The sequence below is a fragment of the Anomaloglossus baeobatrachus genome, chromosome 1 (assembly GCF_048569485.1).
Source record: "Anomaloglossus baeobatrachus isolate aAnoBae1 chromosome 1, aAnoBae1.hap1, whole genome shotgun sequence".
In the NCBI taxonomy this organism is placed as follows: domain Eukaryota; kingdom Metazoa; phylum Chordata; class Amphibia; order Anura; family Aromobatidae; genus Anomaloglossus; species Anomaloglossus baeobatrachus.
Window position 1 is genome coordinate 945,666,554 of NC_134353.1, and position 71,806 is coordinate 945,738,359.

A 71,806-nucleotide genomic window follows, 5' to 3' on the forward strand; every position below is an offset into this window, starting at 1 on the left:
AACTGTGTGTGGGCCGCGGGCACAACACCGAGGCTGAGGCCAGAGTCACATCATGGGCATTCTACATTGGGCACAGGGGTCCCGGCCGATCACCAAACTGGCAGCATCAAGTGTTCATGTAGTTATTTCCAGTTAGGATGGTGGATTTGCTGATGCAAAGCACTCATATTACAGTTGTCTGATATCAGCTATAATACGCAAAAGTTGTTTTTGTGGTATTTCTTCTAATAAAAAAAAGAAGGGAATTTTGTTACTTACCGTAAATTCCTTTTCTTCTAGCTCTAATTGGGAGACCCAGACAATTGGGTGTATAGCTACTGCCTCCGGAGGCCACACAAAGTATTACACTTAAAAGTGTAAGGCCCCTCCCCTTCTGCCTATACACCCCCCGTGGATCACGGGCTCCTCAGTTTTAGTGCAAAAGCAAGAAGGAGGAAAGCCAATAAACTGGTTTAAGCAAATTCAATCCGAAGGAATATCGGAGAACTGAAACCATTCAACATGAACAACATGTGTATACAAAAAAAACAGGGGCGGGTGCTGGGTCTCCCAATTAGAGCTAGAAGAAAAGGAATTTACGGTAAGTAACAAAATTCCCTTCTTCTTTGTCGCTCTATTGGGAGACCCAGACAATTGGGATGTCCAAAAGCAGTCCCTGGGTGGGTAAAATAATACCTCATGATAGGGCCGTAAAAACGGCCCTTTTCTACAGGTGGGCAATCGCCGCCTGAAGGACTTGTCTACCTAGGCTGGCGTCCGCCGAAGCATAGGTATGCACCTGATAATGCTTGGTAAAAGTGTGCAGACTCGACCAGGTAGCCGCCTGGCACACCTGCTGAGCCGTAGCCTGGTGCCGTAATGCCCAGGACGCCCCCACGGCTCTGGTAGAATGGGCTTTCAGCCCTGAGGGAACCGGAAGCCCCGCAGAACGGTAGGCTTCAAGAATTGGTTCCTTGATCCACCGAGCCAAGGTTGACTTGGAAGCCTGCGACCCTTTACGCTGGCCAGCGACAAGGACAAAGAGTGCATCCGAGCGGCGCAGAGGTGCCGTGCGGGAAATGTAGATTCTGAGTGCTCTCACCAGATCCAACAAATGCAAATCCTTTTCACATTGATGAACTGGATGAGGACAAAAAGAAGGCAAGGAGATATCCTGATTGAGATGAAAGGGGGATACCACCTTAGGGAGAAACTCCGGAATCGGGCGCAGAACCACCTTGTCCTGGTGAAACACCAGGAAGGGAGATTTGCATGACAGCGCTGCTAGCTCGGACACTCTCCGAAGAGACGTGACCGCTACTAGAAAGGCCACTTTCTGAGAAAGGCGAGACAGGGAAACATCCCTCATAGGCTCGAAAGGCGGCTTCTGGAGAGCAAGCAGAACCCTGTTGAGATCCCAGGGCTCTAACGGACGCTTGTAAGGAGGGACGATATGACAAACCCCTTGCAGGAACGTGCGTACCTGAGGAAGTCGTGCTAGGCGCTTCTGAAAAAATACAGATAGCGCAGAGACTTGTCCCTTAAGGGAGCCGAGCGACAGACCTTTTTCCAACCCGGATTGCAGGAAGGAAAGAAAAGTAGGCAATGCAAATGGCCAGGGAGAAACTTCCTGAGCAGAGCACCAAGCTAAGAATATCTTCCACGTCCTGTGGTAGATCTTGGCAGAGGTTAGTTTCCTAGCCTGTCTCATGGTGGCAATGACCTCTTGAGATAATCCTGAAGACGCTAGGACCCAGGACTCAATGGCCACACAGTCAGGCTCAGGGCCGCAGAATTCTGATGGAAAAACGGCCCTTGAGACAGCACGTCTGGCCGGTCTGGTAGTGCCCACGGTTGTCCTACCGTGAGATGCCACAGATCCGGGTACCACGACCTCCTTGGCCAGTCTGGAGCGACGAGGATGGCGCGGCGGCAGTCGGACCTGATCTTGCGTAGCACTCTGGGCAACAGTGCCAGAGGTGGGAACACATAAGGTAGCCTGAACTGCGACCAATCTTGAACTAAGGCGTCCGCCGCCAGAGCTCTGAGATCGTGCGACCGTGCCATGAAGGCCGGGACCTTGTTGTTGTGCCGGGACGCCATTAGGTCGACGTCCGGCATCCCCCAGCGGCGACAAATTTCCTGAAACACGTCCGGGTGAAGAGACCATTCCCCTGCGTCCATACCCTGGCGACTGAGGAAGTCTGCTTCCCAGTTTTCTACGCCCGGGATGTGAACTGCGGATATGGTGGATGCCGTGTCTTCCACCCACGTCAGAATCCGCCGGACTTCCTGGAAGGCTTGCCGACTGCGTGTCCCTCCTTGGTGGTTGATGTATGCCACCGCTGTGGAGTTGTCCGACTGAATTCGGATCTGCTTGCCTTCCAGCCACTGCTGGAAGGCTTGTAGAGCAAGATACACTGCTCTGATTTCCAGAACATTGATCTGAAGGGTGGACTCTTGCTGAGTCCACGTACCTTGAGCCCTGTGGTGGAGAAAAACTGCTCCCCACCCTGATAGACTCGCGTCCGTTGTGACCACCGCCCAGGATGGGGGTAGGAAAGACTTTCCTATTGACAATGAGGTGGGAAGAAGCCACCACTGAAGAGAATCCTTGGCCGCCTGAGAAAGGGAGACGTTCCTGTCTAGGGACGTCGACTTCCCGTCCCATTGGCGGAGAATGTCCCATTGTAGTGGACGCAGATGAAACTGCGCGAAAGGGACTGCCTCCATTGCTGCTACCATCTTCCCCAAGAAGTGCATGAGGCGTCTCAAGGGGTGCGACTGGCCCTGAAGGAGAGATTGCACCCCTGTCTGTAGAGAACGCTGTTTGTCCAGCGGAAGCATCACTATCGCTGAGAGAGTATGAAACTCCATGCCAAGGTATGTTATCGATTGGGTCGGGGTCAGATTTGACTTTGAAAAGTTGATGATCCACCCGAAACTCTGGAGTGTCTCCAGCGCAACGTTCAGGCTGTGTTGGCATGCCTCTTGAGAGGGTGCCTTGACCAGTAGATCGTCCAAGTAAGGGATCACAGAGTGACCCTGAGAGTGCAGGACTGCTACTACTGCTGCCATGACCTTGGTGAAGACCCTTGGGGCTGTCGCCAAACCGAAAGGCAGGGCTACGAACTGAAGGTGTTCGTCTCCTATAACGAAGCGTAGAAAACGCTGGTGCTCTGGAGCAATCGGCACGTGGAGATAAGCATCTTTGATGTCTATTGATGCTAGGAAATCTCCTTGAGACATTGAGGCGATAACGGAGCGGAGGGATTCCATCCGGAACCGCCTGGTTTTCACATGCTTGTTGAGCAGTTTTAGGTCCAGAACAGGACGGAAAGACCCGTCCTTTTTTGGCACCACAAACAAATTGGAGTAAAAACCGTGACCTTGCTCCTGAAGAGGAACAGGGATCACCACTCCTTCTGCCTTTAAAGAGCACACCGCCTGCAGAAGAGCATCGGCTCGGTCGGGAGGCGGAGAAGTTCTGAAGAAACGAGTTGGAGGACGAGAACTGAACTCTATCCTGTACCCGTGAGACAGAATGTCTCTCACCCAACGGTCTTTGACCTGTGGCAGCCAAATGTCGCCAAAGCGGGAGAGCCTGCCACCGACCGAGGATGCGGAGAGAGGAGGCCGAAAGTCATGAGGAAGCCGCCTTGGTAGCGGTTCCTCCGGCTGCTTTCTTTGGGCGTGACGGAGTCCGCCAAGAATCTGAGCTCCTCTGATCCTTTTGGACGAGGAGAATTGGGACCTGCCCGAGCCTCGAAAGGACCGAAACCTCGACTGTCCCCTCCTCTGTTGCGGTTTATTTGGTCTGGGCTGAGGTAAGGATGAATCCTTACCCTTGGACTGTTTAATGATTTCATCCAACCTCTCACCAAACAGTCTGTCACTAGAAAATGGCAAACTGGTTAAGCACTTCTTGGAAGCAGAATCTGCCTTCCATTCCCTTAACCACAAGGCTCTGCGTAAAACCACGGAGTTGGCGGACGCCACTGCCGTACGGCTCGTAGAGTCCAGGACAGCATTAATAGCGTAAGACGCAAATGCAGACATTTGAGAGGTTAAGGACGCTACTTGCGGCACAGGTGTACGTGTGAGTGCGTCAATCTGCGCAAGACCAGCTGAAATAGCTTGGAGTGCCCATACAGCTGCGAATGCAGGAGCATAGGACGCGCCGATAGCTTCATAGATGGATTTCAACCAGAGCTCCATCTGTCTGTCAGTGGCATCTTTAAGTGAAGCCCCATCTTCCACTGCAACTATGGATCTAGCCGCAAGCCTGGAGATTGGGGGATCCACCTTTGGACACTGGGTCCAGCTCTTGACCACGTCAGGGGGAAAGGGATAGCGTGTATCCTTAAGACGTTTGGAGAAACGCTTATCTGGATAAGCGTGGTGTTTCTGGACTGACTCTAAAGTCAGAGTGGTCCAGAAAAGTACTCAATTTACGCTTGGGATACCTGAAATGGAATTTCTCCTGCTGTGAAGCTGACTCCTCCACTGGAGGAGCTAGGGGAGAAATATCCAACATTTTATTGATGGACGCTATGAGATCATTCACTATTGCGTCCCCCTCAGGTGTATCCAGATTGAGAGCGGTCTCAGGATCAGAATCCTGATCAGCTACCTCTGCCTCATCACACAGAGAGTCCTCTTGCTGGGACCCTGACCAGTGTGATGAAGTCGAGGGCCGCTCATAGCGAGCTCGCTTAGGCTGTCTGGGACTGTCGTCCGTGTCAGAGCCTTCACCCCGGGATGCATGGGACCCCCCCGGAGCACGGATTTGTTCCAAATGAGGGGGGCCAGGGAGCATTGAATCAACAGTGCCCATGGTCTGAGGTACCGGTCTGGACTGCAAAGTCTCAAGGATCTTAGTCATAGTCACAGACATTCTATCAGCAAAAACTGCAAACTCCGTCCCTGTCACCTGGACAGTGTTCACAGGTGGTTCTCCTTGGGCCACCTCTAGCAGAGGCCCCGGCTGAGCAAGTGCTACAGGGGCCGAACATTGCACACAATGGGGGTCAGTGGCACCAGCCGGTAGAACAGCCTCACATGCGGTACAGGCAGCATAGAAAGCCTGTGCCTTGGCACCCTTGCTTTTTGCGGACGACATGCTGTTGTCTAGCAATCTAGGAGGGTATATAGCCAAGAATAGCGATCGTACAGTGCAATGTATAGCATACAAGCATAAAGTACAAATGAGCACTTCGGCACTAGTGGGGTCAGCACCCGAGGCGCCGCTTACCGCCCGCTCAAAAGCGGGAGTGTGGTCGCCAGAATCCCGTGTCTGGGTCTCCCAGAGCTTGTCTCCCTTCTCCACTCAGACTGCAAACAGGAATGGCTGCCGGCGTTCTGTGAAGAGGGGCGGCCCGTGGGCGTGCCCCAAAGTGCGGGAAACTGGCGTCCCACTGTGCCCAGTGAGGGGGGTTGGAGTATGCTAAGCAGACTCCAGCCCTCGGCGCTGACGTTCTGAACAGCGTCCCGCCCTTCCCCTGACTGGCAGGCCTGGGGGCGGGAACGAAACGGAACTAGGCCGCAAGAGCCGGGGACTCGATTTATAAGCGCGGCCGTCCTATAAGCACGGCCAGCGCGGAAGTCCCCGGCGCACCACAAGTCCCAGCCGTGCCGCAGTGTAAAAAACCGGCAGCAGCGGCCGGCGCGGCAGTTCCTAATACATAAACTCACTCAGCAAAGCTGCAGTGAGTAATAGCACAAGCGCGCCGCGCTGCTGCCCCCGGCGCACTAACACACCCAGCAATGCTGGTCTGTGTGTGCGCAATTTGTACGGGGACACAGAGTACCTTAATGTAGCAGGGCCCTGTCCCTGACGATACTCAGCTCCATGTCCAGCAGATTCCCAGGGGCTGTGGACAGAGCACAGTCTTCTGTGCCTGGAGACCGACAGGATCCCACTTCACCCAGAGCCCTAAGGGGATGGGGAAGGATGCAGCATGTGGGCTCCAGCCTCCATACCCGCAATGGGTACCTCAACCTTATCAAACACCTCCGACAAAAGTGGGGTGAGAAGGGAGCATGCTGGGGGCCCTAGTATGGGCCCTCTTTTCTTCCATCCGACAAAGTCAGCAGCTGCTGCTGACTAAACAGTGGAGCTATGCGTGGATGTCAGCCTCCTTCGCACAAAGCATGAAAACTGAGGAGCCCGTGATCCCACGGGGGGTGTATAGGCAGAAGGGGAGGGGCCTTACACTTTTAAGTGTAATACTTTGTGTGGCCTCCGGAGGCAGTAGCTATACACCCAATTGTCTGGGTCTCCCAATAGAGCGACAAAGAAATGTATATATAATATTATATATACACACACATACAGCAGCGCTCTGAAATGCTATAACATGCAGACATTGACTATAGGAGTCTGGAACTTCACTACTGCTATATGGTTTAAGAAATGAGAGCCCAATATATGTTTCTTCTTCAGACCTTGGTGCCACTTACCTTTTGCACAGATGAGTACAATCCGATAAGGCCGGTTTCCGACCTCCGGTATGTTGCTGGAAGCCGGATCCGGCACAAATGCAGTACAGTTACATTCATTTACAGTGGAAGCGCGACACCATGCGGCCACATGTGGTTGTGATTGAAGCACCCAACCGCATGGTGTTGCGCTTCCACTGTAAATGAATGGAACTGTACTGCATTTGTGCCGGATCCGGCAAAATACCGAAGACGTGAAATGGCTCTAACACAGATTGCCCTCGCTCCAGTGTGAGGCTGAGGCAGTGTCCATCGGCGATTCTGTCCTCACTCCAGATCGACATGAGAGAAAATAAAAAAATAAAATAAAAAAAAAAGGGATCGCACCATGCTGCATTTAGCAGAGTCTCGCATCACAGTCACTCATACAAGTCTATAGGTCAGTGTGAAACATCGCACTGCACTCCGATGTCATCAGATATCCTGTCCACCGCCATTAACTTGAGAACGGCGGCAGCTATAGGCATAGAAGTGGTGTCTAGGTATAGTAAAGTAACCATGCGCTACGCAATGAATGAAACCACCTATAGCGCCACCTGGTGGAAAACAAGGGAGTTAGCATTTTTATCTCAAACGGAATGAAATAGAGAAAAAAAGTGAATTACAAAGTTGTAGGGCATCATCAATTCAATACGAATCGACACCTTGCATACAGAAATGCTATGATATGAAACCCATGACCCCCCCCCCCCAAAACATTGAATGCTGGTCACACATATGGCGCTCTTAACTTTGATGGTCAAAGTGGCCCCCGTCGGCTGCAATGCATATCTGGACTCTGCACAGCATACTGTATCTTGCTGCACGTTGTGCAATATGGTAGGTGACACGTTTGCACAAGCATCTGTGATACGTAGTCGTAGGTCCTGCAATGTTGGTGGAGGGGTCGCATACACCTCCTGTTTGATGTGACCTCACAGAAAGAAGTCCAATGGGGTCAGGTCAGGTGAGCGGAGGCCACTCCACACAGCCACCATACCCAATGACTTGTAGGAAGGTCTCCATGAGGTATCGCTTCACGTCCGCAGCCTTGTGAGTTTTACACGTTCTAATCATAGCATTTCAGTATGCAAGGTGTCGATTCATATTGAATTGATGATGCCCTACAACTTTGTAATTCACTTTTTTTCTCTATCTCGTTCCGTTTAATGCTAACTCCGTTGTTTTCCACCAGGTGGCGCTGTAGGTGGTTTCATTGCGTAGTGCATGGCTACTTTACTATACCTAGACACCACTTCTATGCCTATAGCTGCCGCCGTTCTCAAGTTAATGGTGGTGGACAGGATATGGGTGTACACACTGTATACACACACAGGCCACAGAAAAGGGAAAAAATACTTTCTCCCTCTTCTCCGTACACGTGGCCCGCTCACAATAGCCTGAGCCGAGGGTCATCAGCAGATCGCATTCGAGGCTCTTGCACCAGAAACAATACACAAGTGGAGCAGAGGCCCCGGGTTGTTTAGCGTGGGTTGTGCTCTCAGCACTGGCGGAACAGAAGATCTTCTTCCCAGAGATGTTGGTTGAGGTCCAGGTTCAGTGCCTCACCCCATGTCCTTATGGAGCCCGGGAGGCGCAGTCATACTGGATCAGGAAGAGACTTTACCCAAATTATTACCATAAAAAGGGAAGCAACATTTGTGTAAAAAGGTCAGGTTGTGTTCTCTGGGAGTTCTTGAAATCTAGATATAGTGAGATGCGATTGATGACGATTCCTCTGCTTTATACCTGTCCTGCTGATGCATGGCACTGGGCACGCTGCGCTTATACTTGTGTGTGGTGATAACGTGCTTTACACCATCCCCGCAGCTGCCTGGCATTGTGCTCCCCGCTCCTCCATGGAAGCCCATTTCATACTGCTACTTCCAGGAGCTCTGAAATGAGTAACACGGACGGCAGATACATGGTTCCTATCTCTGCACATCCTACCACCAGTCACCCCGCTCTCTGCACCCTACGGCCTGGCCCGCCCGCCCCGCTCTCTGCACCCTACGGCCCGCCTGCCCGCCCTGCTCTCTGCACCCTACGGCCCGGCCCGCCCGCCCCGCTCTCTGCACCCTACAGCCCGGTCTCTGCACTCTACGGCGCGGCCCATGCTTCCGCTCTCAGCGCCCTGTGGCATAATTTGCGCTATTATCAGCATTTGCCGCACGATCACAGAACTCTTCCTTAGTCGGACACAGACACATCCACCGTTTAATATCAAAATAGGTTTATTTGAACAGTTAGGTCCGTGTCACGTCACAAACGCCCGATCCAGAAACCCAATAAAACCTTGATAGTGAAACACTGAAAAACAACAACAACGCTTTAATCTGTGCACATCGCAAAGAAAAAAAATAAAATAAAGTCATCTTGTTTCAAGGCCTCGAGGAAACGAAACACGAGACCTGCTACATCATGGGAGGAGGCTGCGGTGGAGGAAGAGGATAAAGTGCTTTTTTTTTTAAATCTTTTTATGGAAACAACAGAAACCTTGGCAGAATGGGTTTGTAAATAACGAACAAGTGTTTTCTTATCAGAACAAACCTGTTTGGAGCCGCGAGAAGCGAAACAACAAATCCAAAGTCTACAGAGTCCAGGAACAAAGACAAGGAGACGGCGGCGTCCTCCTCACAAGTAGTCGTCGTCTGACGTGTCGCTGCTGCTGCTGGTCTCCGGATCGTCGTCCTCGTACGTAGCTCTGAAGGGGCCGCATCTCTGAGGATCGAACCGGAACTCGAAGGAAAGGCCACTTTTCAGGAGCTCGTTCTTCCTGAGCCCATTCTTCTGTAGCTACAAGAGATGGAAGGGACAAGGACCAAAACGAGCACATTAAGGCCAGATTCACACATCGGTGGAGCACAGACCGGCCGAGGGTCTCTGGACCTGAATTCGGTAGGTGTAGGGGCCCCGTCGTACGAAGATAAATAAATGACTTTCTTTGTCGCTCCTTATTGGGAGACCCAGACAATTGGGTGTATTGCTATGCCTCCGGAGGCCACACAAAGTATTACACTAAAAGTGTAACGCCCCTCCCCTTCAGCCTATACACCCCCCGTGCTGCCACGGGCTCATCAGTTTTTATGCTTTGTGCGAAGGAGGTCAGACATGCACGCATAGCTCCACAGCTTAGTCAGCAGCAGCTGCTGACTATGTCGGATGGAAGAAAAGAGGGCCCATAATAGGGCCCCCAGCATGCTCCCTTCTCACCCCACTCTTGTCGGCGGTGTTGTTAAGGTTGAGGTATCCATTGCGGGTACGGAGGCTGGAGCCCACATGCTGCTTTCCTTCCCCATCCCTCAATTAGGGCTCTGGGTGAAGTGGGATCCCATCGGTCTCCAGGCACAGGAGGCCGTGCTCCATCCACAGCTCCTGAGGACCATGCTGGATAGGAGCCGAGTATCGTTCAGGGACATGGCCCTGCTACTTTGAGGTACTCTGTGTCCCCGTGGGGACCGCGCACAGCAACACTCCAGCATTGCTGGGTGTGCTAGTGCACCGGGGACAGCAGCGCTGGCTGCGTTTGTGCCATTACACACTTCAGCATCGCTGAGTGTGTTCGTGTAGGGGGACTGCCGCGCTGACCGCCGCTGCCATGGTTATCACTGCGGCGCGGCTGGGACTGTTAGTGCGCCGGGGACTTCCGCGCCGACCGCGCTTATACGGCGGCCGCGCTTATAACTCGAGTCCCCGGCTTTTGCGGCCTAGTCTCGTTTTCTTCCCGCCCCCAGCCCTGCCAATCAGGGGAAGGGCGGGACGCTGTACAGGACGGCAGCACTGAGGGCTGGAGCATGCTTTGCATACTCCACCCCCCCTCACTCTGCACAGTGGGGCACCAGTTCCCGCACTTTTCTGGGTCACGCCCACGGCTCCCTCCTCTCCTCAGGACGCCGGCAGCCATTCCTCTCAGCTCTGCTAACGCTGGAGAGGAGAGACAAGCTCAGGGAGACCCAGGCAGGATTTCTGGTGCCCACACAACCGCTTTGCGCAGGCGGTAAGCAGCACCTGTGGTGCTGGCCCCACTAGTGCAGAAGTGTACTTATAGATTATATGATTATAGACTATACTTTACACTGTATGGTGCACTGTTGATTTTTGGCTATATACCCTCCTGTATTGCTCAGAGGAGACAACAGCATGTCGTCCACAAATAGCAAGGGTGCCAAAGCACAGACTTACTATGCTGCCTGTGCAGCATGTACGGCTATACTGCCGGCAGGTTCCACTGACCCTCATTGTGTGCAATGCTCGGCCCCTGTGGCACTTTCTCAGCCGGAGCCTCTGCTAAGGGCGGCCCAGGGAGAACCACCTGTTAACACTGTCCAGGTGACAGGGACGGAGTTTGCAGTTTTTACTGAAAGACTTTCTGAGACTATGGCTAAGATATTAGAAGCCTTGCAGTCCAGGCCGGCATCTCAAGCCAGGGGCACTGTGGAATCATTGCCCCCTGGTCCCCCTCAGTTGGAACAACAATGTTCTCCCGGGGTGTCTCATAGATCCCAGGGTGAGGTCTCTGACACGGACCGCAGCCCCAGACAGATTAAGCGAGCTCGCTATGATATCCCCTCGACATCATCACAATGTTCAGGGTCTCAGCGAGAGGACTCTCTGTATGATGAAGCGGAGGTAGCTGATCAGGATTCTGATCCTGAAGCCGCTCTCAACCTTGATACTCCTGATGGGGACGCCATAGTGAATGATCTTATTGCGTCCATCAATGAAATGTTGAATATTTCTTCCTCAGCTCCTCCTGTGGAGGAGTCCGCTTCTCAGCAGGAGAAATTCCGTTTCAGGTTTCCCAAGCGTACAAAGAGTATGTTTCTGGACCACTCTGACTTCAGAGAGGCAGTCCAGAAACACCGAGCTTGTCCAGATAAGCGTTTTTCCAAGCGCCTTAAGGATACACGTTACCCCTTCCCCCCTGACGTGGTCAAGGGCTGGACTCAGTGTCCCAAGGTGGATCCTCCAATCTCCAGACTTGCGGCTAGATCCATAGTTGCAGTGGAAGATGGAGCTTCACTCAAGGATGCCACTGACAGACAGATGGAGCTCTGGTTGAAATCCATCTATGAAGCTATCGGCGCGTCTTTTGCTCCAGCATTCGCAGCCGTATGGGCACTCCAAGCTATCTCAGCTGGTCAGGCGCAAATTGACGCACTCACACGTACGTCTGCGCCGCAGGTGGCGTCCATAACCTCTCAAACGTCGGCATTTGCGTCCTACGCTATTAATGCTGTCCTGGACTCTGCGAGCCGTACGGCGGTTGCAGCCGACAATTCGGTGGCAATACGCAGGGCCTTGTGGCTGCGGGAATGGAAGGCAGATTCGGCTTCCAAAAAGTGCTTAACTGGATTGCCATTTTCTGGCGACCGTTTGTTTGGTGAGAGATTGGATGAAATCATCAAACAATCCAAGGGAAAGGAAACATCCTTACCCCAGGCCAAACCAAAAACACCCCAACAGAGGAGGGGACAGTCGAGGTTTCGGTCCTTTCGGGGTGCGGGCAGGTCCCAATTCTCCTCGTCCAAAAGGCCGCAGAAGGATCAGAGGAACTCCGACGCATGGCGGTCTAAATCACGCCCTAAAAAGACCGCCGGAGGTGCCGCTACTAAGGCGGCTTCCTCATGACTTACGGCCTCCTCACACCGCATCCTCGGTCGGTGGCAGGCTCTCCCGCTTTTGCGACACCTGGCTGCCACAAGTAAAAGACCGTTGGGTGAGAGACATTTTGTCTCACGGTTACAGTATAGAGTTCAGCTCTCGTCCTCCGACTCGATTCTTCAGAACATCTCCGCCTCCCGAGCGAGCCGAGGCTCTTCTGCAGGCGGTGGGCATTCTGAAGGCAGAAGGAGTGGTGGTCCCGGTTCCTCTTCAGCAACAGGGTCACGGTTTCTACTCCAACCTGTTTGTGGTTCCAAAGAAGGACGGGTCCTTCCGTCCTGTTTTGGACCTAAAACTGCTCAACAAACACGTAAGGACCAGGCGGTTCCGGATGGAATCCCTCCGCTCCGTCATCGCCTCAATGTCCCAAGGAGATTTCCTAGCATCGATCGATATCAAGGATGCTTATCTCCACGTACCAATTGCTCCAGAGCATCAGCGCTTCTTGCGCTTCGCCATAGGAGACGAACACCTTCAGTTCGCGGCACTGCCGTTCGGCCTGGCGACAGCCCCAAGGGTTTTCACCAAGGTCATGGCTACAGTAGTTGCGGTCCTCCACTCTCAGGGTCACTCAGTGATACCTTACTTAGACGATCTGCTGGTCAAGGCACCCTCTCAAGAGGCATGCCAACACAGCCTCAACGTTACTCTGGAGATTCTCCAGAGTTTCGGGTGGATCATCAATTTTCCAAAGTCAAATCTGACACCGGTCCAATCGCTGACATATCTTGGCATGGAGTTTCATACTCTTCCAGCGATAGTGAAGCTTCCGCTGGACAAACAGCGTTCACTACAGACAGGGGTGCAATCTCTCCTTCAAGGTCGGTCACACCCCTTGAGGCGCCTCATGCACTTCCTGGGGAAGATGGTGGCAGCAATGGAAGCAGTCCCTTTCGCGCAGTTTCACCTGCGTCCACTTCAATGGGACATCCTACGCAAGTGGGACAGGATGCCGACGTCCCTAGACAGGAACGTCTCCCTCTCTCAGGCAACCAAAGCTTCCCTTCGGTGGTGGCTTCTTCCCACCTCATTATCGAAGGGGAAATCCTTCCTACCCCCATCCTGGGCGGTGGTCACGACGGACGCGAGTCTGTCAGGGTGGGGAGCAGTTTTTCTCCACCACAGGGCTCAGGGTACGTGGACTCAGCAAGAGTCCTCACTTCAGATCAATGTTCTGGAGATCAGGGCAGTGTATCTTGCCCTAAAAGCGTTCCAGCAGTGGCTGGAAGGCAAGCAGATCCGAATTCAGTCGGACAACTCCACAGCGGTGGCATACATCAACCACCAAGGTGGGACACGCAGTCGGCAAGCCTTCCAGGAAGTCCGGCGGATTCTGCTGTGGGTGGAAGCCACAGCATCCACCATATCCGCAGTTCACATCCCGGGCGTAGAAAACTGGGAAGCAGACTTTCTCAGTCGCCAGGGCATGGACGCAGGGGAATGGTCCCTTCACCCGGACGTGTTTCAGGAGATCTGTTGCCGCTGGGGGATGCCGGACGTCGACCTAATGGCGTCACGGCACAACAACAAGGTCCCAACATTCATGGCTCGATCTCAAGATCACAGAGCTCTGGCGGCAGACGCCTTAGTTCAGGATTGGTCGCAGTTTCGGATTCCTTATGTGTTTCCTCCTCTGGCACTGTTGCCCAGAGTGTTACGCTAGATCAGGGCCGACTGCCGCCGCGTCATCCTCGTCGCTCCAGACTGGCCGAGGAGGTCGTGGTACCCGGATCTGTGGCATCTCACGGTCGGCGAACCGTGGGCACTGCCAGACCGACCAGATTTGCTGTCTCAAGGGCCGTTTTTCCATCTGAATTCTGCGGCCCTCAACCTGACTGTGTGGCCATTGAGTCCTGGATCCTAGCGTCTTCAGGATTATCTCAAGAGGTCATTGCCACTATGAGACAGGCTAGGAAACCAACGTCCGCCAAGATCTACCACAGGACGTGGAAAATATTCCTGTCGTGGTGCTCTGCTCAGGGGTTTTCTCCCTGGCCATTTGCCTTGCCCACTTTTCTGTCCTTTCTTCAATCCGGATTGGAAAAGGGTTTGTCGCTAGGCTCCCTTAAGGGACAAGTCTCTGCGCTCTCTGTGTTTTTTCAGAAGCGCCTGGCCAGACTCCCACAGGTACGCACGTTCCTGCAGGGGGTTTGTCACATCGTCCCTCCTTACAAGCGTCCGTTAGAACCCTGGGATCTGAACAGGGTGCTGATGGTTCTTCAGAAACCACCGTTCGAGCCAATGAGGGATATTTCGCTCGCACGCCTTTCGCAGAAAGTGGTTTTTCTAGTAGCAGTCACCTCACTTCGGAGAGTGTCTGAGTTGGCAGCGTTATCATGCAAAGCTCCTTTCCTGGTGTTTCACCAGGACAAGGTGGTTCTGCGTCCGGTTCCGGAATTCCTCCCTAAGGTGGTATCCCCTTTTCATCTCAATCAGGATATCTCCTTACCCTCGTTTTGTCCTCATCCAGTTCACCAATGTGAAAAGGATTTGCACTTGTTAGATCTGGTGAGAGCACTCAGACTCTACATTTCTCGTACGGCGCCCCTGCGCCGCTCGGATGCACTCTTTGTCCTTGTCGCTGGCCAGCGTAAAGGGACACAAGCTTCCAAGTCAACCCTGGCTCGGTGGATCAAGGAACCAATTCTCGAAGCTTACCGTTCCTCGGGGCTTCCGGTTCCCTCAGGACTGAAGGCCCATTCTACCAGGGCCGTGGGAGCGTCCTGGGCCTTGCGACACCAGGCTACGGCTCAGCAGGTGTGTCAGGCAGCTACCTGGTCGAGCCTGCACACTTTCACGAAACACTATCAGGTGCATACCTATGCTTCGGCAGATGCCAGCCTAGGTAGGCGAGTCCTTCAGGCGGCGGTTGCCCACCTGTAGGACGGAGCCGTTACGGCTCTATTATGAGGTATTATTTACCCACCCAGGGACTGCTTTTGGACGTCCCAATTGTCTGGGTCTCCCAATGGAGCGACAAAGAAGAAGGGAATTTTGTTTACTTACCGTAAATTCCTTTTCTTCTAGCTCCAATTGGGAGACCCAGCACCCGCCCCTGTTTTTGTATACACATGTTGTTCATGTTAAATGGTTTCAGTTCTCCGATATTCCTTCGGATTGAATTTACTTTAAACCAGTTTATAATTTTTTCCTCCTTCGGGCTTTTGCACCAAAACTGATGAGCCCGTGGCAGCACGGGGGGTGTATAGGCTGAAGGGGAGGGGCTTTACACTTTTAGTGTAATACTTTGTGTGGCCTCCGGAGGCATAGCTATACACCCAATTGTCTGGGTCTCCCAATTGGAGCTAGAAGAAAAGGAATTTACGGTAAGTAAACAAAATTCCCTTCTTTGCTTAAAAATCATGAGAATTGGCCCTGAAAGTACAAAAACATGGCCGCAACTGTCTGGATGGCCATGTACCCCTTCAAAATGAGAGTGTTCACATTAGAAAGCGTACCAGACCCCTCAGTTTCCTCCCCAGACCCCTCTTTTTTTCCCTCACCCAGGCCAAGTTTTATCTGCTTTGTCAACAAAAGATTGGACATGCCGATAACCAGCCAGCCCGATCGCAAGTCGGGCCACCAGCCATCGTGATGCTCTAAGCAGCGGCAGCACTTTCTATCCCCACCATTACCTGCTCGCTGATGGCCTGGACCTCCCTCATCTCGTCCTCGGTGAGCGGGGCATAGGTCTCGTTCTCGCTGTCCTCCTGCCAGCCCATTTCCTTCAATAACCTGCAAGTCAGAGGATTTCCTCATTATTCGTAGGGTCTGAGCTTAGATACTCCATGTCCAGCGTCACCCCAATCATGAAAAGTGAAATTCTACAGTGTCATACATTATCTCCCCCCTTTTTTAGGTGCAGATTTCAGTTTTCGCAATTGCAAAACAGACATTGGTGGAAGAAAGCCGCCGCCATGTTTTCCCCAACTCTTCACACAAGAGACGGCGCTAAATTTATTATTGAAGCCGTATCATGGTGTCAAGGTCGGGAATTTCAAATTGGGTTTTTCAGGGTCACAGAGACAGCGTTCAAATCGATCTGCGCAGATGTATGTATGAGGAACAATAACCACACAGACGTGTCTCTATTCGGGAGAAGCTCAATGGTCTTCTGATCTGTATATTATAAAATACACACAGTTATTCAGTTCAACATTGTCCCTGATTGGTCATCAGCCTGTTTCTGGCTTCCTAATAAGAGCTTAAACCAGCTACTGAATACTTCTTTGTTAATACATTGCTGAGCAAGAACGAGGAGTCAACCTCCCACATCTCACATCCCACATTTCACATGGTGAGAACTAACTGATTACAGATTCTCTTCTAAATACCTTTTTGTTCATTGTTCATTCTGGCTTGATTATCGAGTTAACACATTCCTGTGCGCACATCTTAGAATCATATTATAAAGCTTCTATGCAATTGTCATATAGACACACAGATAATTATGCAACGACATCTATACTTTGATTACTTACACAGATAAGATTACTACAGCTGGACAAACAGCCTCTAGCCCAGGCTACCCTCACAATGGTACCCATATACAATACACAGCAAGCCGGTCTTAGAAGATCATGGATACTACCTCTGCTTTCTGTCAGCGGGGAATACCTGTGCTCTGCTTCCAGTGAACTCGACAGAACGTCCTCCTGAGGAAAGGTGGAAGAGCGGGTGATTGGTCTGGAAGTGAAGGAATTCCCGTTCCCCTGGGGGGTTTCGCCCGGATCAAAGTTGAGGTTTATGTCCCTTTGATGACAAGAGCTTCTGTTCTGTAGATTAGAGTCGTCCTGCGGGAAGAGAAGTCGTGTGAGACCGGGTGCACCACCCCGAACTGAAGAGACACGGGGGGCCGGGGATGACTGCCATGATTACTTTTTATTTTAGTTAGGACAATGCGACTGGATGCTACATGTGGATGGGATTAATAGAAGGACCAATATGGCATCAATGGGGGACTTTGTTAGTGACATGCCTCCTGCTGTCTAACTACCTAGATGCGGCATCTGGGGGCTCAACAGTAGGAAACTGGGACCCACTGTTCCTGCAGAAGCGAAACGGTGGTACCTGTCCTATAAAATGTGGAATCGATACATCACGAAGAGTTAATTTATCAGTGGCTCATGACAGATAGCCCCATCATAGAGCATCAAAGGCGACAGGACAGAACAGAGAGGTGCAGCAATTTTAAAACTTCCAACTGATGGACCCAATGGGGCGATATGTGATGGCCGAGGGTTGGTGCAACGAAGAGACAAGTGACAGCAGACAGAGTGGGGGACACAAGCAGCTACCTCGTCCACGGAAGTCGGAGACGCGTCCAGAGAGCCCGGAAGTGCACATGGGTTGGATCCAAAGCTTTCATTAGAAGAGTCCAGGTTGTCCTCTTCCATCTGCAGACACTCCTGTTCCTACACAATAGGGAAGAATCGTTAGGAACCACATCCAGAGCAGAACCCCCGGCGGATTCACATGCAGGGACCCCGGGGGGGTTGGGCGCCCTGTGGACCCGTCATTATAAAGATCTGTAAATGTGCAGACAGGATCCTCGGATCATTTGTGGCTGGTGGTAAACGCTCTGAGCCGTACACACTAATGTCCCGGGATCAGAGGAGTCCGACTCCAGCTGCTCAATCCTTTGGAGGTCATAGACATTAAAGAACGGCTGCAGAGCTTTACAGGACAGGAGGTCGTCCAAAAAGCTATAACTGAGCGCAGTGGTGAAAAACAACCTGCTGCATCACCAGCGCCCAAAATATCTACATCCTGAAGAGGATAAGCCGTGCGTGGTCACCGGTCGTAGTCACCGCACTGACCTGAGACGGGCCGGCTTCTTTGGGCGTTTGGCTCCGGGGGGTATCGGTTCCGCTCTTACTAGCAAGAGAGTGAGCACTTGTAGCAACTGAATATCCAGAGAGTGAGACGTCGTCCTTCATCCCTTTCCTGATGACCAGCATTTGTGAAGGTCGGGATTTACTGTTCAAAGGATATTCTGTCCAAGAGGGAAAGAAGTGTTAGATCTCTACACGGTCACCAGAACCCCGGAGGGGGGAGGCCGAAGAGGGGCTCATTTCTCACTGCAGTAATTTGGACCCGCCTGAGCTCAACCCTTTATTGTTCTGGCCCGCAGAGACCAGAGCACAGACGGGAGGGGATGCGGGCCTGCAGCGACCAGAGCACAGACGGGAGGGGATGCGGGTTTGCAGAGACCAGAGCACAGACGGGAGAGGGTGCGGGCCCGCAGAGACCAGAGCACAGACGGGAGAGGGTGCGGGCCCGCAGCGACCAGAGCACAGACGGGAGGGGATGGGGGTCCGTAGAAACGAGAGCACAGACGGGAGGGGGTGCGGGCCCACAGAGACCAGAGCATAGACTGGAGAGGGTGCGGGCCCGCAGAGACCAGAGCACAGACAGGAGAGGGTGCGGGCCCGCAGAGACCAGAGCACAGACGGGAGAGGGTGCGGGCCCGCAGAGACCAGAGCACAGACGGGAGAGGGTGCGGGCCCGCAGAGACCAGAGCACAGACGGGAGGGGATGCGGGCCCACAGAGACCAGAACACAGACGGGAGGGGATGCGGGCCCTCAGAGACCAGAGCACAGACGGGAGGGGGATGCGGTCCCACAGAGACCAGAGCACAGATGGGAGGGGATGCGGGCCCTCAGAGACCAGAGCACAGACGGGAGGGGATGCGGGCCCGCAGAGACCAGAGCACAGACGGGAGGGGATGCGGGCCCACAGAGACCAGAGCACAGACGGGAGGGGATGCGGGCCCACAGAGACCAGAGCGCAGACGGGAGGGGATGCGGGTCCGTAGAAACGAGAGCTGCTGGAGGGGATGCGGGCCCGCAGAGACCAGAGCCACCAGACTCATCCCACACAGGAGAAAAACTAACAACCGCCGGACTCACCCCACACTCCTGAGGCTGCGGACTTGTTTTGGTTAAACTCTTGTTCATGCTCCGGGTTCAGAGAAGGCTGCAAAATAATAGAAGACATGTCATTAATACCTGAGTGTGAACACCCCATACATATAAACAGATACAGGCAATTACACGCCATACAGCGGTGCACGTCTGCCACCGCTATTACTGGAAGGCGATGTCACCACAACTGACTCAGGGTTTAGCTGAGTGTAGAGGCAACAACACCACGTACGGACACATTTGGTTCAAAGTTACTTAGTTCCACAATAGAAACTGAATACATTATTAGAACTGATGAGGCTGGTGTGCTTACTATGAAATCCAGCTCAGGCTGGCTGCTCCTTTATATAAATGTATAATCAGTTTCTGCACAGCTAGCCTTATTGACGGCTCCTCAGAGTCCCTCCTCCCCGCTGCTGAAATCTCGCCCTGCTCGGTACAAGCTGCAGCCGTCAGCCAGGCTGGGAGGGCGGCGGAGAGTGAATGAATCGGATTCATGAGCTCTCAAGTCTTCAGCTAGACTCATAAAATCCACCGAATTTCAGGGTTATCCAATCATTCTTAGATGGATTATCACAGTAAGTACACCGGCCTCACGATGGTCTTCCAAAACAGACCTTTTTGGGGGTTTTGCAGCAGATTTCCCCATTTATTTGGGTGTAAGAATCTATGCAGATACTGATCTTTCTGCTGCATAGAGATGGGTTTTATTTTGGTTTTTTTTTTGCACTAAAAACCCAAAACAAATCCAACAAAGTAAGAATGGATGTACAGTAAGGAAATCCTGTGCACATACAAAGTCCTCGGCCTCGAACTGCCTGCTGCTTCCTCCATCGTCTCTCCAGGTTGCATCGTTCTCGGAGAAGCTCCCGTCACGAGGGCTGTGGCCTTTTCCGCTGTGGCCAGTGCTGCTCCGGGAGCGGTAGCCCGTGCCGTTCAGGGCACTGCTGTGATTTAGGTTCTCGGACACGGTCCGGCCTTGTGAGCGCCAGCCATTGTGTTCTTTTTTTCCAAAATTACCTATGTCCATAAACAAAAAGGCGATAAAACAAAACGGTCATGTCAGGAAAACTCCAGCGAAACTTTACCTCCTGCAGAATGTGGTTATATATCATATTATATATCAGACATCACACGAATGGCATCTGTGTGACATGTACCGGGAAAAAAGGATGCAACTGAAATAAAGGTTTATTTTATGTGCACAAGATGTGCAAAGCAAGAAAAATGAGAGGGGCGGAGAGACGGCAGGACGGAGGAGGGGCAGAGAGACGGCAGGACGGAGGAGGGGCGGCGAGACGGAGAGACGGCAGGACGGAGGAGGGGCGGCGAGACGGAGAGACGGCAGGACGGAGGAGGGGCGGCGAGACGGAGAGACGGCAGGACGGAGGAGGGGCGGCGAGACTGAGAGACGGCAGGACGGAGGAGGGGCGGCGGAGAGACGGAGGAGGGGCGGCGGAGAGACGGAGGAGGGGCGGCGGAGAGACGGAGGAGGGGCGGCGGAGAGACGGAGGAGGGGCGGCGAGACAGAGGGGCGGCGGCGGCGAGACAGAGGGGCGGCGGCGGCGAGACAGAGGGGCGGCGGCGGCGAGACAGAGGGGCGGCGGCGAGACAGAGGGGGGGCGGCGGCGAGACAGAGGGGCGGCGGCGGCGAGACAGAGGGGCGGCGGCGGCGAGACAGAGGGGCGGCGGCGGCGAGACAGAGGGGGGGGCGGCGGCGAGACAGAGGGGCGGCGGCGGCGAGACAGAGGGGCGGCGGCGGCGAGACAGAGGGGCGGCGGCGGCGGCGAGACAGAGGGGCGGCGGCGGCGAGACAGAGGGGCGGCGGCGGCGAGACAGAGGGGGGGCGGCGGCGAGACAGAGGGGGGCGGCGGCGAGACAGAGGGGGGCGGCGGCGAGACAGAGGGGGGCGGCGGCGAGACAGAGGGGGGCGGCGGCGAGACAGAAGGGGGCGGCGGCGAGACAGAGGGGGGCGGGGCGGTGACCAGCTATTTAGCAGAATTAATGAATAATTTAAGGAAAAAAAAAAAACGAACAATATTTGTGGGGTCTACCCTATTTTTAAAAAAAAAAAATCAGCCAAGGGGCAGCAGACAACTGGGAAATTATATTTTTAGGGTAGGAAGGGCCTGGTGTGGGGGCAAATGAGGATGTCTGACAGACACCCACCCATTACTAACACCAGGGCTTGATGCCAGTTGGCAATTCACAGCTGCCATCAACCCCATATATTACCCTGTTTGCCACCGCACCAGGAAGAGCCAAGTACAGCACCAGAATAGGCGCATCTAATTGATGCACCACTTCTGGGGCCACTGCAGGCTGCTATTTTTAGGCTGGGAAGGGCCAAATAACCATAGCACTTCCCAGGATAAAAATATCAGCTCCCAGCTGTCTCTTGGCTGTTTTTTGTTTTTATAAAATACCTCATTATTATTTATTTATTTTTTTTGGGGGGGGGGGGCACCCCATGTCATTTCTGTTTTCTTAAATTACTCATTAATTGTTCTAAACAGCTGTACAAGCGATCTAGCTACCTCTCTACATCTATCTAGCATTAATCTATATTTTTTCTGGCTTTGCACATGAAAGTGGAAGAAACAGCAGCTTCAAAGGGGTAAATCTGCCTGTAAAGGGTTAATCTGAGTCTCACAGGCAGCAGCTAAAGAAGATTGACAGACGTTACCTCAGTTGCTGTTTCTGGCCTCCTCCTGCTGCTCCATAATACACAGGAACCCATCTACGGCTATTTGCACACTTTTTTGAGACATTCAACAACCATAAGTTTGTTTTGTTTTTTTAAAATCACAAACTGCTTCAGAAAACACCATTTTTATTTTTTTTAAAAGAGGTTTTTGGAAATGTTTTTGTATTTCTGAAGGAATTTTGGTAAGTTTTGGGGGGGGGGGGAAAAAAATACTTCCTGAAATTTTCTTTGTGGCTTTTTGATTGGAAATGGCTTTGTTTGGAAAAGTTTGGAGAACACACTATTTTTCTTGGGTCAACTAAGTTTTTGAAAACCTCTAAAAAAAAAATAAAACAAAAACAAAACTCAAAAGAAGGGAATTTTGTTTACTTACCGTAAATTCCTTTTCTTCTAGCTCCAATTGGGAGACCCAGACAATTGGGTGTATAGCTACTGCCTCCGGAGGCCACACAAAGTATTACACTTTAAAAAGTGTAAAGCCCCTCCCCTTCTGCCTATACACCCCCCGTGTATCACGGGCTCCTCAGTTTTGGTGCAAAAGCAGGAAGGAGAAAACTTATAATTTGGTCTAAAGTAATTCAATCCGAAGGAAGTTCGGAAAACTGAAAACCATTCAACATGAACAACATGTGTACACAAAGAACAACAGCCCGAAGGGAACAGGGGCGGGTGCTGGGTCTCCCAATTGGAGCTAGAAGAAAAGAAATTTACGGTAAGTAAACAAAATTCCCTTCTTCTTTGTCGCTCCATTGGGAGACCCAGACAATTGGGACGTCCAAAAGCAGTCCCTGGGTGGGTAAAATAATACCTCGTAATAGAGCCGTAAAACGGCCCCTTCCTACAGGTGGGCAACCGCCGCCTGAAGGACTCGCCTACCTAGGCTGGCATCTGCCGAAGCATAGGTATGCACCTGATAGTGTTTCGTGAAAGTGTGCAGACTCGACCAGGTAGCCGCCTGACACACCTGCTGAGCCGTAGCCCGGTGTCGCAATGCCCAGGACGCACCCACGGCTCTGGTAGAATGGGCTTTCAGCCCTGAGGGAACCGGAAGCCCAGAAGAACGGTAGGCTTCGAGAATTGGTTCCTTGATCCACCGAGCCAGGGTTGATTTGGAAGCCTGTGACCCTTTACGCTGGCCAGCGACAAGGACAAAGAGCGCATCCGAGCGGCGCAGAGGCGCCGTACGAGAAATGTAGAGTCTGAGTGCTCTCACCAGATCTAACAAGTGCAAATCCTTTTCACATTGGTGAACTGGATGTGGACAAAGAGAAGGTAAGGAGATATCCTGATTGAGATGAAAGGGGGATACCACTTTAGGGAGAAATTCCGGAACCGGACGCAGAACCACCTTGTCCTGGTGAAACGCCAGGAAAGGAGCCTTGCATGACAGCGCTGCTAGCTCAGACACTCTCCGAAGTGATGTGACTGCTACTAGGAAGACCACTTTCTGCGAAAGGCGTGAAAGAGAAATATCCTTCATTGGCTCGAATGGTGGTTTCTGAAGAACCGTCAGCACCCTGTTCAGATCCCAGGGTTCTAACGGACGCTTGTAAGGAGGGACTATGTGACAAACCCCCTGCAGGAACGTGCGGACCTGTGGAAGTCTGGCTAGGCGCTTCTGAAAAAACACAGAGAGCGCCGAGACTTGTCCCTTAACCCTTTAGTGACGGAGCTAATTTTCACCTTAATGACCAGACCAAATTTTGCAATTCTGACCAGTGTCACTTCATGAGGTTATAACTCTGGAACGCTTCAACGGATCCCGGTGATTGAGATTGTTTTTTCGTCACATATTGGACTTCATGTTAGTACCAAATTTAGGACAATATTTTTTGCGTTTATTTATGAAAAAAATTGAATATTGGCAGAAATTTTGAAAATTTAGCAATTTTCAACTTTTGAATTTTTATACCGTTAAACCAGAGATTTCTGTGACACAAAATAGTTAATAAATAACATTTCCCACATGTCTACTTTACATCAGCACAATTTTGAAAACAAAATTTTTTTTTGTTAGGAAGTTAGAGGGGTTCAAAGTTTATCAGCAATTTCTCATTTTTGCATCAAAATTTACAAAACCATTTTTTTAGGGACCACATCACATTTGAAGTGACTTCAATAGGCCTAGATGACAGAAAATACCCAAAAGTGACCCCATTCTAAAAACTGCACCCCCCAAAGTACTCAAAACCACATTCAAGAAGTTTATTAACCCTTCAGGTGCTTCACATGAACAAAAGCAATGTGGAATGAAAAAAAAGCAAAAATTAAATTTTACCTAAAAATGTTGCTCTAACCCAAATGTATTCACTTTTAGAAGAAATAACAACAAAATGGACCCCAAAACTTGTTCCCCACTTTCTTATGAGCGCGCCGATACCCCACATGTGGTCAGAAACCTCTGTTTGGACAAATGGGAGGGCTCGGAACAGAAGGAGCAATATTTGAATTTTGGAAAGCAAATTTGGCTGAAATAGATTGCGGGCACCATGTTGCATTTACAGGTCCGCTAAGGTACCTAAACAGAAGAAACCCCTCACAAGTGACGCCATTTTGGAAACTAGACCCCTCAAGGCTTCTATCTAGGGGTATAGTGAGCATTTTAGATCCACAGGTACTTCACAGATTTTGTTAACGTTACGTTGTCATATTGAAAATTTTAATAATTTTCTCAAAAATGTTGCTTTAGCATCAATTTTCTCACTTTTTCAAGAGGTAATTCCAAAAATTTGACCTCAAGGTTTGTTAACCACTTTTTTATGAGCGCGGTGATACCTCACATGTGGTCTGAAACCTTTGTTTGGACAAATAGGAGGGCTTGGAACGAAAGGAGCAATATTTGAATTTTGGAAAGGAAATTTGGCTGAAAAAGATTGCAGGCACCATGTCGCATTTGGAGGTCCCCTAAGGTACCTAAACAGCAGAAACCCCGCACAAGTGACCCCATTTTGGAAACTAGGCCCCTCAAGGAATTTATCTAGATGTTTGGTGAGTACCCTGAACCCCCAGGTGCTTCACAGAATTTTATAACGTTGAGCCATGAAAAAAAATAAATAAAATTTTACCACAAAATTGTTATTTCAACCAGGTAGCTTTTTTTTTTACAAGAGTAAAAGGAAAAAATTCAGCATAACATTTATTGTGCAATTTCTCCTGAGTTTGGCGATACCTTATATGTGGTGGAAATCAACTGTTTGGGCGCATGGCAGGGCTCGGAAGGGAAGGAGTGCCATTTGACTGCAAAATTGGCTGGAATCAATAGCGGACGCCAGGTTGCATTTGGAGAGCCCCTGAGGTGCCTAAACAGTGGCGGTCCCCCACAAGTGACTCCATTCTGGAAACAAGACACCTCAAGGCTTTTATCTAGGTGTATAGTGAGCAGTTTGAATCCAAGAGTACTTCACAGAATTTGATAAGCTTAGGTTGCCATATTGAAAATTTTCATTTTTTTCACAAAAATGTTGCTTTAGCATCAAATTTCTCACTTTTTCAAGAGACAACAACAAACCGTGGACCCAACAGGTTGTTATCCAATGTCTTATGAGCACAGGGATACCCCACATGTGGCCAAAAACCTCTGTTTGGATAAATGGGAGGGCTTGGAATGGAGGGAGCACCATTTGAATTCTGGAAAAGTTGAAATAAATTGCGGGCACCATGTCACATTTGCAGGGCCCCTTGGGTACCTATACAGCAGAACCCCCCCACAAGTGACTCCATTTTGGAAACTGGATTTTATTCAGGAGTATAGTAAGCATTTTGAATCCACAGGTACTTCACAAAAATGTTGCTGTAGCAACAAATGTCTCACTTTTAGGCTATGTGGCCATGATCCAGCGACACGGCGTCCAGTACACAGTGTCAGCCTTCCTGCAGAGATGTGAGTGTTGTCCACGGGAGAACGCAGCTGCCCAAGCCCACGATTTGGGTTCAGGCCGCTGTGGAGCTCTATGCTACCTGCAGAGAACACTCATCTCCGCAGCATAAATTGACATGCTGAGGCTCAGGAAGCTGCGCCACAGGTCAGTGTTTGCTGCGGAGAAAAGAAGCACATTGGGCACGGGATTTCTAAAAATCCTTCCACTGTGCTTCTACTGCACAATGCAGCGTTATGGATGCAGGGAAAACACTCTGCGCCCAAAACGCTGCAAATCCTGATTGTGGGCACACAGCGTAAAATGCTACAATGGATGAATGGATAGATGTCAAACATATATAACGTCCCACCCCCTGCATATTCTAAGCTGGCGCCCTTTAGTGCCTTTCATGTTGCAGTAAAGGGTGCCTAGCCTTGTATTTAGCCCCCCAAAAAATTAATAATTAAAATAAACGACGTGGGGTCCCCCCCTATTTTTGATAGCCAGCTAGGGTAAAGCAGACAGCTGTAGCCTGCAAACCACAGCTGACAGCTTCACCTTGGCTGGTGATCAATTTGGAGGCCTCCCCAGGCGTTTTTTTTAAAAAAAAAAAAAACCGTGGGGTCCCCCCCAAATTAGATCACCAGCCAAGGTGAAGCAGACAGCTGGGGTCTGGTATTCTCAGGGTGGGAAGAGCCATGGTTATTGGACTCTTCCCAGCCTAAAAATAGCAGGCCGCAGCCGCCCCAGAAGTGGCGCATCCATTAGATGCGCCAATCCTGGCGCTTCGCCCCAGCTCATCCCGCGCCCTGGTGCGGTGGCAGACGGGGTAATATATGGGGTTGATACCAGCTGTAATGTCACCTGGCATCAAGCCCTGGGGTTAGTGATGTCACGGCATCTGAACAGATACCCGACATCACTAACCCAGTCAAGTAATAGAAAAAAAAAGACAAAAAAAAAAAATGTATTTGAAAAAAAAACTCCCCGAAACATTCCTCTTTTACCAATTTATTGAAAATAAAGAAATTCCGGTCGCTGTAATCCATTTTGGAGGTCCCACGCCGACTCTGGATCTTCTAGAATATGGGGGGCACGTTCAGGGAACGTATCCCCCATTTTCTGGAAGAGCAAGCTCTCCATGAGCAGTGTGGGTGCAGTAATCTGAGAATACTGCACTCACACTGCCCCGGTCCAACCTAGGGCAGAGTGACCTGCAGTAACCTCATTCCAGAATATGAGGGGCACGCTCACAGAACGTACCCCCCATTTTCTGGAACAGCAGTCTCTCCATGTGAGGAGTGTGACTGCAGATTACCGCACTCACCCTCCCCCGGTCCACAGTGGAGCCTGTGCAGCAGCGACGTCAGCGTCCCTGCTTGCAGGGATCCAGCTGACAGCCGCTGTCTGCGCATGCGCCGCCAGCATTGAAGAAAAAGAAGAAGGAGGCAGCGTGATCGCGGGACGGATCACCAGCAGACAGGTAACGTATGACCGGGGGCTGGGGGGGGGGGGGGTGACGGGGGGTGACCTAGCGGGACCTGGGGACACCTTTCTGCCGCATGTGACGTGTCACATGCGGCAGAAAGAGCAGAATGAATGCGGCCGCGCGCCGCCATCTTCCACGCTCCGGAGGGGGGAGGGGGCTGGTGGCTCTGGAGAACCGGAGGGGGCTCCGGTGACCAGAGGACTCCGGTGGACCGGAGGAGGGGTCAGGGGGAGGACATTTCCCTCCGATCTGAAATGTTTGATCATTTCAGATCGGAGGGAAATGACTGCAGAGCCGGCGCCGGCGGCAGTTTTCTGTGCGCTTCGGCGCCATTTTGAGTGCTCCGGAGGGGGGGTAAGGGTGGTGGGGGGACTCTCCGGTACCGGGGGCTTTGGGGGCACTAGGGGTTTAGATTTCTTTATCATCTGACATGTTTGATCATGTCAGATGAAGAAGGGAATTTTGTTACTTACCGTAAATTCCTTTTCTTCTAGCTCTTATTGGGAGACCCAGACGATTGGGGTATAGCTACTGCCCTCTGGAGGCCACACAAAGCACTACATTAAAAGTGCAAGGCCCCTCCCCCTCTGGCTATACCCCCCCCGTGGTATCACGGGTTCTCCAGTTTTAGTGCCAAAGCAAGAAGGAGGAAGCCAATAACTGGTTTAAACAAATTAACTCCGAATAACATCGGAGAACTGAAAAACCGTTCAACATGAACAACATGTGTACCCGCAAACAACAAAAAAACATCCCGAAGGACAACAGGGCGGGTGCTGGGTCTCCCAATAAGAGCTAGAAGAAAAGGAATTTACGGTAAGTAACAAAATTCCCTTCTTCTTCAGCGCTCTATTGGGAGACCCAGACGATTGGGACGTCCAAAAGCTGTCCCTGGGTGGGTAAATAAATACCTCATGTTAGAGCTGCAAAACAGCCCTCCCCTATGGGGGTGTCACTGCCGCCTGCAGGACTCTTCTACCTAAGCTGGCATCCGCCGAAGCATAGGTATGCACCTGATAATGCTTGGTGAAAGTGTGCAGACTGGACCAGGTAGCTGCCTGGCACACCTGTTGAGCCGAAGCCTGGTGACGTAATGCCCAGGACGCACCCACGGCTCTGGTTGAGTGGGCTTTTAGCCCTGAAGGAACCGGAAGCCCCGCAGAACGGTAGGCCTCTAGAATTGGTTCTTTGATCCATCGAGCCAGGGTGGCTTTAGAAGCCTGCAACCCCTTGCGCGGACCAGCGACAAGGACGAAAAGTGCATCGGCACGGCGTATGGGCGCCGTGCGGGAAATGTAGATTCTGAGTGCTCTCACCAGATCTAGCAAACGTAAGTCCTTTTCATACCGGTGAACCGGATGAGGGCAAAAAGAAGGCAAGGAAATATCCTGATTAAGATGAAAAGAGGATACGACCTTAGGAAGAAACTCCGGAATGGGGCGCAGCACAACCTTGTCCTGGTGGAACACCAGGAAGGGAGCCTTGGATGACAGAGCTGCCAGCTCAGACACACGCCGAAGCGATGTGATCGCAACAAGAAACGCCACTTTCTGCGACAGCCGAGAAAAGGAAACTTCCTTCAGAGGCTCGAAGGGCGGCTTCTGGAGAGCAACTAGTACCCTGTTCAGATCCCATGGATCTAACGGTCGCTTGTACGGGGGCACAATATGACAGACCCCCTGCAGGAACGTGCGCACCTTAGGAAGACGTGCTAGACGCTTCTGAAAAAACACGGATAGTGCCGAAACTTGCCCTTTAAGGGAGCTGAGCGACAAGCCCTTTTCTAACCCCGATTGCAGGAAGGAAAGAAACTTGGGTAATGCAAATGGCCAGGGAGACACTCCCTGGGCCGAGCACCAGGATAAGAAAATCTTCCACGTTCTATGGTAGATCTTAGCAGAATTCGACTTTCTAGCTTGTCTCATTGTGGCAACCACTCCTTGAGATAATCCTGCAGATGCTAGGATCCAGGACTCAATGGCCACACAGTCAGGTTCAGGGCCGCAGAATTCTGATGGAAAAACGGCCCTTGGGACAGTAAGTCTGGTCGGTCTGGCAGTGACCACGGTCGACCGATCGTGAGATGCCACAGATCCGGATACCACGACCTCCTCGGCCAGTTTGGAGCGACGAGTATGATGCGGCTGCACTCGGATCTGATCTTGCGTAGCACTCTGGGCAAGAGCGCCAGAGGCGGAAACACGTAAGGGAGCTGAAACTGCGACCAATCTTGAACCAAGGCGTCTGCCGCCAGAGCTCTTTGATCGCGCGACCTCGCCATGAATGCCGGGACCTTGTTGTTGTGCCGGGATGCCATTAGGTCGACGTCCGGCACTCCCCAGCGGCGACAGATTTCCTGAAACACGTCCGGGTGAAGGGACCATTCCCCTGCGTCCATGCCCTGGCGACTGAGGAAGTCTGCTTCCCAGTTTTCTACGCCTGGGATGTGAACCGCGGATATGGTGGATGCTCTGTCCTCCACCCACATTAGAATGCGCCGGACTTCTTGGAAGGCTTGCCGACTGCGCGTCCCTCCTTGGTGGTTGATGTATGCCACCGCTGTGGAGTTGTCCGATTGGATTCGGATCTGCTTTCCTTCCAGCCACTGCTGGAAGGCTAGTAGGGCAAGATACACTGCTCTGATTTCCAGAACATTGATCTGAAGGGTGGACTCCTGCGGAGTCCACGTCCCCTGAGCCCTGTGGTGGAGAAACACTGCTCCCCACCCCGACAGACTCGCATCTGTCGTAACTACTGCCCAGGATGGGGGCAGGAAGGATCTTCCCTGAGATAATGAGGTGGGAAGGAGCCACCATTGTAGAGAGTCCTTGGTCGTCTGGGAAAGCGAGACTTTCCTGTCCAGGGACGTTGACTTCCCGTCCCATTGGCGGAGAATGTCCCATTGAAGTGGGCGCAGATGAAACTGCGCAAAGGGAACTGCTTCCATGGCTGCCACCATCTTCCCTAGGAAATGCATGAGACGCCGCAAGGGATGCAACTGGCCCTGCAGGAGAGATTGCACCCCTGTCTGTAGTGACCGCTGCTTGTTCAGCGGCAGCTTCACTATCGCTGCTAGAGTATGAAACTCCATGCCAAGATACGTTAGTGACTGAGTCGGTGATAGGATCGACTTTGGAAAGTTGATGATCCATCCGAAAGACTGTAGAGTCTCCAGCGTAGCATTCAGGCTGTGCTGACATGCCTCCTGAGAGGGAGCTTTGACCAATAAGTCGTCTAGGTAAGGGATCACCGAGTGTCCCTGAGAGTGCAAGACTGCTACCACCGCCGCCATGACCTTGGTGAAGACCCGTGGGGCTGTCGCCAGACCAAATGGAAGAGCTACGAACTGAAAATGGTCGTCTCCTATCACAAAACGTAGAAAACGTTGATGTTCTGTAGCAATTGGCACGTGGAGATAAGCATCTTTGATGTCTATTGAGGCAAGGAAGTCTCCTCTGGACATTGAGGCAATGACAGAGCGGAGGGTTTCCATCCGGAACCTCCTGGCGTGCACATGTTTGTTGAGCCGTTTTAGGTCCAGAACAGGACGGAACGAGCCGTCCTTTTTTGGAACCACAAAGAGATTGGAGTAAAACCCTTGCCCTTGTTCCTGAGGAGGGACTGGGATCACCACTCCTTCCGCTTTTAGGGAATCCACCGCCTGCAGCAGAGCATCTGCTCGGCCTGGATGTGGGGAGGTTCTGAAGAACCGAGCTGGAGGACGAGAATTGAACTCGATTCTGTACCCGCGAGACAAAATGTCCGTCACCCACCGGTCTTTGACCTGTGACATCCAAATGCCGGAAAAGCGGGAGAGCCTGCCCCCGACCGGCGATGCGGAGGGGGGGGGCTGGAAGTCATGAGGTAGCCGCTTTGGAAGCGGTACCTCCATTTGCTTTCTTGGGGCGTGTGTGAGTCCGCCACGAATCTGAGTTTCTTTGCGTCCTCTGAGTCCCTTTGGACGAGGTAAATGGTGTCTTGCCCGAACCTCGAAAGGACTGAAACCTCTGCTGCCACTTTTTCTGCTGAGGTTTGGATGTTCTGGGTTGTGGTAAAGAGGAGTCTTTACCCTTGGACTGCTTAATGATGTCAGCCAATGGCTCGCCAAACAGTCTCTCTCTAGACAAAGGCAAACTGGTTAAACATTTTTTGGAACCAGCATCTGCTTTCCAGTCCTTTAACCACAAGGCTCTGCGCAAAACTACCGAATTGGCGGACGCCATTGAGGTGCGACTGGTAGATTCTAGGACCGCATTGATAGCGTAAGACGCAAACGCCGACATCTGCGTGGTAAGGTGCGCCACTTGCGGCACTGCTGGATGCATGATAGCATCCACTTTTGCTAAGCCAGCTGAAATAGCCTGGAGTGCCCATACGGCTGCGAATGCCGGAGCAAACGACGCGCCGATAGCTTCATAGACAGATTTTAACCAAAGGTCCATCTGTCTGTCATTGGCATCTTTAAGTGAAGCGCCATCCTCCACTGCAACTATGGATCTAGCTGCAAGTTTGGAAATCGGGGGGTCTACCTTTGGACACTGTGTCCAGCGCTTGACCACCTCAGGGGGGAAAGGGAAACGCGTATCTTTAGATCGTTTAGAGAAACGCCTTTCTGGGTGAGCGTCGTGCTTCTGGATTGATTCTCTGAAGTCAGAGTGATCTAACAAAGCACTCAATTTACGCTTGGGATAAAGGAAACGAAACTTCTCCTGCTCCGCCGCCGCCTCTTCTGCTGAAGGGGCTGGGGGAGAAATATCCAACAGCCTATTGATGGCTGAGATAAGGTCGTTTACCATGGCATCCCCATCCGGGGTATCCAGGTTGAGAGGGGTTCCAGGAGTGGATTCCTGATCACTCTCATCAGACACATCACAGGGAGACTGATTGCGCTGAGACCCTGAGCAGTGTGAAGACGTCGAGGGTCTTTCCCAGCGAGCTCGCTTAGGGTGGCTGGGGCCATCATCTGAGTCATAATCCTCGGCCTGTGAAGCCGGGGACCCCCCTGTGGGCTGGATACATTCCAAGTAAGGGGGACCTGAGGACAGAGGCCTCGCCGTGCCCAGAGACTGAGCCCCATGCATAGATTGCAAGGTTTCAAGGATTTTTGCCATAGACACAGACATATTATCTGCAAAAACTGCAAAGTCTGTCCCTGTCACCGGGGCAGAACTTACAAGCGTCTCAGCCTGGGTCGCTACCTCTCCTGACTCCGGCTGGCGAAGCAGCACCGGGTCGGAGCATTGCACACAATGGGGGTCATCGGAGCCTGCTGGTAGATTAGCCCCACATGCAGCACACGCAGTATACACAGCCCTTTTTGCCTTGGCCGCCTTGCGTTTTGAGGATGACATGTTGCTGCTTCCACAGAGCGATCTGGGATATGCAGCCAGAAGCGCACCTCACAGTGCAAGAAATACAATATCTATATATCTGTACCCTGTACACTGATACACAGTGAGGCACTAGAGGGACCAGCACAGAAAAATCGCTTACCGCCCGCTTAAAAAGCGGGTGTGTGGTCGCCAGATAGCCCCTAGTCCAGGTCTCCCAGAGCCTTGCGTCCTTCCTCCAGCCAGGCATGCATGTAATGGCTGCCGGCGTCTCGAGAGAGGAAGGGGGGCGGGCCCTGGGCGTTCCTGGCCAAGAGCGGGAAGCCTGCTTCCCTCTGTGCCAAGTGAGAGGGCTGGAGCATGTAAATCAGGCTCCAGCCCTCGTCGCTGCTAGCGAACAGCGTCTCTCCCCTACCCTGAATGACAGGGTGGGGGCGGGAACGAATCGGAGCTGCCGGCGTCCTAGGCCCAAAAAGCCGGGGACTAAATTTATAACCGCCGCCGCCGTAAAAGCGCGGACGGCGGATCCCCGGCGCACCACAAGTCACAGCAGCGCCGCCCGGTCCAGAGGGGGTCGGCGCTGCGTTCCCATACACAAAAAAGTCCCCCAGTAATCTGTAGGGACACCAACTCCACGTTGCGGTCCCCGGCGCACTACAACACCCAGCCAGCCCGGAGTGTGTCTGTGCCTGCCGGGGACACAGAGTACCTGTATGATGCAGGGCCTGTCCCTGATCGTACTCCTGCTCCGTCTCCATCAGGTTCTAATGGGTCTGTGGATGGAGCCCGGCGTCAGAGCTGAGAGGCCGGCAGGATCCCACTTCCACAGAGCCCTACCAGGGGATGTGGAAGGAAAACAGCATGTCAGGCTCCAGCCCTGTACCAGCAATAGGTACCTCAACCTTACAACACCATCCAGGGGTGAGAAGGGAGCATGCTGGGGACACTATATGTGTCCTCTTTTCTTCCATCCGAAACAGTCAGCAGCTACTGCTGACTAAAATCTATGGAGCTATGCATGGAATGTCTGACCTCCTTCGCACACAAAGCTAAAACTGGAGAACCCGTGATACCACGGGGGGGGGTATAGCCAGAGGGGGAGGGGCCTTGCACTTTTAATGTAGTGCTTTGTGTGGCCTCCAGAGGGCAGTAGCTATACCCCAATCGTCTGGGTCTCCCAATAGAGCGCTGAAGAAAAAGAAATCAGTTTTACCGGCCATTTCTTTTTTTTTCATGTGTTCGTCGGTATACAGTGTATACCGCCGATCACATGATCGGGGTCCAAAAAAAACACCCCGATTCATAATCTGGGGGGTCTCAGCTACCCCCGGTAGCTGAAACTCCCGAGATTTTCGGTCGCTGGGGGGCGCTACAGGGTTTTTTCGGGCCGCCGCTTTAAAGCGGCGGAACAGAATAAGTACCCTGTTTTGCCGCCGCTTTAAGTCGTACAGCCGTCGTTATGGGGTTAAGAGAACCGAGCGACAAACCCTTTTCCAATCCGGATTGAAGGAAGGAAAGAAAAGTGGGCAAGGCAAATGGCCAGGGAGTAAAACCCTGATCAGCGCACCAGGATAAGAATATTCTCCACGTCCTGTGGTAGATCTTGGCGGACGTTGGTTTCCTGGCCTGTCTCATAGTGGCAATGACCTCTTGAGATAACCCTGAAGATGCTAGGATCCAGGACTCAATGGCCACACAGTCAGGTTGAGGGCCGCAGAATTCAGATGGAAAAACGGCCCTTGAGACAGCAAGTCTGGTCGGTCTGGTAGTGCCCACGGTTGACCCACCGTGAGATGCCACAGATCCGGGTACCACGACCTCCTCGGCCAATCTGGCGCGACGAGGATGGCGCGGCGGCAGTCGGACCTGATCTTGCGTAACACTCTGGGCAACAGTGCCAGAGGAGGAAACACATAAGGCAGTTGAAACTGCGACCAATCCTGAACTAATGCGTCTGCCGCCAGAGCTCTGTGATCTTGAGACCGTGCCATGAATGCCGGGACCTTGTTGTTGTGCCGGGACGCCATTAGGTCGACATTAAGGAATAACGTTTAGAACTCCATTCTATGTCTGAACTGGGTGCAAAAAACCTAAAAAACATCACTATGGGGAGATAAGGTATGCACACCAGTGACTATGGAAGGGGAATACATGGAATAGCAGAAACTGCTGTGTGAATACTGACATGAAAAATTCAATAGCTATTTGTAAGAATGAAATGTGAAAAATGGAACCTGCATTACTGCCATGAATATATGAATAAAGAGAAATTTAGCTACTGAATTGATCAATGCAGAAGAGCCCCAACACTACGCCAAAGTATTTCTCTACGTTGGGGTCCCTAGCTTGTGTGTGTCCTCTCATGCAGTTAAAAAACTTACCGTGTATGGGACGCTGAGACCCAGGCTATATATGCGTATAATGTGGATTGGCAATAGGTGTGTATGGGGAGGGTTCACAAACGAAAAACTACTAACATTAAGGAATAACGTTTAGAACTCCATTCTATGTCTGAACTGGGTGCAAAAAACCTAAAAAACATCACTATGGGGAGATAAGGTATGCACACCAGTGACTATGGAAGGGGAATACATGGAATAGCAGAAACTGCTGTGTGAATACTGACATGAAAAATTCAATAGCTATTTGTAAGAAGATTCTTACAAATAGCTATTGAATTTTTCATGTTTCTTACAAATAGCTATTGAATTTTCCCCTTCCATAGTCACTGGTGTGCATACCTTATCTCCCCATAGTGATGTTTTTTAGGTTTTTTGCACCCAGTTCAGACATAGAATGGAGTTCTAAACGTTATTCCTTAATGTTAGTAGTTTTTCGTTTGTGAACCCTCCCCATACACACCTATTGCCAATCCACATTATACGCATATATAGCCTGGGTCTCAGCGTCCCATACACGGTAAGTTTTTTAACTGCATGAGAGGACACACACAAGCTAGGGACCCCAACGTAGAGAAATACTTTGGCGTAGTGTTGGGGCTCTTCTGCATTGATCAATTCAGTAGCTAAATTTCTCTTTATTCATATATTCATGGCAGTAATGCAGGTTCCATTTTTCACATTTCATTCTTACAAATAGCTATTGAATTTTTCATGTCAGTATTCACACAGCAGTTTCTGCTATTCCATGTATTCCCCTTCCATAGTCACTGGTGTGCATACCTTATCTCCCCATAGCCATTAGGTCGACGTCCGGCCTCCCCCAGCGGCAACAGATCTCTTGAAATACGTCCGGGTGAAGGGACCATTCCCCTGCGTCCATGCCCTGGCGACTGAGAAAGTCTGCTTCCCAGTTTTCTACGCCCGGGATGTGAACTGCGGATATGGTGGAGGCCGTGGCTTCCGCCCACAGCAGAATCCGCCGGACTTCCTGGAAGGCTTGCCGACTGCGTGTGCCGCCTTGGTGGTTGATGTATGCCACCGCTGTGGAGTTGTCCGACTGAATTCGGATCTGTTTGCCTTCCAGCCACGGCTGGAACGCCTTTAGGGCAAGATACACTGCCCTTATCTCCAGAACATTGATCTGCAGGGAGGACTCTGGCTGAGTCCAGGTACCCTGGGCCCTGTGGTGGAGAAAGACCGCTCCCCACCCTGACAGGCTCGCGTCCGTCGTGACCACCGCCCAGGATGGTGGTAGGAAGGATTTCCCCTTCGACAATGAGGTGGGAAGAAGCCACCACTGAAGGGAAGCCTTGGCTGCCTGAGAAAGGGAGACGTTCCTGTCGAGAGACGTCGACTTCCTGTCCCATTTGCGGAGAATGTCCCATTGAAGTGGACGCAGATGAAACTGCGCAAAAGGAACTGCCTCCATTGCTGCCACCATCTTCCCTAGGAAGTGCATGAGGCGCCTCAAGGGGTGTGACTGGCCTTGAAGGAGAGATTGCACCCCTGTCTGTAGTGAACGCTGTTTGTCCAGCGGAAGCTTCACTATCGCTGGAAGAGTATGAAACTCCATGCCAAGATATGTCAGTGATTGGGCCGGTGTCAGATTTGACTTTGTGAAATTGATGATCCACCCGAATCTCTGAAGAGTCTCCAGAGCAATGTTCAGGCTGTGTTGGCATGCCACTCGGGAGGGTGCCTTGACAAGTAGATCGTCTAAGTAAGGGATCACCGAGTGTCCCTGAGAGTGTAGGACTGCTACCACTGCTGCCATGACCTTGGTGAGGACCCGTGGGGCTGTCGCCAGGCCGAAAGGCAGTGAAACGAACTGAAGGTGTTCGTCCCCTATGGCGAAACGCAGGAAGCGCTGATGCTCTGGTGCAATCGGTACGTGGAGATAAGCATCTTTGATGTCGATTGATGCTAGGAAATCTCCTTGGGACATTGAGGCGATGACGGAGCGGAGCGATTCCATCCGGAACCGCCTGGTTTTCACGTGTTTGTTGAGCAGTTTTAGGTCCAGAACAGGACGGAAAGATCCGTCCTTTTTTGGCACCACAAACAAGTTGGAGTAAAAACCGTGACCCTGTTGCTGAAGAGGAACAGGGATCACCACTCCTTCTGCCTTCAGAGTGCACACCGCCTGAAGAAGAGCATCGGCTCGCTCGGGGGGCGGAGATGTTCTGAAGAAACGAGTCGGAGGACGAGAGCTGAACTCTATCCTGTAACCGTGAGACAGAATGTCTCTCACCCAACGGTCTTGTACCTGTGGCAACCAGGCGTCGCAAAAGCGGGAGAGCCTGCCACCGACCGAGGATGCGGCGTGAAGAGGCCGAAAGTCATGAGGAGGCCGCTTTGGGAGCGGTTCCTCCGGCGGTCTTTTTAGGACGTGACTTAGACCGCCATGAATCGGAGTTCGTCTGACCCTTCTGTGGCCTGTTGGACGAGGAGAATTGAGACCTGCCCGCGGGCCGAAAGGACCGAAACCTCGATTGTACCTTCCGTTGTTGAGGTCTTTTTGGTTTGGACTGGGGTAAGGATGAGTCCTTTCCCTTGGATTGTTTAATGATTTCATCCAATCGCTCACCAAACAGGCGGTCGCCAGAAAATGGCAACCCGGTTAAGAACTTTTTGGAAGCAGAGTCTGCCTTCCATTCACGTAGCCACATGGCCCTGCGGACTGCCACCGAATTGGCGGATGCTACCGCCGTACGGCTCGTAGAGTCCAGGACAGCATTAATGGCGTAGGACGCAAACGCCGACGCCTGAGAGGTTAATGACACCACTTGCGGAGCAGAGGCACGTGTGACTGCATTAATCTGCGAGTGACAAGCTGAGATAGCTTGGAGTGCCCATACGGCTGCGAATGCCGGAGCAAAGGACGCGCCGATAGCCTCATAGATGGATTTCAACCATAGTTCCATCTGTGTCAGTGGCATCTTTGAGTGAAGCCCCATCTTCCACTGCAACTATGGATCTAGCCGCCAGTCTGGAGACTGGAGGATCCACCTTGGGACACTGAGCCCAACCCTTGACAACGTCAGGGGGGAAGGGATAACGTGTGTCCTTAAGGCGCTTATAAAAGCGTTTATCTGGACAAGCTCGGTGTTTCTGGACTGCCTCTCTGAAGTCGGAGTGATCCAGAAACATACTCAATGGACGCTTGGGAAACCTAAAACGGAATTTCTCCTGCTGAGAAGCTGACTCCTCAATTGGAGGAGCTGGGGGAGAAAGATCCAACACCTGATTGATGGACGCTATAAGGTCGTTCACTATGGCGTCCCCTTCTGGTGTATCTAGGTTGAGAGCAGCTTCAGGATCAGAATCCTGATCTGCCACCTCCGCTTCATCATCCAGAGAGTCCTCATGCTGAGACCCTGAAGAGGGGGATGAAGTAGAGGGAAGCTCCCAGCGACCCTGCTTAGGTTGTCTGGGACTGCGGTCCGTGTCAGAGACCTCACCCTGGGACCTATGAGTCACCCCAGGAGCACTTTGCTGCTCCAACCGAGGGGGGCCTGGGGTCAATGATTCAACAGTGCCCGGGGCCTGTGTTACAGGTCTGGACTGCAAAGCCTCTAGAATCTTAGCAGACCATTTATCCATAGTCTCAGAAAGTTTGTCAGCGAATACTGCAAACTCCGTCCCTGTCACCTGGACAGTGGCAGCCGGTGTTTCTACCTGGGCCGAGGGTCCCACTAGTGGCTGAGGCTCCGGCTGAGTAAGTACCATAGGTGCCGAGCATTGCACACAATGAGGGTAGGTGGAACCTGCAGGTAGTATAGCCGCACATGAGGTACAGGTTGCAAAGTAAGCCTGTGCTTAGGCACCCTTGCTATTTGCAGACGACATGCTGTTGTCTCCTCTGAGTACAATCTGGGAGGGTATATAGCCAAAAACCAGTGCGACCGTACAGAGTAAATGTATAGCATATAAACCTATATATATACACTTCGGCACCCAGGGGGGCCAGCACCTAGAAACAGGTGCTGCTTACCGACTGCCCAAAGCGGTTGTGTGATCACCAGATTCCCTGCCTGGATCTCCCAGAGCCGTTTGTCTCTCCTCTCTAGCTTCAGAAGTGCTGACAGGAATGGCTGCCAGCGTTCTGTGAGGAGGAGGGGCCTGTGGGCGTGCCCAAGAAAGTGCGGGAATCTGGTGTCCCACTGTGCTCAGTGAGGGGGGAGGAGGATACAAAGTATGCTCCAGCCCTCAGCGCTGACGTCCAGTGCAGCGTCCCTCCCTTCCCCTGACTGACAGGCCCGGGGGCGGGAATATGCGGTACTAGGCCGCAAAAGCCGGGGACTAAAGTTATAAGCGCGGCCGGCGCGGTAGTCCCGGCGCACTAACACACCCAGCAGTGCTGCAGCGTGTATGACACAAGCGCTCCATGCGCTGTCCCCAAGGGGACACAGAGTACCTCACAGTAGCAGGGCCTTGTCCCTGACGATACCCAGCTCCTGTCCAGCAGATTCCCCAGGGGCTGCGGAGGGAGCACGGTCCCAGTGTCTGGAGACAGATTAGGATCCCACTTCACCCAGAGCCCCTAGGGGATGGGGAAGGAAAACAGCATGTTGGCTCCTGCCTATGTACCCGCAATGGGTACCTCAACCTTAACCGCACCGCCGACCAGAGTGGGGTGAGAAGGGAGCATGCTGGGGGCCCTATATGGGCCCACTTTTCTTCCATCCGAAATAGTCAGCAGCTGCTGCTGACTAAATTGTGGAGCTATGCGTGCATGTGTGCCTCCTTCGCACAAAGCATAAAAACTGAGGAGCCCGTGACTCACGGGGGGGGGGTGTATAGGCAGAAGGGGAGGGGCTTTACACTTTTAAGTGTAATACTTTGTGTGGCCTCCGGAGGCAGAAGCTATACACCCAATTGTCTGGGTCTCCCAATGGAGCGACAAAGAAATATCCAAATATGAACACCAAAGTGGCCAGTTCATAGAAATGAAGAGTTGCGTGTTTTTTTGAGTAGTTAACGAGACACCAGTGTGAGAACAGCACAGTCACACCCCTCCAAGCTTAGGAGCAGGAAGTCTCACAGAGCCGTCAAAATAGTGAGACTGAAGAGAGCCCCAACGTCAGTCTCTTTTTCTTAAAGGGCCAGGGACATTACCCAAAACAGACAGGATCTAGTGACTTTTCCTCTAAATGATAAATGTTTGAGAAAGGTTATATATTTTGGCCTCCTTTAACAGGGTGTTAAGTCGTCTTCAAGAACCTTTTCATTTTTGCCATCCTGGATATTTAATGCCTTATTTTCTAGCCAATATATTCAGGCAAATAAATGGCGGCTTTTAATTTGTGGGTTTTTATTTTTATCAAGGTGGAAAGAATAATAAAACCTGATCGTTAATAAGGGCAGAACTGAGTCCTCTGTCGGTGAACGCACTGCGATCAGCAATGATCAGAGCTGCAGGGGTTGAGCAGTAGGGATCAGAGCTTTCTCTGATCCCGGGGGTTAGTGCTGCTGATAGGCGGCTGTCAGTCACTGCCAGGCCGGATGCTATGAGCTGTAGTGGACACTGAGGGACTAAGCATTGCTCTGCCGGCTTCCTACATTTCTACACTCATATCACCTGTGGGGGCATTAGATCTACCAGCGAATGGAGCCTGTCAGCATGGAGCAGACATCCCATCTGACCATGTGACAGGATGAAATGTCCCAATTATTCAGCCCTCCTGCTCCTACGCAGTGTTTAGAAGAAACCTACCAGCGCTGGAACGGCCGTGAGCGGCGTCAAACGCGTCGGAGGAATTGTGGCGTCTCCGGATCAGGTGTCGGCTGTCTAGTCGCATCAAACCTTCCGAATGCTTCTCAGAGCTCAGGGCCGTCTGCAATGGTAAAAAGGTGGGATTTATAGGTCGCAGAGAAATGGACACTGCAAACGTTACACTGCTCCACTGCAGCACAGAGTGTTTAAGCATTGCACGAGTATCGGGATCCAAGTGGGAAATGCAAGAAAAGTTATTCCGCAATATGTGTGCCCATGGGCCGCTAAAAGGGATGAAAAACAGTTAAAGGGGGTACGATGGGAACCGCGGAGGTGGAGCCGTCCGGAGAGGATGACAAAGCAACGCAGAAGGGGCCATCTAATATATAAAGCTGAGTGAGTGGGTGAAAATATATATCTGTCCGCTAAATGAATTCGCACCGTCGCATTTACAAATCACAAAATTTTGCACAGACGCCCCATGTGACTCAGGGAATGTCAAAGACTATGTTTTGATTGGAGAATTTAACCCCGCGCTTTACAGTGAAGGTCCAGTCACACTAAACAACTTACCAGCGATCCCAACAACGATAGGGATCGCTGGTAAGTTGCTAGGAGGTTGCTGGTGAGATGTCACACTGCGACGCTCCAGCGATCCCACCAGCAACCTGACCTGGCAGGGATCGCTGGAGCGTCGCTACACGAGTTGCTGGTGAGCTCACCAGCAACCAGCCCCCAGCGCCGCGTGGAAGATGCTGCGCTTAAGGTAAATATCGGGTAACCAACCCGATATTTACCTTGGTTACCAGCGCACGCAGCTACACGTGCAGAGAGCAGGGAGCAGCGCACACCGCTTAGCGCTGGCTCCCTGCTCTCCTAGTTACAGCACACATCGGGTTAATTACCTGATGTGTGCTGCAGCTAAATGTGCACAGAGCAGGGAGCAGCGCACACCGCTTAGCGCTGGCTCCCTGCTCTCCTAGCTACAGCACACATCGGGTTAATTAACCCGATGTGTGCTGCAGCTACATGTGCACAGAGCAGGGAGCAGCGCACACCGCTTAGCGCTGGCTCCCTGCTCTCCTAGCTACATCACACATCGGGTTAATTAACCCGATGTGTGCTGCAGCTACATGTGCACAGAGCAGGAGCCGGCACTGACAGTGAGAGCGGCGGAGGCTGGTAACAAAGGTAAATATCGGGTAACCAAGGACAGGGCTTCTTGGTTACCCGATGTTTACTGTGGTTACCAGCCTCCGCAGAAGCCGGCTCCTGCTGCCTGCACATTCAGTTGTTGCTCTGTCGCTGTCACACACAGCGATCTGTGCTTCACAGCGGGACAGCAACAACTAAAAAATGGCCCAGGACATTCAGCAACAACCAACGACCTCACAGCAGGGGCCGGGTTGTTGCTGGATGTCACACACAGCAACATCGCTAGCAACGTCACAAAAGTTGTTCGTTAGCAGCGATGTTGCTAGTGATGTTGCTTAGTGTGACGGGGCCTTTACTCTCCAAAAAACCTGCCTCCATTAAAGTCAATGGAGCTGTGAGATAAAAGGTTATTAATAGCAGCTGTGAGTGGTTGTTATAGGAACAAAGGACATTCATAGTATAAGTAGCTTAAGTGTGAAGTAATAAGATGTCGGTGGAGAGATGGATAGAGAGGGACAAACAGGGGAACGAGACAGACAGACACACACACACACACACACACACACACACACACACACAAAGACAGACACACACACACACAAAGACAGACACTATTCCAGGCAATGCCTGGGTACTACAGCTAGTTACTACATAATAATGGAAGTTAGGGACCAACCAGCCCCCGCAGGGAGGACCCCGGCCAGCGCTTTACCTTTGTGGAGGAGGTCGGTGTAGGGAAACTAAGCCAGGCTGGAGCGAAGTCATGCTGCGCCATTTAGGTCACGTCACTCGGATGAAGTATAGCGAGGCTCTAACACCTCATAGCAAGATGAAAAAGTCGCAGGAAAAAAGATGTATACCGGCTCCTGCGCGGGAAACCGCTCCGCCGACGGCTCCTGTGGGGGAGAATAAATAGAAAAGTTAAAAAACCCCACAAATGTTCAGCAGCCAGTCATCGGGCACAACAGTGAGCAACCTCAGCCTGTGAATGGAGACGCATTTTGCTTTTGTTTGTTTTTTTTGCACCCCACAGTTACGGTGGTGACAGAAGGAACCCTTCTGCTTAAAGTGGAGCGGTCATCAGATTTCGCACTACAAACATTAGTGCTTTCTGATGAGGCTGGTGTACTTACTGTAAAAATCCATGTCAGAGTGGAGGAGATACTTTCACAAGGTTACATTAATGCGTTCGAGGACACAAAATGCTCGTTTTAGGACAATGATTTTTACACACATTCTAATGAGTGTTCACAGTAACTTCTCCAGCTTCATCAGGTCTAATATCCGTTTTAAATGTAGGCCGTTTAGATTATGAAATCTATTGACAGATCCGCCTAAACGTAAGAAGAACTAGGATGGATTGCCGCACAATCTGTATTTAAAGTCTCCACAATCGAGAGTCCGTTCCGCAGGAGGATCATTATCTGCCGCACATTATTTGCAGATTTTGAGCACTGACTTCAATAGGAAAATCACAATTTATTTCCGCATCACACAGGAAAATCCTCGCACAGGAGACATCTTGGGGAGGATTTCCCTGCAGAACAGAAGTGGCTGCAATTTGTCAAACACCCTTTAGTTGCTGTTCATTTATCAGCGCCAAGAAAGAAGATGTCGGGGGCAGCGGAAGGGAAAAGAATGTGTGGACCCGAGCACAGCGGATCGCACCGGTCCGGAACCACTGCGCAGTGCAGAAACGGCCGGGATCAGAGACATCTCCGACTCTGGATGTTTAACCACCTCGGTGTCAAGGTCAAAAGCAGCTACAGCATTTAGGCGGTTGGGACAGAAGACAGGACTCCTCATTGGGTCCAGCAGGCACAATCATGGAGTGCAAATGGCAGCCGGAGACCTCACAGGCAGCTATGCCTGGTACTGCTGCTATTGTGACTACATGAGGAGGCTGAGCCCCGGAGAATGGAAGCCGGCCGGAACGAGGGATGCAGCTGCATGAGGAAGCTGAGCCCCGGAGGACGGACGCGGATGCATGAGGAAGCTGAGCCCCGGAGGGCGGACGCGGATACATGAGGAAGCTGAGCCCCGGAGGACGGACGCGGATACATGAGGAAGCTGAGCCCCGGAGGACGGATGGGGATACATGAGGAAGCTGAGCCCCGGAGGACGGACGCGGATACATGAGGAAGCTGAGCCCCGGAGGACGGACGCGGATACATGAGGAAGCTGAGCCCCGGAGGACGGACGCGGATACATGAGGAAGCTGAGCCCCGGAGGACGGACGCGGATACATGAGGAAGCTGAGCCCCGGAGGACGGACGCGGATACATGAGGAAGCTGAGCCCCGGAGGACGGACGCGGATACATGAGGAAGCTGAGCCCCGGAGGACGGACGCGGATACATGAGGAAGCTGAGCCCCGGAGGACGGACGCGGATACATGAGGAAGCTGAGCCCCGGAGGACGGACGCGGATACATGAGGAAGCTGAGCCCCGGAGGACGGACGCGGATACATGAGGAAGCTGAGCCCCGGAGGACGGACGCGGATACATGAGGAAGCTGAGCCCCGGAGGGCGGACGCGGATACATGAGGAAGCTGAGCCCCGGAGGGCGGACGCGGATACATGAGGAAGCTGAGCCCCGGAGGGCGGACGCGGATACATGAGGAAGCTGAGCCCCGGAGGACGGACGCGGATACATGAGGAAGCTGAGCCCCGGAGGACGGACGCGGATACATGAGGAAGCTGAGCCCCGGAGGACGGACGCGGATACATGAGGAAGCTGAGCCCCGGAGGACGGACGCGGATACATGAGGAAGCTGAGCCCCGGAGGACGGACGCGGATACATGAGGAAGCTGAGCCCCGGAGGACGGACGCGGATACATGAGGAAGCTGAGCCCCGGAGGATGGAATTATTGTTTCCAAACAAGAAAAAAAAAACAAAAAAAAAAAAAATTAAAACTTTCTCAAAACTTAAAAATTCAACTTGTTCCCCCCATAAACCCCATCCAGCTGTGCAGAGGAGCGCTCAGACGTCGGACCCGGTGATGGCGGCCGGCCAGATTCAGGATAGTCTTCAGCTATTAGATATTCATTCATCTATGGTGCACGCAACATCAGCAACAATACATAAACTTGGGGTATAAAACGCAGACATCGTCTGATCCTGAAGGGGTTAATACGCGATGTCGGCGTACAGCCGGAAATCACACGGTATATGCCGGGGACACGTGAGGGGACGCCGCCGGCTGCACAGTGAATACTAGGTAGTGATAATAAACTTCTTGAAACTTTGCACAGAGCTGCGGTGTCGGTGCAGTGTGTCAGTGTGCGCGTACTCACACATAGCTCCAGCCTGCACTGAGCACAGGGAGACCTCGATCCCACGCAGGGGCGGACACTCGTCACCGGGGGACACCGCAAACGTATCACTCGCCAAGAAAAAAAAAAAAAGCACATGCAGAATATTCCAACAGGCGTTGCCACAGAACACCTACGTTTGGGGGCTTCCCCCCCAGGGTGATGCCTAAATTACACATACTTCCGCCTGCAGAGGCCCCCAGAATAAGCTGCCCTGTTGTGCCTGACTCTTTTAAGATTTACAATCGGAAGGCGGGCCGCCGTGTGTGGTGACAGAGGGGCCGCTCCTCTCCGCTTCAGTCACCTGCTGCTTCTGCGGCCGCCTGATCACGAGCTGTCAGAGAAACCTTCCGGCTTACAGCCATCGGGAGGCGCCATCTGGGGGCGAACAGGTTAAAATGCGTGCGAAGGCCGTGAGTGGGGGCTCCCGGGACTTCCCAGCGGGTGACGTCATCTGATTCAGCCAACGCTACGTCACGTCATGACGCAAATTACGTTGCATGTCACGTGAGCAGTTTTAGAAAGATGAGTGCTGAAGCCGTGAGGTCGCCATGACAATGATGGCTGAGTTTAGTGCAGGGAGAGTCCCCGGTACACCGGAGCACTGCAGAGTCCTGAGAGTCCCGGTACCCCGGCGTACTGCAGAGTCCTGAGAGTCCCGGTACACCGGAGCACCGCAGAGTCCTGAGAGTCCCGGTACACCGGCATACTGCAGAGCCCTGAGAGTCCCCGGTACACCGGCATACTGCAGAGTCCTGAGAGTCCCCGGTACACCGGAGCACTGCAGAGTCCTGAGAGTCCCCGGTACACCGGCATACTGCAGAGTCCTGAGAGTCCCCGGTACACCGGAGCACCGCAGAGTCCTGAGAGTCCCGGTACACCGGAGCACCGCAGAGTCCTGAGAGTCCCCGGTACACCGGAGCACTGCAGAGTCCTGAGAGTCCCCGGTACACCGGAGCACCGCAGAGTCCTGAGAGTCCCGGTACACCGGAGCACTGCAGAGTCCTGAGAGTCCCCGGTACACCGGAGCACCGCAGAGTCCTGAGAGTCCCGGTACACCAGAGCACCGCAGAGTCCTGAGAGTCCCGGTACACCGGCATACTGCAGAGCCCTGAGAGTCCCCGGTACACCGGAGCACCGCAGAGTCCTGAGAGTCCCGGTACACCGGAGCACCGCAGAGTCCTGAGAGTCCCCGGTACACCAGAGCACCGCAGAGTCCTGAGAGTCCCGGTACACCAGAGCACCGCAGAGTCCTGAGAGTCCCGGTACACCAGAGCACCGCAGAGTCCTGAGAGTCCCGGTACACCGGAGCACCGCAGAGTCCTGAGAGTCCCCGGTACACCGGAGCACCGCAGAGTCCTGAGAGTCCCCGGTACACCGGAGCACCGCAGAGTCCTGAGAGTCCCCGGTACACCGGAGCACCGCAGAGTCCTGAGAGTCCCCGGTACACCGGCATACTGCAGAGCCCTGAGAGTCCCCGGTACACCGGCATACTGCAGAGTCCTGAGAGTCCCGGTACACCGGCGTACCGCAGAGCCCTGAGAGTCCCGGTACACCGGCGTACTGCAGAGTCCTGAGAGTCCCGGTACACCGGCATACTGCAGAGTCCTGAGAGTCCCGGTACACCGGCATACTGCAGAGTCCTGAGAGTCCCGGTACACCAGGGCACCGCAGAGTCCTGAGAGTCCCGGTACACCAGAGCACCGCAGAGTCCTGAGAGTCCCGGTACACCAGAGCACCGCAGAGTCCTGAGAGTCCCGGTACACCGGCATACTGCAGAGTCCTGAGAGTCCTGGTACACCGGTTCACCGCAGAGCCCTGAGAGTCCCGGTACACCGGAGCACCGCAGAGTCCTGAGAGTGGCGATACATCGGCGTACTGCAGAGTCCTGAGAGTGGCGATACACCGGCATACTGCAGAGCCCTGAGAGTCCCGGTACACCGGAGCACCGCAGAGTCCTGAGAATCCCCGGTACCCCGGCATACTGCAGAGTCCTGAGAGTCCCGGTACACCGGCATACTGCAGAGCCCTGAGAGTCCCGGTACACCGGAGCACCGCAGAGTCCTGAGAGTGGCGATACATCGGCGTACTGCAGAGTCCTGAGAATCCCCGGTACACCGGAGCACCGCAGAGTCCTGAGAGTCCCGGTACACCGGAGCACTGCAGAGTCCCGAGAGTCCCCGTTACACCGGAGCACTGCAGAGTCCCGAGAGTCCCCGTTACACCGGAGCACTGCAGAGTCCCGAGAGTCCCCGTTACACCGGAGCACTGCAGAGTCCCGAGAGTCCCCGTTACACCGGAGCACTGCAGAGTCCCGAGAGTCCCCGTTACACCGGAGCACTGCAGAGTCCCGAGAGTCCCCGTTACACCGGAGCACTGCAGAGTCCCGAGAGTCCCCGTTACACCGGAGCACTGCAGAGTCCCGAGAGTCCCCGTTACACCGGAGCACTGCAGAGTCCCGAGAGTCCCCGTTACACCGGAGCACTGCAGAGTCCCGAGAGTCCCCGTTACACCGGAGCACTGCAGAGTCCCGAGAGTCCCCGTTACACCGGAGCACTGCAGAGTCCCGAGAGTCCCCGTTACACCGGAGCACTGCAGAGTCCCGAGAGTCCCCGTTACACCGGAGCACTGCAGAGTCCCGAGAGTCCCCGTTACACCGGAGCACTGCAGAGTCCCGAGAGTCCCCGTTACACCGGAGCACTGCAGAGTCCCGAGAGTCCCCGTTACACCGGAGCACTGCAGAGTCCCTAGAGTCCCCGTTACACCGGAGCACCGCAGAGTCCCGAGAGTCCCCGTTACACCGGAGCACCGCAGAGTCCCGAGAGTCCCCGGTACACCGGCGTACTGCAGGGTCCCCCAGAGCACTGCAGGGTACCCCGGAGTCCTGAGAGTACTTGTACAACAAAGTACTGCATTGTTGTGAGCATTCCGCTAAAACGGATCACTGCAGTATCCCAGAGGTTGTCACAAGTTATAAATCATACTAACCACTGGGGCTTTTTTTCACTAATTTTCTGTTATTTCAGGAATTGCACATGTACATTAGCAGCAGTGTACAGACCTCGACCGACCCTTTTGTACTGAAGCATCTAAAGAGCGTGTGTAAAGGGGGTTGTGAAGGGCAGCGGTGAGCTGTGATATCGCCTGTTGTGATTGGTGCATCCTGTGTTATCAGCTGTGCATAGATTTGTTATAAATCATTATAATCCTGCCTCTGATAATAATGAGACTGCTGAAAACTCTCCGTGAAAGAACTGGAAGTATAAATCTAAATAAAAATCTACTGGTCAGTGTGACAATTGCAGGATTATTTTAATATTGTGATATGCAGAAGAAGGCGACAATTTTTAAAAAATAGATTTGAGAAACCTGGGTAATTTTTTCACTGCACATGCCCTTGTAGGTGATTATGGTATTATTATTATTTTTATAGCGCCATTTATTCCATGGCACTTTACAAGTTAAAAGAGTATACATACAAACAAGTACAACAATCATTAACAATACAAAAGACAGGTACAGGAGGAAAGAGGACCCAGCCCGCGAGGGCTCACAGTCTACAGGGGATGGGTGAGGATACAGGAGGAGAGAGGACCCTGCCCGCGAGGGCTCACAGTCTACAGGGAAAGGGTGATGGTACAGGAGGAGAGAGGACCCTGCCCGCGAGGGCTCACAGTCTACAAGGGATGGGTGAGGGTACAGGAGGAGAGCGGACCCTGCCTGCGAGGGCTCACAGTCTACAGGGAATGGGTGAGGGTACAGGAGGAGAGAGGACCCTGCCCGCGAGGGCTCACAGTCTACAGGGGATGGGTGAGGGTACAGGAGGAGAGAGGACCCTGCCCGCGAGGGCTCACAGTCTACAGGGGATGGGTGAGGGTACAGGAGGAGAGAGGACCCTGCCCGCGAGGGCTCACAGTCTACAGGGAATGGCTGATGGTACAGGAGGAGAGAGGACCCTGCCCGCGAGGGCTCACAGTCTACAGGGAATGGGTGATGGTACAGGAGGAGAGAGGACCCTGCCCGCGAGGGCTCACAGTCTACAGGGGATGGGTGAGGGTACAGGAGGAAAGAGGACCCTGCCCGCGAGGGCTCACAGTCTACAGGGGATGGGTGAGGGTACAGGAGGAGAGAGGACCCTGCCCGCGAGGGCTCACAGTCTACAGGGGATGGGTGATGGTACAGGAGGAGAGAGGACCCTGCCCGCGAGGGTTACAGTCTACAGGGGATGGGTGATGGTACAGGAGGAGAGAGGACCCTGCCCGCGAGGGTTACAGTCTACAGGGGATGGGTGAGGGTACAGGAGGAGAGAGGACCCTGCCCGCGAGGGCTCACAGTCTACAGGGGATGGGTGAGGGTACAGGAGGAGAGAGGACCCTGCCCGCGAGGGCTCACAGTCTACAGGGGATGGGTGAGGGTACAGGAGGAGAGAGGACCCTGCCCGCGAGGGCTCACAGTCTACAGGGAATGGCTGATGGTACAGGAGGAGAGAGGACCCTGCCCGCGAGGGCTCACAGTCTACAGGGAATGGGTGATGGTACAGGAGGAGAGAGGACCCTGCCCGCGAGGGCTCACAGTCTACAGGGGATGGGTGAGGGTACAGGAGGAAAGAGGACCCTGCCCGCGAGGGCTCACAGTCTACAGGGGATGGGTGAGGGTACAGGAGGAGAGAGGACCCTGCCCGCGAGGGCTCACAGTCTACAGGGGATGGGTGAGGGTACAGGAGGAGAGAGGACCCTGCCCGCGAGGGCTCACAGTCTACAGGGGATGGGTGATGGTACAATAGGTGAGGACAGAGCCCGTTGCACAGTGCTGTATTGGACTGAGGGTTATTGTAGGTTGTAGGCTTGTCGGAAGAGGTGGGTCTTCAGGTTCCTCTTGAAACTTTCCATGGTAGGAGAGAGTCTGATATGCTGAGGTAGAGCGTTCCAGAGTATGGGGGAGGCGCGGAAGAAATCTTGTATGTAGTTGTGGGAAGAGAAGATAAGAGAGGAGCAGAGAAGGAGATCTTGTGAGGATCTGAGGTTGCGTGCAGGTAGATACCGGGAGACTAGGTCACAGATGTAGGGAGGAGACAGGTTATGGATGGCTTTGTATGTCATGGGTAGGGTTTTGAACTGGAGTCTTTGGGCAATGGGAAGCCAGTGAAGGGATTGGCAGTGAGGAGAGGTGGCGGAGTAGCGAGGGGAGAGCTGGATTAAGCGGGCCGCAGAATTCGGGATAGATTGGAGGGGTGCAAGAGTGTTGAAAGGGAGGCCAGAGAGCAGGAGGTTGCAGTAGTTGATGCGGGAGATGATGAGGGCATGTACTACGGTAATATTTTTGCTGATTCTTGGTTAAGGAAAGCACGGATCCGGGAGATGTTTTTGAGTTGTATTGTGTCTGTACCTCGGTGTGAGAGCTTTGCAGGTTAGGTTTTGGCATCTTGGGGATTGCACTGACCTATTAATGCACATCATTGATGTATAGTGCATGCGAAAAAAATGTGTCCATCAAATTCCACTAGAGGGGGCGGGTGAAAGGGGGGCTACGTTTCACCACATTATTCCTGAAGGAGAGTAAACATTCTATGGCCAGGTTCACACGAGCGAATAAACAATCATGCAATAAAGCGGGACCATTGTTTCCTCTCGTCATCTGTGTACTCTCTGTTTTTTTTTCAGCAGCAGCTATTAACCATGTACAGCTTAATATGTTACAGAACTGCAATGTATTCGTATAAATCGGATGCTACACTGCGGCATCTGATTTTTCTTTTCTCGCACCCATAGATTTATTGCAGGTCCATGGATCAGCATCTTATACTACGTCTGGATATTTACACAAGTGATGATCTTGGCTTGTTACTGCTATGATGGCTCCTGAAGCGCCGACTCCTCCAATTCCCAGGATTCTCGTGATAAAGAATAATAATATAATATTTATTAATTTTTATAGCACTGTTAATTTCACAGCGCTTTACATACAATGGCATCACTGTCCCCATTGGGGCTCACAATCTAGATTCCCTATGAGTATGTTTTTGGAGTGTGGGAGGAAACCCACACAAACATGGGGAGAACATACAAACTCCTTGCAGATGGTATCCTTGGTGGGATTTGAACCCAGGACCCCAGCACTGCAAGACTGCAGTGCTAACCACTGAGCCACCATGCTGCCCTATCTAAAGAATGAAGCCTTTTCTTTGCAGACAGATGATGGGTAAGGTTGCTTTCACACTTCCGTCTTTTTCTATCAGTCACTATCCGTCGCCTTGAGAAAATACGGTATCCTGCAAAATATTTTGCAGAATGCCGTTTTTTCCCCATAGACTTCTATTAACGACGGATTGCGACTGATGGCCTTGCATTGCATCCGCCGCATGACGGATCAGTCGTGGAGTGACTGACCGTCGGGCGGAAGCAACGCAGAATATAACGTTTTTTCTGTGCGGCGAAAAAACTGACAGCGACGGATGCGTCGGCATCCGTCGTGTTATAATGGAAGCCTATGGGTGGAGGAATCTAGCGGAATCCTTCAAATGATGGATTGCAGCGGAATCCGGCGGAATTCTTCAAACGATGGATTGCAGCGGAATCCTTCAAATGATGGATTGCAGCAGAATCCGGCGGAATCCTTCAAATGATGGATTGCAGCGGAATCCTTCAAATGATGGATTGCAGCGGAATCCGGCAGAAACCTTCAAATGATGGATTGCAGCGGAATCCGGCGGAATTCTTCAAATGATGCATTGCAGCGGAATCCGGCAGAAACCTTCAAATGATGGATTGCAGCGGAATCCGGCAGAAACCTTCAAATGATGGATTGCAGCGGAATCCGGCGGAATTCTTCAAATGATGGATTGCAGCGGAATCCGGCGGAATTCTTCAAATGATGGATTGCAGCGGAATCCGGCGGAATTCTTCAAATGATGGATTGCAGCGGAATCCGGCGGAATTCTTCAAATGATGGATTGCAGCGGAATCCTTCAAATGATGGATTGCAGCGGAATCCGGCGGAATTCTTCAAATGATGGATTGCAGCGGAATCCGGCGGAATTCTTCAAATGATGGATTGCAGCGGAATCCGGCGGAATCCTTCAAATGATGGATTGCAGCGGAATCTGGCGGAATCCTTCAAATGACGGATTCCGGTGACGGATCCGTCTTTTAGCAACTGAGCATGCTCAGATAAGTAAATTCCTTTCTTGTTAGAAAAAAATATCTCTCTCGGGTTCATATAGGTTTCTCATGGCAAATAACCTTTGCCAGCTAGAAAACATTGCACAATGGATCCGGTTTTTTCCAGCATCCGTCGCATCACTTTTGCCACTGTCTGCGACGGATCAGTTACATAACAGATTGTGACTGATGGAAAAAGACAGCAGTGTGAAAGCAGCCTTAATCAGCCGTAACGTTAGCGCACGATCAAACTCACTCCGGGAGGGACCGCAGAACGTTTTGTTAAAAAATGTTAGCTTTTTTTTATTTTTTTTATTTATTTATTTTTTAAAGTTGTAAATAATGAAAAAGTTGTAAACATCTGGATTCCAAAAAAAAAAACAACTCGCCCACAATGGCAAACAGAGGGGAAAGAAATCAAGGAACAAGTAGAAAACAAACGTCAAAATAAAATAGTAAAATGTGACTCCAAAAAAACTAGATAAACAAAAACTAGTCTCCACTGCTGTAATGTATCTGCCCCGTGTGCTAATGGTTCTGAACATACTGTGATTATTACATAAATGTGCTCCCGGAGTAATGAGGCCAAACACGGGGTTATAGTGTTCCCGCTGTAATTAGCCTTTATTATATCCTTGTTTGACCTGTTGGGAATTAGCAGAAATGCCGGTGAGTAGCGCACATGGAATGTGTCACACAAGTCTTATTCAGGATCGGTAATAAACTGGAAGTTCTGGTTCCCGTCTTTGTGATCCAAAGCGCTGGCCAGAAAACGGATCCATAAATAGCATTAGCAAATAGCGCTGTCAGGAGATGGGATGTTGCATCCACGGATCACTATGCCGTCCGACCGGTAAAGCGTCTTTCCTTATAGAAAGCCGGCTGGAGTTTTGGTGTGTTCTGCTCCTATACAGGAGGCTGAAAGGATCAGAGATTACATTGTATCATGGCTGTGTGCACCTGGTAACCACATGATAACAAAAAGACAATAGACTCTTAAATTTAGAGCAAACTACATCTTTTATTGTAGTTGTGAACTTTCAAGACCATGGGGTAGTGAGGGACCAAAGATTAGGAGCTGTGACTGGGAGGGAAGTCACCCAAAGTCTGCTCTGTCCTATCCAATATCGCAAACTCAGGAAAAATAAAGGATAATAAAGATTGGAGATTCTTGATCCTTTTTATTATTATTATTATTATTATTATTAGTATTAGTATTTTATTATTTATTTATAGAGCACTATTAATTCCATGGTGCTGTACATGAGAGGGGGGTTACATACAGAATACGTATACAAGTTACAGTAGACAGACTAGTACAGAGGGAAGAGGGCCCTGCCCTTGCGGGCTTACATTCTATAGGATTATGGGGAGGAGACAGTAGGTGGGGTGTAGGTTGGGCGGCAGCTCCGCGCGGTGGTTGGGCGGCAGCTCCGCACGGTGGTGGGGCGGCAGCTCCGCACGGTGGTGGGGCGGCAGCTCCGCACGGTGGTGGGGCGGCAGCTCCGCACGGTGGTCGGGCGGCAGCTCCGCAGGGTGGTCGGGAGGCAGCTCCGCAAGGTGGTGGGGCGGCAGCTCCGCACGGTGGTGGGGCGGCAGCTCCGCACGGTGGTCGGGCGTCAGCTCCGCACGGTGGTGGGGCGGCAGCTCCGCACGGTGGTCGGGCGTCAGCTCCGCACGGTGGTGGGGCGGCAGCTCCGCACGGTGGTCGGGCGGCAGCTCCGCACGGTGGTCGGGCGGCAGCTCCTCACGGTGGTCGGGCGGCAGCTCCGCACGGTGGCACACTGCAGTTTTGTTGTCACAAAAAACTGCACCTTTGAGACATAAAAAATACTTCTAACGATGCTGCGTTTTTGGCAGTTTTGATTTTGATGCGTTTTTTTTTGTGAAAAATAGCGATTGATGGACCGGACTGTAATGTCCGACCCCCGTGGGACAAAGGCACCCGGATCGGGCACTCAGGAAATAAAAGAAAAATAAAGTAAAAATAAATTAAAAAATATAATGAAGATAGCATGCTCTACTTACCTCTCCGGTGCTGCTGTAATTGCTCCCGCCGCCGCTCATTCTTCTTCCATGGCCGCTCGTTAGGCTCATGCATATTCACTGCTTTCCCCGCTCACCTGCGTTTGTGATTGGTTGTCAGCCTGTGTGACAGCGTGTTTGATGCTTCAAATCACAGACCCGTTCTGCGGGTCTATAGCGTACAGTAAAAATAAATAAATAAAATTGGCGTAGGGTCCCACATATTATGATACCCTGCACAGATAAAGCCCAAGGCTACAGGCTGCAGCCCCCAGCGGTCCCCCCAATTTTTATACCCAACCATAATAAAGCCCGACAGCTGGGGGCTGGTATTCTCAGGCTGGGGAGACCCATGGTTATTGGGAGCCCCCTAGCCTAAAAATATCAGCCTGCAGTCGACCCATAATTGTCGCATCCAATAGATGCGACAATCGCAGCACTTTATCCAGCTCTTCCCAATTGCCCTGGTGTGGTGGCAATCGGATAATAAAGAGTTAATGGCAGCCCACAGATGCCACTAAGCCTTAGTTTAGTAATGGTGATAGTCTATGAGACCCCACCATTACTAATCTGTAAGCAAAAAGAAATAAACACAAACACAGAAAAAAATCTTTTATTTGGGATAGAAGACAAAAAAAGCACTCTTTCACCACTTTATTAACCCCCAAAACACCCCTGCAGGTTGGATGTAATCCACACAAGGTCCCACGATGATTATAGGATGATTACATCTGAATTCACACTGAGCTGCCATAGTTGTGAGATTCAGGCAGAGACAGAGCGAGCCCCGCAATGAGCGGTGACTTCACTCAGGCTAGCTGTGGCCACAGCTTGAGGTTCCCACGGTCCTCCACCTGGTAACCTGACCTCAAGGAACTCGGGGCAGATCCCTGAAGTCACCTGAGGTCAAGTTACCTGCTGTCACGGTTGGAGGACTGTGGGAACCTCCAGCTGTGTCCACGGCTAACCTGAGTGACGTCACCGCTCATCGCAGGGTTCACTCAGTCTCTGCCTGTACCTCACTGCAAGCGGTCATGTTCTATGGCTGCTCGGTGTGAAATCAGGTGTTGGAAGCATCGTGGGATCTTGTGTGGATTACATCGGACCTGCAGGGGAGTTTTGGGGTTAATAAAGTGGTGAAAGAGAATGTTTTTTGTCTTTTATTCCAAATAAAGGATTTTTTGGGTGTTTATTTTTATTATTTCACTTATTGATTAGTAATGGGGGGGTCTCATAGATGCCTCTCATGACTACTCCAGGGCTTAGTGGCAGCTCCTTTATTACCCCGATTGCTGCCACACCAGGGCAATCGGGAAGAGCCGGGTAAAGTTCTGGGACTATCGCATCTAATGGATGCGGCAATCCTGGGCAGCTGCAGGCTGCTGTTTTCAGGCTGGGGGCTCTGAATAACCATGGGTTTCCCCAACCTGAGAATACCAGCCCCCAATTGTCTGGCTTTATCTTGGCTGGGTATCAAAATTGGAGGGAACCACATGCCGTTTTTTAAAATTATATATTTAAATAAAAAAAATGCCGTATGCGGTTCTTCCTATTTTGATGTACAGCCAAGATAAGTGCATGGCAAGTGAATGAGCAGCCACGGGACAATTCTGGGCGGCTACAGGCTGCTATTTTTAGGCTGGGGAGTTCCCAAAAACCATGGGTCTTCCCATCTTGAGAATACCAGCCCCCAGCTGTCGGGTTAATGGCTGGGTATGAAAATTGGGGACACTGCACACTGTTTTTCTTTAAATTCTTTATTTAAATAAATATATATATATATATTTTATTTTTTTTTTAAAAGCCATATGCAAAGGGGTGAGAGCAAGCACCGAATCAGCGGGGGATTGATTTGTGAGTCCCCCCATCACTAGTGAAAAATGCAGGGACAGAATGCAAGAAGATAGAACATGCTGAATTTTTTTTGTCAAAAGATTGTGACAAAAAAACTGCAACGTGCGCACAGCAAATCAGAATTCTTATAGACTTTGCTGGGAAGACAAAAGTGAGAACTTTCTCACAACAAAACTGCACCAAAAAACGAGGCCAAAAACACAGCGTGCGCATGTAGCCTAACATACGGTATGTGCACACTGTGTATTTCCAGGAGTTTCTGGAGCAGATACTGAGCAGAACCTCTCTCTTTTTCAAAACTCCACAAAAACTTTTGAGCTTCTGCTTCGAAAAGACTCAGCAAATAGACTCCATGTACTCAAACCCAAAGATATGCGCACAATGAGGGGGGTGGGGGGTTTTCTCAAGGACACTCTCTGATGGACTTTGAACTTTTTACTTTTGGAGACTGTCTGCAGATGAACTTTGCTCGGTGTAATAAAAAGCCCAAACTCACAAAATTGTAAAACTAATAAAATGTAATTTCCTGTGATTTCTCAAATTCAGCATTGATTTCACACAGGATTAAGAGGAAGCTGGAAAAAAAATAAAAAAAATTATATATATATATATTTATAGATATATATATATATATATATATATATATATATTATATATATATATAGATATATACATATAATTTTTTTATACATACATTATATATATATATATATATATATATATGTGTATGTATAAAAAAAAATTATATATTTTTTTTTATACATACACACATATATCTATATATATATATATACATACATACATTATATATATATATATATATATATATATATATATGTATACATCCCCATAATGGACAAAGTGTACACAGAAAAGAAAAATCTTTTCTGAAAGCTATTTGAAACAAGCATCCAAGCGTTATTCCTCCGGGTGTGAATATGCACTTAAAGGGAACCTGCTACTTTTTATTCTTTTTATAGACTCATTATAGCAATCTTATACTTCCAAGGATTCTGTGTAGTAAAATATCTGGTTACTCTTTGCACCTAATATCTGCAAACGCCTGAGTTCAGACAGAAATATAAGACAAACCCCAAGCAAGGAGTCATCTGGAAGGGGCAGAACTGGAAAGTGGCGATTATTAGAGGCTATTTACAGCATAACAGCAGTGTCCGATGTTGCATGTATACAAATAAGGCTGTTTTTAATTCTCAGTTGTCTCTGAGCTAGTGTACCGCCCCGGGGCTCGGCCGACTGCTGCGCCACTCGGATCCGTGCTCGTCGGTGGGTGTCTCGAGCTATCCACGGACTCGGGGGTCACGTCGCTCTGAAAGGGGGTTGGCGCTACACGTATGGACTTCGGTGGGGAGATCCACAGCCGGAGCCGCGGTGGTTTGTAGGAGATTTAAGTTCGTGACGCCACCCACGGGTTGTGGTGAATGGATGGACACCACCACTGCCGTTGACTAGGCTCCCAGGGACAGTGTTGCGCAGCTTGGTGTTGACCCCCTCCATGGGTAGGGGGGTGATGGTCCCGGGGGCCCGAGGGAGGTGCTGAGGCGAGGGGATGGATGCGTGCTGGGTGCTAGTGCGGTGCGGTGCGCAGCCCGAAGGCACTGGTGTACTCACTATGATATAACACACTGGAGTCTCTGGTAAACCAAACGGGATGATGAACGGTGCCCGCAGACGGCTGCAGCTTCCCCTTAACAGGTTGGTGGTTTCCACCTTTCTCCTGCACCTCTTTAGTGTAGACGTTATGACTCCTATGCCTAATCAACGGTAGTCCGCTCCTCGGCTTGCTGTGTGTCGGGAGAGCCCTGTTTGCCCGCAGACGCTGGCCCCTTGGGTCTCTATGCCTTGGCGGTGGCTTTACCCTGTATGGTTGGGCTGTTGTCTTCAGTCGGGTCTTAGGTGGGAAAGGTCCTAAAGTCCAGTCCTCAATCAGTTGATTCGACTTAGCCTAGTTGTTTCTGGGCCACGTACTGGGTCTAAGTACCCCTCCTGGTGCTCCGGTTTCCAATCGGTTTCCTGGTTCGGTACCGGCGGGCCACCGCCCGACCCCGGTCCGTACGGTTCCACCAGCTGTAATCCCAGCTCCTGCAGGCGGCCACCACCGTCTGCCTCTTTGCCAAAAGTGCCTGGGCTCCAACCCAGACACCTCGTATAGTCTTTGGCAGGGATGAGCACAGTCCCTTGAACTTGACTCTCCTCACTCACTGTCAAGACCAATCTCTCAACTAACTGTTTTCCCGCCTCCGGGCCTGTGATCTCCTTGGTGGGCGGAGCCAACCGCCTGGCTCTACCCCCTGATGTGGACATCAAACCCAGAGGGTGGTGACAAAGGTTTGTAGTTTGGCTGCTGTCACCTTTCTAAGGGGAGGGTGTGTGTGTGTGTGCATGGGACTACCTGGGACGACCTGACTAGTCCAGGGCGTCACACTAGTGAGTGGAGACAAGCTGCCATGATGTCTCCCATACACAGCACACATACGGGGGATTCTTGCTCTCCTGTTTCTATAGCAGCATGGAGGACATTATACACCATTACTGAGCTGTATAGCTGTGATTCCAGCACTGACATGAGAAAAAAAACACTAGAAAGAAGTTGAGGTTTGTGTGTACATGAAGAATAACACTATTTCTGGCAAATTGTATGACTTTTATCGTATATATTCCACCATATTTTTTTTTAGTTAGTGGAGACAAACTGCTATGACGTCTCCCATACACAGGAATAATGGATTCCTGATCTACTGTCTTTATAAAGAACATGTTGAAAATCCCAAATACTAACCCCTATTTTAAAATAACACTGTTCTCACATTGACGAACAAAAATTGTTTTTTTTTTTTTTAAATCAGAGTACAACATTTAGGGGCTCTTACTTGTGGAATATTATACAACAGCTGTGAATCCTTTTCCCCTTGAGATAAAACACTTACTAGAAAGATGATGATGTGTCTGCCTTTTCCTGTTCCGCTTCCTCTTTAATATTCAATTCTACTATCCAAATATGTAAAGTGTGTTGAAACCACTTCATTGTTCCCCAACTCCAATCCTAAAGGCCCACCATCAGTGCATGTTGTCAGGATTTACTTACTATTGCACAGGTGATGATTGCAACACCAGTGCATTGCTAAGGAAATCCTGAAAACATGCACTGTTGGTGAGCCTTGAGAACTGAAGATGGGGAACACTATTTTAGGCCCCCTTCACACGTCAGTGAAAAACACTGACGTTCTTCACTGACGTGTAAAGCACGCACATGTCCCTCCGTGTTCCGTGATTCACGGCACACGTGGGTTGTCCATGTGCAATCCGTGATTGCAAATAGACATTACTCACCTGCCTTCGCTCCTGCTGTCCATGGTGCTGAACTCCTCGGCTCTGCAGTGTCCGCCCACCGCTCTCTGCAGCTACTTCCGGGTCGGCTGTTCCTGCTTTCATGAATATTCATGAGCCGGGCAGGAGCTGCAGAGAGCGGAGACTGCAAAGAGCGTCGCTGGAAAGGTGAGTTCGAAATGTTTATTATTTTATATGTCAGTGTTTTTCTGGTGCGTGTTTCACGGATCACACCATAGTGTGGTCCGTGGGTCATCAGTGATGCCAGAAAAAAACTGACTTGTCTCCGTGCAGAATCACGGACACGGGTGTACACTGCACGGAGACACGTTCAGTGAAAAATCACTGATGTGTGAGCAGACCCATTGATTATAATGGGTCTGCGTATGTCAGCGAGTCTGGTACGTATAAAAAAAAGCACATACGTACCAGAATCATTGACGTGTGAAGGGGCCTTAAAGGGAGATTTTTGGTGGAAACTGACCCTATCAACAAAGCACATGGCTTTTAAGGAGATTTCTCTTTAAATACATATACAGCTCTGGCAAAAATTAAGAGACCACTGCAAAATTATCAGTTTTTCTGATTTTTATCTTTATAGGTATATTTTTGAGTAAAATGTAAAATGTTCTTTTATTCTATAAGCTACTGACAAAGTCTCCGAATTTCCAAGCAATAAATTTTGTATTTATTTTCTGAAAATGAGAAATGGTCAAAATAACAAAACAGTGTTTTCAGACCTCAAATAATGCAAAGAAAACAAGTTCATAATCATTTAGAAACAACAATACTAATAATGTTTTACCTCAGGAGGAGTTCAGAAATCAATATTTTGTGGAATAACCATGATTATTAATCCCAGCTTTCATGCGTCTTCGCTGCTTTCCACCAGTCCTCACACTGCTTTTAGGTGACCCTATACCACACCTGGTGCAAAAATGAAGCAGTTCTGTTTTGTTTGATGACTTGTGACTATCCATCTTCCTCTTACATTGCAGAGGTTTTTAATGGGGTTCAGGTCTGGAGATTGGGCTGGCCATGACAGGGTTTTGATGTGGTGGTCCTTCATCCACACATTGATTGACCTAGCTGTGTGGCATGGCGCACTGTGCTGCTGGAAAAAACAGTCCTCAGAGTTGGGGGAACATTGCCTGAGCAGGAAGCAACTGTTTTTCCAGGATAACCTTGTATGCGGCTTGATTCATACGTCCTTCGCAAAGTTTAATCTGGCCAATTCCAGCCTTGCTGAAGCATCCCCAGATGATCAGCGATCCTACACCAAATTTCACAGTGGGTGCAACACACTGTGGCTAGTACACCTCTCCAGGTCTCCGTCTAACCATTAGACAACCAGGTGTTGGACAAAGCTGAAAATTAGACTCATCAGAGATTACCTTACTCTAGAAATTGGCAAATTAAACATCACCCCCAGACTTTATAGGGGGCGTGGCCAGCAGGCAGCATGAGCGGTCGCATCTGAGAGCAGCTCCGCAGTCCAACGCTGATAAATGCTATTAATCCTGCCGAAATTGGTGCCTAAACACACCTTCGGATTACCTGTGGTGCGGTGAGCATTCTGTTCGGTACCATGAGCAGAGGTCGCAGCGCAGCGGCGGCTGAAAAGCTGAAGAAGTTTGCCCGGGACTCCCAGCAAGATGGCGCCGGCAAGCAGGCAGAGCGGGAATCCAGTGAGGCGGAGGAGGAGGAGAGCATGGAGGCCGGATCCAAGGAATCGCAGGAGCTAACCTTACAGCAAGTTACATCGCAATTACTTGCGGCGATCCAGGATTCAAAAGTGTCGCTGACGGGCAAAATCGAGGAGGTTAAGATTGATGTGGGTCTCCTCCGGCTGGATCTGCAAAATTTGAGAGAGCGGGTAAAGGAGACGGAGCAGCGGATCTCCACGCTGGAGGACGACGCAAGAGCGACGCCGGGCAGATTGTCCTCTTTGGAAAGCGCGGCAAACAACTGGGCGCAAAGGGCTGACGATCTGGAAAACCGCCTGCGTCGCAATAATTTGAGAATACTGGGAATGCCGGAGAGGGCAGAAGGGAGCGACCCATGTAAGTTCATGGAAACATGGCTTTCTGAAACTTTCCCTGATGCGACGCTGTCAGCGGCATTCGCTATAGAAAGAGCCCACCGGGTACCGGCCAGACCTCCTCCCCCGGGAGCGCAGCCTAGACCCCTCCTGGCCCGACTGTTGAGCAGCAGGGATAGAGATGCGATCCTTGGTGCGGCGCGACGCAAAGGCCCGATCCTACACAATAATGCTCCTATACTGATCTTCCCTGACTTCTCTGCGTCCCTTCAGAAAACGAGAGCATCCTTCATTCAGGTGAAAAAACGCCTTAGAGATCACCAAATTGCTTATTCCATGATCTTCCCGGCTCGTCTCAGAGTGGTCCATCAAGAGAGATCCTTGTTTTTTACTTCTCCCGCGGAGGCGGACGACTGGATCAACACGCTGAAGAGGAAGCGCTGATGCGTTACAGTCATGGGTGACGCCGGGAGGTTCGCTGTTGTGATGGCCTCGCGGTTCTGATTTGCTTATTTCATCTCCTTTGGAGTGAGGTCGTTGATGCGATCCCTTCTTTTTGGGACATCCGAAATCGCTGTTGCGATCGTTTTAGGATCACCCTATGCAGATTCGGCGTCCCTTGTTATTGAAGACGCAAAATATTCTCATCTCCTTCATTCCTCCAGACATACGAGTGGAGCGGTGCTCGGGGTCGCTGTTGCGCCCGCGTCCTGCTCTTTTGGTTCCAGTTTGTTGAGAAGTTGACTTCACTGCGATCATTACTAAGTCCAGTTTGAGCTCTGGAATACTCATCGCTGGTGGGACCGGATGGAGCTGACTTCAGGCGGGACATGTGTCAGATTGCGGTTGCGGTATCATGATCTCCTTCGTGCGATCTTGTATTATCCTGCATCTTGCGATCCAAAATGGGTCCTCACTCCGGGTTCGCAATATTTGGCAACGCACTTAAGTTCAGGATGTTGAATTTATTCTTTAGTGCTATATTAAGGTTTTGGGTTTTTTTTGTTTTTTTTTTTTCGTTTAAGGCCACCATACATGATAATAACTTATAGTTTGGGATTACCTGCAAACTCTCCTTCCAGTTCCTTTACATTTCTATCGCCTCTTTCCCCCTCTCAGTTTCACTTACCTGTTTAACCCCTCGGATCCTTCTACCCCATCTACCTACCCTTTTCACTATCCTCTTCTCTATCTATCTCTAAGTCTGCTCTTGCTATTCTCTCCAGCTTCCCTCTTCAACCTTCCTCTTCTCCACCATTCTCCACCTAGTATGCCCTCTGATACCTCTCTCCTTCTTTTATTCCTATATTCCCCCTTCTCACCCTCTTGTTCTTCCGCTCATCTTAATCTCTTTTCTTTCTCCCCTCTTCTCTTGCCTCTTCCTCTTACTCACTCTTCCCCATCCACCCCCCCCCTTTTTTTTTTTTTTCCTTTCTCTCTCTTCTTTCTTCTCTCTTCTCTTCTCTTTTCTCTTTCTTTCTTCTATATTTATGTCCATTTATTCTGGGTTATTTTACCCATGTACGATTAATATGCTATGTCGCAGGGTAATTCAATACGTTGGACTGCAGGAGAAGCTTAAGTCCTTGTTTCGAGGACACCCCCGTACCAAGTACACCATCTAGCCACGTTGGTTTACCCTGGTCGTTACTAGGGACACCCTCTCCTGGTCACACTACTGGACCAGTTCTTTCGGCTGTGTGAGTGCAACCGATAGTTTGTATTTAAGGGTACGTTTGCCCAAGTTCTACTGTGGGTTAAGTTTTTGACATTTCCCTATTAATTCAGTAAAAGATACATATCAATGGCTTTAAGCGTGATGACATGGAATGTTAGGGGACTGGGCACATCCAGGAAACGGGCGGCAGTATTCGCACATATCAAAAAATCCAAAGCTCAGATTGTATGTTTACAAGAGACCCATTTATTGTTGGATACCACGAGAGTGCTTCGGAAGCCTTGGGTTCAATGGTCAGCTCACTCTGTTCATTCCTCATATTCTAGGGGAGTATCGGTACTAGTCCATAAAGCATTGCGGTGGGACCCGGGCAAGATTATAAAGGATAATGATGGGAGGTATGTGTTTGTCCAGGCCCACATAGATGGGATCATGATAGTGATCTTAGCCATATACATTCCCCCTGCGATGGGAATCTCAATTTTGTATGAAGCGGCTAAGTTTGCCTCACAATTCCCACAAGCTTTGGTGCTCTGCATGGGGGACTTCAATTTGATTAGTAACGCGGGACTGGATAGATTCAATGCCCGACAGGTCCCGATCTCCCCTACGATACAAACTAGACTGAGTGCATTCCTCCAGGAGGTGGGATGGTGTGACGTGTGGAGGTTTTTTAACCCAGTATTGAGAGAATATACATGTTATACCCCAGGGAAAAACTCATTGTCTAGAATTGATTACATTTGTGGAAATGAAAGAGTTTGTGCCCATATACATTCGGTATGTCATCTACCCAGATCAGTATCAGACCATTCTCCGGTATTTGTCAGTATTAAATGGGAAGGATGTAAATCCCGTAAAGTGTCACGGAAGATTAACCCTTGGTGGCTGTCACTCTTTGGTACTAATGATAGGATCCCTGATCAGCTCAGGGCATACACCGAGACGAACTCCGTGGAGGAGAATCACTCGGCATATTGGGACGCGCTTAAGGCGTATTTGAGGGGATGCTGTCACTCCTCCATCTCTTATGTCAAGAAACAGGCGGCCAGAGAGGAGGAGGAATTGGCCACCCAAAATAGAGTGCTTGAACATAGATTCACCACGGACCCTTCTGAGGAAAACAAATCTCAGTGGCTACAGGCTGGGAGGAAATATCTTTTGTTCCTGCAAGATAAGGCTAAGAGACATGTCTTCTTCATGAACCAGAGATACTTTGAGCAAGGGAACCAATCTAGTAGTTTACTAGCGTTCCTGGTGCGCCAATCCACTAGCTCACCTGCGGTCCTTAAGATTAGAGACCCCGGTGGCGAATCATTCACCTCCGTCACTGGTATTCTGAAGGTGTTTCTGGACTTCTATAGGAACCTGTATGAGTCCAGGGTGACTGTGTCAAGGGAGGAGATCACTGAATATTTGCGGGATCTGGAGTTTCCCAGACTGACTTCGGCCCAGAGGTCGGCCTTAGATGAGCCCATTAGTATGGAAGAGATGGTGGAGGCGATGGGAGCCCTCAATAGGGGTAAGGCATCTGGTCCAGACGGACTCCCGATAGAAATATTTGAAAAGTATAGGGGGGAGCTGGCACCAGCTCTTCTGGAGACGGTTAAGGCTTCGTTCCGCAGGGGACGGTTGCCGGACTCCTTCTATGAGGTGACCATTGTGCTACTATTGAAACCAGATAAAGACCCATTGGATTGTGGCTCGTACAGACCGATCTCTCTGTTGAACTCTGATTACAAAATTCTTACCAAAATTCTAGCAACTAGACTTAATAAAGTGATCTCCTCCATAATACATGAAGATCAGTCTGGATTCATTCCGGGTAGAAGTACCTCGGATAATTTGAGGAGGGCGCAGGTGATTCTACAGATGGGCACCAAGTTAGAGGAGGATTGGGCTCTGGTCTCCTTGGATGCGGCCAAAGCCTTTGACTCTATAGAATGGTCGTACTTGCTGGAGGTGCTGCGGGCGTTTGGTTTCGGCAACGATTTTATTAGATGGATCGAGATTATATACAAAGCTCCAACTGCCAACATTCAGGTGGGAGGCGGAGTCTCGGAATCTTTCCCTTTGGGGAGGGGAACCAGACAGGGATGTCCTCTATCCCCTCTCCTGTTCGCCCTTGCCATGGAACCATTGGCAGTGCGCATTCGGGCGGACCTAATCTACCGAGGAGTGAGACACCGTAAGGGAGAGGAACGTTTGTCTCTGTATGCAGATGACCTATTATTGTTTGCGTCTGATCCGGATTCCTCCATTCCTAGAGCCGTGGAGTTAATTGACCGATTCGGGGAGTTCTCGGGCCTGTCAATAAATTGGTCAAAATCGTACCTCCTCTTCCTATCTCGGAACAGGGAGGAAATGATGAACACCCACATATGTAGAGTTCCAGTGGTGGATCATTTTAAGTACCTGGGGATTATACTGACGAGAAGCCCTTCGGAGATGATAGCAAGAAATATTGCCCCCTTACTATCACACCTCGGGGAGAAATTTAATAGATGGAGCCAACTCCCGCTCTCAGTGGCGGGAAGGATTAATCTCCTTAAAATGATAGTACAACCAAAGTGTCTTTACATAACCCAACATGTATTCGTACAGATTCCCCGCTCTTTCTTTCGGTCCCTGGAATCCTTGATGATCACCTTTGTTTGGGGTTCATCCAGATCAAGGGTACAACTGGCCAAATTACAGAGACCCAAGGACATGGGGGGTATGGCCCTTCCTGATCTGTACATATACTACCTGGCCGGACAATTGAAATATTTGGGACAATGGACACTCCCTAGGGTTAGGGGTTCTCCGGAGGGCCTTTTGGCAGAGTTCACAGGTGTGGATCTCCTGTGGCCGTTGTTGACGGACCACAGGAAGGCCCCTGAGGGTCTGGTCCTTCCGATACATAAATTGGGGGCCAGGGTCTGGAAAGAGGCTAAAGCCATTTTCGGTCTTCATGATATGCCAACTGAGACACCCTTATGGGATAACCTGGACCTCCCACACTTTTGTGGGCTACCAGGGTTTGGTGAATGGAGGAATCGAGGAATAGTCTCCCTGGGATCACTGGTCCGGGATGGTGAACTCCGCCCTTTCGCACAACTGCGTGAGGAATTCGAATTGCCGGAATCTCATGGGTTTCAGTATCTCCAGATTAGGCACGCCTTTCGGGCTCAGTTCTCTGGCCGTGGGATCAGATTCTCTTCCTTTCCAGTCATTGGAATTATCAGATCACAAGGTCCTGGAGGCCTTATTTCCAAATTATACTCCTCACTTATCCAGGCCAAGGCCATGAACAGTCCTCTTTCTGTCCGGGAGAGGTGGAGTGTCAGGATCCCTGAAATTGACGATGTAGTGTGGGACGACATTGTCGAATCCCACACACTGGTCTCTCCTGCAGCCAACAATAGACTGATTCAGTTATATATAATACACCAAAGTTATATGACTCCTCAGAGACTGAACAAGATGAAAAAGGCGAATAATTTGGGGGGGGTGGGCTGCCCGAGATGCGGGAGAGACGGTGCTGATTTCTGGCACATGATATGGGATTGCCGGGTCATTCTCTCCTATTGGAGCGAGGTTGTAACGACTTTGTCCACCATACTTCAGAAAGGAGTTGCTCTGTGCCCAATTCTGTGTCTGTTTGGGGTGGTGGATGTACGCTCCTGGTCCCAAAATGAAAACTTACTAATAAAAAAGGTATTATTTTTGGCCCGGAAGGGCATCATATTAAACTGGATGGGCACTCATCCCCCAACTAGAGCCTCTTGGATTGCACTGGTAAATGCTATAATTCCGTCAGAACACTATGTTTATAAGACAAGAGGTTCTTTAAATAAATTTGACAAAATATGGGGTAGATGGATGGGATCGCCCTTGACCGGAGGATCTCCCGGTTCCTTAGCTGATAGCCTGCAGTCGGTACTAATGTGATAATAGCTAATGGTGATCTGATGGGTGGAAAGGAGAAATACGTGATTTACGATATGCAGTATTGGGGATATCACGAGATCTCTGTAATCTGGGTTGCGCTTCTCTTATCAGAATGGATATGTTTTGTGAACTGACATTTCTATATTGATTAATGTGCTAAGGCCGGATTGAAAGTAATAATTGCTGATTTAATTGTTGCTACTTTATTACCATGCATTTCAAACAGTATACATGTATTCCTGTAAAGTACAAATTACTGACTCATCCTATAATGTAATGTCTTACTTAACCTTCAATAAAACGAGTTTAAAAAAAAAAAAACATCACCCCCAAATCAGTCTGGACAAAATTGTTGGCACCTTTCCAAAATTATGGGTAAACAACTTTGTGTCAAGCATGTAATGCTCGTTCAGACTCAACAGTGGTAAATAACAGGTGTGGGCAATATGAAAATCACACCTAACACCAGATAAAAAGGGGAGAAGTTGACTCAGTGTTTGCATTGTGTGTCTGTGTGTGCCACACTAAGCATGGAGAAGAGAAAGAGGAGAAAAGAACTCTCTGAGGACTGGAGAACCAAAGTTGTTGAAATATATCAACTATCTCAATGTTGCAAGTCCATCTCCAGAGATTGTATGTTCCTTTGTCAACGGTGCGCAAAGTAATCAAGAAGTTTTCAACCCGTGGCACTGCAGCTAATCTCCCTGGCAATGGAAGGACGGAAATGATGAAAGGTTGCAATGCAGGATAGTCTGAATGGTGGATAAGCCGCCCAAATCAAGTTCCAAAGAAATTCCAGATGCAGGCTCAGGGGGCATCAATGTCAGTGTGAACTATTCGTCCACATTTGAATGAAATGAAAATGCTATGTAGGAGACCGGGAGGACCCACTGCTAACACGGAAGCATAAAAAAGCCAAAATATATGTGAGTAACCAAAATTCTTCTGGGAAAGCGTCTTATGGGCAGATGAGACCAAGTTAGAGCTTTTTGGTATAGCACATCATTCTACCGTTTATCGAAAATGGAATGAGGCCTACAAAGAAAAGAACACAGGACCTACAGTCACACAGAGTGGAGGCTCATTAAACATCCCAAGAAGCACTGTGCAAGCGATCATATTGAAATGGAAGGAGTATCATACCACTGCAAATCTACCAAAACCTGGCCGTCCCTCAAAAATGTAATCTCAAACAAGGAGAATACTGATCTGAGATGCAGCCAAGAGGCCCATGATCACTCTGGATGAACTGCAGAGATCTACAGCTGAGGTGGGAAAGTCTGTCCTTAGGACAACAATCAGTCGTACACTGCACAAATCTGGCCTTTATGGAAGAGTGGCAAGAAGAAAGCCATTTCTCAAAGATATCCATAAAAAGTGTTGTTTAAAGTTTGCCACAAGCCACCTGGGAGACACCAAACTTGTGGAAGATGGTGCTCTGGTCAGATGAAACCAAAATCGAACTTTTTGGGCACAAAAGCAACACAGCTCATCACCCTGAACACACCATCCCCACTGTCAAACATGGTGGTGGCAGCATCATGGTTTGGGCATGCATTTCTTCAGCAGGGACAAGGAAGATGGTTAAAATTGATGGAAAGATGGATAGAGCCAAATGCAGGACCATTCTTGAAGAAATCCTGTTGTAGTCTGCAAAAGACCTGAGACTGGGACGGAGATTTGTCTTCCAATAAGACAATGATCCCAAACATAAAGCAAAATCTACAATGGAATGGTTCACAAATAAATGCATCCAGGTGTTAGAATGGCCAAGTCACAGTCCAGACCTGAACCCAATCGAGAATCTGTGGAAAGAGCTGAAAACTGCTGTTCACAAACGCCTCCATCCAACCTCACTCAGTTCCAGCTGTTTACAAAGGAAGAATGGGCGAGAATTTCAGTCTCTCGATGTGCAAAACTGATAGACACATACCCCAAGAGACTGCAGCTGTAATCACAGCAAAAGGGGGCGCTACAAAGTATTAACTTAAAGGGGATGAATAATATTGCACGCCCCAATTTTCAGTTATTTATTTTTTATAAAAGTTTAAAATAAGCAATAAATATCGTTCCACTTCACAATTGTGTCCACTTGTTGTTGTCCACTTGTTGTTGATTCTTCACCGGAACATTAACATTTTTATCTTTATGTTTGAAGCCTGAAATGTGGGAAAAAGTTGAAACATTCAAAGAGGCCGAAGACTTTCATAAGGCACTGTATATATATATATATATATTATTTTTTTTTTTATTGTCTGATAAATTGTTATATATGTTCTTTATGCACAGCACAATCATTGGTAAGTTGGTAAATTCGGCCTTATTGAAGGTTTTATACTGGGTTCCAGCTCTCTTGGACCTACAACTCTCAAAATATGGCCCCCTCTCCCCCAATCATATTAATTCATGGCCAAACGACTGGACCGATCTGCCTCAAATTTGGTGTATAGGTAAATCAGGAACTTCAACTATGTTCCAGCTTTCTAGAACCTATTCTTCTTGAGTTATTCACACACAAAATGACAGAAACACAAATATCAATAACAAACAGATTTATCCACACACAAACAACAGTCTAGTAAACCAAATACACCTGTGCGAAGCCGTGTATTTCTACTAGTCCCCTGCAAAGATTGCACCCTTAGTTTTCTAATTGCTGTCTCTATTCTGCAGAAACTGCAGTTTAATCTGATATGCTAATTAGGAATTCAGTGCACCATGGGTGTGGCAAAGGAGCTCAGTGCACCATGGGTGTGGCAAAGGAGCTCAGTGCACCATGGGTGTGGCAAAGGAGCTCAGTGCACCATGGGTGTGGCAAAGGAGCTCAGTGCACCATGGGTGTGGAATAGGAGCTCAGTGCACCATGGGTGTGGCAAAGGAGCTCAGTGCACCGTGGGTGTGGAAAAGGAGCTCAGTGCACCATGGGTGTGGCACAGGAGCTCAGTGCACCATGGGTGTGGAATAGGAGCTCAGTGCACCCTGGGTGTGGCATAGGAGCTCAGTGCACCATGGGTGTGGCATAGGAGCTCAGTGCACCAGGGGTGTGGCATAGGAGCTCAGTTCACCATGGGTGTGGCATAGGAGCTCAGTGCACCAGGGGTGTGGCATAGGAGCTCAGTGCACCAGGGGTGTGGCATAGGAGCTCAGTTCACCATGGGTGTGGCAAAGGAGCTCAGTGCACCAGGGGTGTGGCAAAGGAGCTCAGTGCACCGTGGGTGTGGCATAGGAGCTCAGTGCACCGTGGGTGTGGCATAGAAGCTCAGTGCACCATGGATGTGGCATAGGAGCTCAGTGCACCATGGGTGTGGCATAGGAGCTCAGTGCACCGTGGGTGTGGCATAGGAGCTCAGTGCACAGTGGGTGTGGCATAGGAGCTCAGTGCACAATAGATGTGGCATAGGAGCTCAGTGCACCGTGGGTGTGGCATAGGAGCTCAGTGCCCCGTGGGTGTGGCATAGGAGCTCAGTGCACCCTGGGTGTGGCATAGGAGCTCAGTGCACCATGGGTGTGGCATAGGATCTCAGTGCACCATGTGTGTGGCATAGAAGCTCAGTGCACCATGGGTGTGGCATAGGATCTCAGTGCACCATGGGTGTGGCATAGGAGCTCAGTGCACTGTGGGTGTGGCATAGAAGCTCAGTGCACCATGGGTGTGGCATAGGAGCTCAGTGCACCGTGGGTGTGGCATAGGAGCTCAGTGCACAGTGGGTGTGGCATAGGAGCTCAGTGCACCATAGATGTGGCATAGGAGCTCAGTGCACCGTGGGTGTGGCATAGGAGCTCAGTGCACCGTGGGTGTGGCATAGGAGCTCAGTGCACTGTGGGTGTGGCATAGCAGCTCAGTGCACCATGGGTGTGGAATAGGAGCTCAGTGCACCGTGGGTGTGGCATAGGAGCTCAGTACACCGTGGGTGTGGCATAGGAGCTCAGTGCACCGTGGGTGTGGCATAGCAGCTCAGTGCACCATGGGTGTGGAATAGGAGCTCAGTGCACCGTGGGTGTGGCATAGGAGCTCAGTGCCCCGTGGGTGTGGCATAGGAGCTCAGTGCACCCTGGGTGTGGCATAGGAGCTCAGTGCACCATGGGTGTGGCATAGGATCTCAGTGCACCATGGGTGTGGCATAGGATCTCAGTGCACCATGGGTGTGGCATAGGAGCTCAGTGCACCGTGGGTGTGGCATAGAAGCTCAGTGCACCATGGGTATGGCATAGAAGCTCAGTGCACCATGGGTGTGGCATAGGATCTCAGTGCACAATAGATGTGGCATAGGAGCTCAGTGCACAGTGGGTGTGGCATAGGAGCTCAGTGCACAATAGATGTGGCATAGGAGCTCAGTGCACCGTGGGTGTGGCATAGGAGCTCAGTGCCCCGTGGGTGTGGCATAGGAGCTCAGTGCACCCTGGGTGTGGCATAGGAGCTCAGTGCACCATGGGTGTAGCATAGGATCTCAGTGCACCATGGGTGTGGCATAGAAGCTCAGTGCACCATGGGTGTGGCATAGGATCTCAGTGCACCATGGGTGTGGCATAGGAGCTCAGTGCACCGTGGGTGTGGCATAGAAGCTCAGTGCACCATGGGTGTGGCATAGGAGCTCAGTGCACCGTGGGTGTGGCATAGGAGCTCAGTGCACAGTGGGTGTGGCATAGGAGCTCAGTGCACCATAGATGTGGCATAGGAGCTCAGTGCACCGTGGGTGTGGCATAGGAGCTCAGTGCACCGTGGGTGTGGCATAGGAGCTCAGTGCACTGTGG

At 50.9% G+C, this 71,806-nt stretch overlaps 1 protein-coding gene across 2 annotated transcripts; it reads right to left on the reverse strand.

The window, feature by feature from the left end:
- Positions 1-8,675: 8,675 nt before the first annotated feature.
- On the reverse strand, positions 8,676-45,470 carry GPBP1 (GC-rich promoter binding protein 1). Of its 2 annotated transcripts, none has more exons than XM_075328834.1 (10): positions 45,326-45,470; positions 42,419-42,602; positions 40,552-40,672; positions 19,847-20,070; positions 19,036-19,102; positions 17,943-18,118; positions 17,421-17,537; positions 16,741-16,916; positions 15,759-15,858; positions 8,676-9,255 (listed from the first exon to the last, which is right to left on the reverse strand). In XM_075328834.1, the coding sequence occupies exons 2-10, from the start codon at positions 42,479-42,481 to the stop codon at positions 9,094-9,096; spliced, it is 1,206 nt and encodes a 401-aa protein (XP_075184949.1). In that variant the 5' UTR covers positions 42,482-42,602; positions 45,326-45,470; the 3' UTR covers positions 8,676-9,093. The 2 variants fall into 2 exon arrangements, with proteins under 2 accessions (XP_075184949.1, XP_075184959.1); XM_075328844.1 differs by lacking the exon at positions 45,326-45,470 and adding an exon at positions 45,004-45,282.
- Positions 45,471-71,806: the final 26,336 nt, after the last annotated feature.

What these genes read in the sequence shown, in the direction of transcription:
- GPBP1 (XM_075328834.1), bottom strand. Translation starts at nt 42,481, where the DNA reads ATGGCGCAGCATGACTTCGCTCCAGCCTGGCTTAGTTTCCCTACACCG. An exon ending in CTCCGACTTCCGTGGACGAG is followed by an intron (nt 16,917 to 17,420) that starts GTAGCTGCTTGT and finishes CTCTTCCCGCAG; the next exon opens with GACGACTCTAATCTACAGAA. An exon ending in TCACTGGAAGCAGAGCACAG is followed by an intron (nt 15,859 to 16,740) that starts GTATTCCCCGCT and finishes TCTGACTTGCAG; the next exon opens with GTTATTGAAGGAAATGGGCT.